This window comes from Mustela putorius, unplaced genomic scaffold (genome assembly GCF_011764305.1).
Source record: "Mustela putorius furo isolate JIRA1106 unplaced genomic scaffold, ASM1176430v1.1 tig00000407_pilon_pilon_pilon, whole genome shotgun sequence".
Lineage (NCBI taxonomy): Eukaryota > Metazoa > Chordata > Mammalia > Carnivora > Mustelidae > Mustela > Mustela putorius.
The window spans coordinates 18077254-18149342 of record NW_025421373.1 but is presented as its reverse complement, the minus strand read 5'-3'; the positions used below and the strand labels follow the sequence as shown (position 1 = coordinate 18149342).

The 72089-nt window shown below is 36.0% G+C and overlaps 1 pseudogene; it reads right to left on the bottom strand.

Moving 5' to 3' along the window:
• Window positions 1–15528: 15528 nt before the first annotated feature.
• Window positions 15529–62629, bottom strand: LOC123391906 (annotated as a pseudogene).
• Window positions 62630–72089: the final 9460 nt, after the last annotated feature.

Here is a 72089-nt window from a genome sequence, read left to right as displayed (position 1 = left end):
TTGAAAGAAAATGACAGTGTGTTTTCAGTAAACTTTATACTAGTTCACTTTTGTTTTTCAGTTTGTAATTCCTAGGTCAGGTTCCCCAGCTTAAACTCTGAGAAGAGGATTCACATACAAGAGAGTATTAAGTTACCCCAGGAAAAAAACAGTCAGGGGTTGTCATAAGACACAAGCGAAGAGAGAAGAAGCTAGGAAGGGTGCCATGTCAGGCAAAATTCCATGTAGTGTCACTCCAGGCAGAAACCCCTGGAGAACTCAAGAATATACACTGGGCCTTGAAGATATTCTCACCTTTGATAAGGATGCTGGGCTTTCCTACTTCTTTACCAATCAATCTTTGACTAAGGCAGCAGGGGCTAGTGGTATAAGGAACACAAGGGGGTCTGGAAACATTTCTACAGTGTTTACTGCAAATATAGCCTGCAAACACTAACAGAAACCTTTTCCTGTGGATGTCTATACTTTTTCTTCTTTCTTTTTTTTTTTTTTTTGGAATGCCTATAGAGCATTTTTATAAACACACACACAAGCGGGGACTACAATTACTTGGTTTCTACAATGTCTTCAACTTCTACAATTACAGCTTCTATTTCCACCTCAGAAATTAGAAAAATGAAGTATGAGGTCAGATATTGCATAATGTCAGATCTGGAAGAAGAAGTGACAGAGTTATTTCTGACAGAATAACTCTTCTGATGGCTCCCCAAAGTTTTCTTTATCTCTAGCGGGAATTATAATATCTAACACTAGTCATGGAAAAACATAACAGACAACACTGAAAAATGTGAGGCAAACAGGTGATTTATTAAATATATGTAGAGATAATACTAAACTTTTGTCATCATAACATAATTTCTCTCTAAATAGAAGTGATTTACTGAATGGACTGTTATTTCTAAGACTGTTAATAATGCAACAACTAATACATCAAGAAGAAAGATTTACATTAGCTAAATCTTATAACCAAATAATTTTATTTTTGGCAAATACTAACCTCAGGAGGGCCTTTGTTCAAATCCTTGTGAAAGCTTGCTTTTTCTGTAATTTTGTCTCTGAGTTTGTGAAGGTAACTGATTCTTTCTTGTCTTAGGTATTTTGTTTCAAACACAGAATAACTTATCTAATAATTAAGAAATTAACCACTCTTGTAGAATTGTCAAAACTGATGTTCTACAATCTTGCAACATCCTAGGCTCTCCCCCTGCAAAGGAAAATAGAATGAGAGACAGTAAAACCTGGAATCACAGAGATACTGGCATTTTTAGGCAAGGTGAACAGAACTTTGTCTCTGCAATTATGTGTGTCTTGTATTTTTCCTCTTTGCTATTTTTTCTTTAGTTCAGGATTATATATATAATTTCTCCCTCTCGATCACTGTAATGAATTATTAGGTGCTTTCAATTCCCATCATTCCCTTTTCCCAGCTACCACCAGTTTATCTTTCTTAATTGTGCCTTCAAACACATCCTTCCTTTGCACTAAAACCTTCAGTGGCTCCCCACCGCTAACCTTGTGGCTCCCTCACATTTAAGGTTTTCTATGATGAAGTCCTCTAAGCTACTCTTTCAGACTTATATTTAACTTCCTTTTGTTCCAGCTATTTAAATAGTACATGGATACAATCTGGTCGTTCCTACCTCTCTGCATTTGTTCTTCCTAAATTGTCTCCACTTTCACCACTGTTGAAATTGTATCCTATATGAGATTGTTTCTGAATTGTGTTTTGTGTGAATTGGAGTTTTTAAAAATGATTTTTTGTACTTTCTAAGATTTCTACAATGAGTATGTGCTTCTTCTTCTTCTTTTTTTTTTTTTTTTAAGATTTTATTCATTTACTTGAGAGAGATCAAGAGTGAACAAGAGCACAGAGAGAGAGGGAGAAGCCAACTCCCCTCTGAGCAGAAGGCCTGATCAATTCCAGGACCTTGAGATCATGACTCCAGCCGAAGGCAAACATTTAACCTACTGAACCACCCAGGTGCCCCAAGCATGTGCTTTTTAATATTCAGATAAACAATAAAATTTACAAATAATATTAATCTTTTAAAAACTATATCCTGTATCACTCACTTGCTGTGACCTTCATTTGTCCTCTCAATCAGTCCATTTCCCTTCTGCTCTCTTAACACTGCCCGCCTCCCACTCTCATCGTCACCCCCATGCCCTTTCCTGCCTGGCCTCTTGTGCCGCACCTCTGCACCAGGAGCCTCGCTGTCCTCCATGCTGCATTACAGAGCCTGTGCATTTCCTCTTCATCATGGGAAGGTGAGCGGCTTCAGGCTTCTCTTCTGCTATAGCATTTGATTTATTCTAAATGGGCAGCATTTAGCTCTCATGCTGGTTTTTAGCTAAATGTGAATAAAAGAGAAGATTCTTAGAAGACCCTTGATTTATACAATTTCCAGGAAATAGCTTTACAAATGTAACATTTTTATGCCTAGTGAAAGCATAAATCAAGAAAAGGATCCCAAATCTTCTCCAAGAAAAACCCTAGTGTTGGGCTCCGGTATTGGTCTTCCTACTTGATTCCACTACACTGGCTCTGCAATACTGGCCCAATTACTTTTGATACTGCAGGTGCTCATTTGTAAAAGAATGATAACATTAGCAACTATTATTCAGCATTGTAGAGAGGATTAAATGAGTTGATACAGTTAAAGCCCTGAGACCGGTACCTGTCCTGTGGTTAAGTTTCGATAAATACTAGCTATTATTACCAGGAATAACCTTGCCTTACGTCATCATAGCATGTGTTACAGGTTATCAAATCAAAGCAAAATATTAACACTGAACCAAGATTTCCTAAGCTTATGTAATCAGGGCATTTCTTTGTGCTTATATCCTGTCAAATATAGCTTGCAAAATTTAATACTGACATTTTATAGAATAAAAAGAGGAAAAAAACCTCCATATTTTATGGAACTTGACTAAATGACTCTCCACCATTGACTGTTATGTGCATAGCCCTTTTTCCTTCTGAATTAGAATACCTTTATTATCTTTGCTGATTATAAATATAATAAAAGCTCATTGTAAAATAATTTAACAATACAAATTTGTGTAACGTGGTAGATAAAAATATGCCATGCAAAACTAAGTGTATAACAGTATGTCTATAAACACGCATGTACCCAGACAGTTCTAAACATTTTTTGTGGCCTATTCCCCAGTTTTCTTTCCTCTTAATTAATTATATATCATTACCATCTCTCTATGTCAGTACAAATGCATCTACGTCATTTTTTTTAATGGCTGCATGTTCATTAAATAAATGACCAATATTGTATCGATAGACAGTGAGGACATTATCCCGCTGTTTGTAGCTATAAGCAATGCAATAAACATCCTTTCACTTAGATTTTTTGGTGCACTTTTCAGTGAATTCCTTGGGACAGATTCTAATATTGGACTTGATGGATCAAAGGGCATGCACATTTAAAATGTTAATAGACAAGCCAAATCGCCTTCTGGAAAATTGGACCAATTAGCACCTCTAGCAACAATGTATGGAAGTCTCCATTTTTCCACTTTTGATCACATCGGATATTATCATCATTACTAACTTTGCAAATCTGATTATTAGGTAGTCTTCTATTTTAATGGATCATCTGCATTTTTTCTTTTGCAAAAGGCCCAATTAATTCTCTGTTCTGTAGTCAGAATATTAACCCTAAGGGAATACAGATTGAATGTTTTAATTTCTCTGGATATATTTGTTTTAGTAATTAATTCAAATTCCTACCTCCCATAAACAGAAATGCATTTTAGGGAGTATTTGCATTTATTTTTCCACTTAGTATTCTTAAAATTTGCTCAAGCATTGTGTTGTCTCTTTGATTCCTGCAACACCATCCCCCAAATCCCTCATTCTGTCAAGATAATGATACTCTTGATGATGGCAAAGGAATCCGAAGAACACAGCATTTGCATCTGAGATATAATATGGTTAATATAAAAGAACTGTTACCTCCTTTCATTTACAGGGCATGCGAGGCTGGAATATGGCAAGGAAATTCTGACCAAGTCGAATATTTAGAGAATATTCCCGTTTCTATTTGTAATGAGGTACATAAACACAAATGATGTTAGGATACAAGCTTAAAGGATTAGCAATGTTTTAAAAACAGTTGTCAGACTTATGTGAAACACCTGGGGAAATGTAGAATATTTTTTGCCTGAAGATTTCTAACATTAGTACTGCAAAAATATTATGAGCTCTTATCTTTGTCTAAAAATCTGCACTCTATAAAAGCAACATAATTATAGATGATCTGTCACTAAGTTTAAGATATAGTTTTAGTTAATTCCCCTCTATCTGTTACTTGAATTTGGTGGCAATATATATATATATATTAAGGATGGGAAAGCAGGAACTTTGAATTGTATTAGTGTCTCCATTAGTTATTGATTTGGGGGCCTGCGGTAGTTACACAAACTTTATCCCCAAACTTTCTTCATCTCCATAGTGAGAGAATTAAACTACATATTATTGAAGGTATATTGAGTTGCATCGTGTTACCATATCATGGTGCCATTTTACCATGATGGTTTTAGAGGTAAGTGTTCAGGAATACACTTTCACGTAATTTAGGGGCACTTGGGTGGCGCAGTCAACTCAGCGTCCCAACTCTTAGTTTCAGCTCAGGTTGTGATCTCAGGGTCGTGAGATCCAGCCCTGTGCCTGGTTCCACACTCAGCATGGAGTCTGCTTGCCTTTCTCTCTCTCTTTCCCTCCCTCTGCCCCTCCAGATTCTGCTCTCCCTCTCTCTCCCAAATAAATAAACAAATCCTTAAAAAGACAAATAATGAATAATTTAATTTAGACTGAAAATAAAAAGTTGGAACCATAACAGAACAGCTATATCCTTATACCTGGAGTAAGCTTTTCTAACATTTTAAATCTTTAAAATTTTAACCAAAAATCCTCCTTTAAAAGTTCTGAAACAGAAAGAGGAAGATTTTCATGTTCTTATTTTGTGCTTCCTTGAATGGCTTTATTTTTTCTAACTATGCACATTTTTCCTTATTAAAAAATGTCAACTGAGAATATTTACATGGTAAAATTGTAGGGTTTTTAAAATTTTGTTCTTTATATATTTTATATTCAAAAATTTTAATAAAACTTAATTATTTTTCTATTCATTTTTATTCTTTTTCTATTTTTTATTTAAATTTCAGTTAATTAACATACAGTGTAATATTGGTTTTTGGTGTAGAATTCAGTGATTCATCACTTACATACAATGCCCAGTGCTCATCACAAGGGCCCTCCTTAATACCCATCACCCATTTAACCCATTCCCCCTGCCCACCTCCCCTCCAGTAACCCTCATTTTGTTCTCTATAGTTAAGAGGTGTTTTATGGTTTGCTTCTTTTTCCCCTATATATTCATCTGTTTTGTTTCTTAAATTCCATGTCTGAGTGAAACCATATGGTATTTGTCTTTCTCTAGCTGACGTATTTTGCTTAGCATAATACTCTCTAGCTCCAACCATGTTGTTGCAATTGACAAGACTTAATTCTTTTTGATGGCTGAGTAATATTGCATTGTATATACATATATATATGTATATGTATATACACATACACCACAACTTTTTTATCCATTCATCAGTTGAAGGACATTTGGGATCTTTCTATAATTTGGTTATTGTTGATAATGCTGCTATAAACATCAGGGTGCACATATCCTTTGAATCTGTATTTTTGTATTCTTTGGGTAAATACCTAGTAGTGCAATTGCTGGGTGTAGGGTAGTTCTATTTTTAAATTTCTGAGAAACCTCCATACTGTTTTCTAGAGTGGCTGTGCCAACATTCCCACCAACAGGGTAAGATCCTCACAGGATCTTACTCAACAGGAGAAAGATCCTTTCTCCAGATCCTCAACAGGAGAAAGATCCTTTCTCCAGATCCTCACCAACACCTATTGTTTCCTGTGCTATTAGTTTTAGCCATTCTAGCAGGTGGGAGTTGATACCTCATTGTATTTTTTACTTTAATTTCCCTGATTATAAGTGATGTTGAGCATCTTTTTGTTTCTGTGGGCCTGCATGTCTTCTTTTGAAAATTGTCTTTTTCATATCTTCTGCCCATCTTTTAACTGGATTATTTGTTTTTAGGGTGTTGAGTTTTATAAGTTCTTTATGTATTTTGGATACTAACCTTTTATTGGATCTGTCATTTGCAAATATTTTCTCCCATTCTGTAGGTTGTCTTTTAGTTCTGTTGATTGTTTCCTTTGCTGTGCAGAAGCTTTTTACCTTGATGAAGTCCCAGTGATTTATTTTCGCTTTTGTTTCCCTTGCTTCAGGAGACATATTTGGAAAGATGTCCCCATGGCTGATGCCAAAGAGCGTATTTACTGCCTGTGCTTTACTCTAGGATTTTGATGGATTCCTGTCTCACATCTAGGTCTTTTATCCATTTTGAACTTATTTTTCTGTATGGCATAAGAAAGTGGTCAAAAACTAATGAAACTTTACATTCTTTTATGGAGAGATTTGTATACATATAAAAGATAGGAGCATTCTTGAAGTGGCGTGATGCCAAGACTCCTAGAATGAAATCCAAGAACCTGGTATTACGGTTTCTCCTCCACTTACCCTCGGACCTCGGGAAGGTTTCTGGCCGCCTTCCTTCTTTAACTTAGCATCATCTTTATTAATCGGCTCTCCAGTGATGAAGCTTTAGAGGTTCACATTCTTGTGGGGACCTTCAGACAACAGATTATAACAACAATATGATAAACCACCAGTTTGCACTTAGCAGCTGCTTCTTACTAAATCCTTGATCACAGATGGCTTTACTGATCTTTCTTTCTTTCTTTCTTTTTTTTTTTTTTTGTAACAATAAGAAATTCTTTAATGCAAATAAATGGATTTGATTGCATGGCAATCACAAAAAGAATGAAAAAATATTTTCAATATATTTGCTAATAAAATAACTTTAATTTTGTTGAATCCATTAAAAGCTATTTCATTTTCTTCAGTCTTCAGAGCAATTTATCCTTACATATAATTTTTTTTTAAATTTTTTATTTTTTATAAACATATATTTTTATCCCCAGGGGTACAGGTCTGTGAATCACCAGGTTTACACACTTCACAGCACTCACCAAATCACATACCCTCCCCAATGTCCATAATCCCACTCCCTTCTCCCAAACCCCCTCCCCCCAGCAATCCCCAGTTTGTTTTGTGAGATTAAGAGTCACTTATGGTTTGTCTCCCTCCCAATCCCATCTTGTTTCATTGATTCTTCTTCTACCCACTTAAGCCCCCATGTTGCATCACCACTTCCTCATATCAGGGAGATCATATGATAGTTGTCTTTCTCTGCTTGACTTATTTCGCTAAGCATGATACGATCTAGTTCCATCCATGTTGTCGTAAATGGCAAGATTTCATTTCTTTTGATGGCTGCATAGTATTCCATTGTGTATATATACCACATCTTCTTGATCCATTCATCTGTTGATGGACATCTAGGTTCTTTCCATAGTTTGGCTATTGTGGACATTGCTGCTATAAACATTCGGGTGCATGTGCCTCTTTGGATCACTACATTTGTATCTTTAGGGTAAATACCCAATAGTGCAATTGCTGGGTCATAGGGCAGTTCTATTTTCAACATTTTGAGGAACCTCCATGCTGTTTTCCAGAGTGGCTGCACCAGCTTGCATTCCCACCAACAGTGTAGGAGGGTTCCCCTTTCTCCGCATCCTCGCCAGCATCTGTCATTTCCTGACTTGTTGATTTTAGCCATTCTGACTGGTGTGAGGTGATATTGCATTGTGGTTTTGATTTGTATTTCCCTGATGCTGAGTGATATGGAGCACTTTTTCATGTGTCTGTTGGCCATCTGGATGTCTTCTTTGCAGAAATGTCTGTTCATGTCCTCTGCCCATTTCTTGATTGGATTATTTGTTCTTTGGGTGTTGAGTTTGCTAAGTTCTTTATAGATTCTGGACACTAGTCCTTTATCTGATATGTCGTTTGCAAATATCTTCTCCCATTCTGTCAGTTGTCTTTTGATTTTGTTAACTGTTTCCTTTGCTGTGCAAAAGCTTTTGATCTTGATGAAATCCCAATAGTTCATTTTTTCCCTTGCTTCCCTTGCCTTTTGCGTTGTTCCTAGGAAGATGTTGCTGCGGCAGAGGTCGAAGAGGTTGCTGCCCGTGTTCTCCTCAAGGATTTTGATGGATTCCTTTTGTACATTGAGGTCCTTCATCCATTTGGAGTCTATTTTTGTGTGTGGTGTAAGGAAATGGTCCAATTTCATTTTTCTGCATGTGGCTGTCCAATTTTCCCAGCACCATTTATTGAAGAGGCTGTCTTTTTTCCATTGGACATTCTTTCCTGCTTTGTCGAAGATTAGTTGACCATAGAGTTGAGGGTCTATTTCTGGGCTCTCTATTCTGTTCCATTGATCTATGGGTCTGTTTTTGTGCCAGTACCATGCTGTCTTGATGATGACAGCTTTGTAATAGAGCTTGAAGTCCGGAATTGTGATGCCACCAACGTTGGCTTTCTTTTTCAATATCCCTTTGGCTATTCGAGGTCTTTTCTGGTTCCATATAAATTTTAGCATTATTTGTTCCATTTCTTTGAAAAAGATGGATGGTACTTTGATAGGAATTGCATTAAATGTGTAGATTGCTTTAGGTAGCATAGACATTTTCACAATATTTATTCTTCCAATCCAGGAGCATGGAACATTTTTCCATTTCTTTGTGTCTTCCTCAATTTCTTTCATGAGTACTTTATAGTTTTCTGAGTATAGATTCTGTGTCTCTTTGGTTAGGTTTATTCCTAGGTATCTTATGGTTTTGGATGCAATTGTAAATGGGATTGACTCCTTAATATCTCTTTCTTCTGTCTTGCTGTTGGTGTAGATAAATGCAACTGATTTCTGTGCATTGATTTTATATCCTGACACTTTACTGAATTCCTGTATAAGTTCTAGCAGTTTTGGAGTGGAGTCTTTTGGGTTTTCCACATATAGTATCATATCATCTGCGAAGAGTGATAATTTGACTTCTTCTTTGCCGATTAGGATGCCTTTAATTTCCTTTTGTTGTCTGATTGCTGAGGCTAGGACCTCTAGTACTATGTTGAATAGCAGTGGTGATAATGGACATCCCTGCCGTGTTCCTGACCTTAGCGGAAAAGCTTTCAGTTTTTCTCCATTGAGAATGATATTTGCGGTGGGTTTTTCATAGATGGCTTTGATGATATTGAGGTATGTGCCCTCTATCCCTACACTTTGAAGAGTTTTGATCAGGAAGGGATGGTGTACTTTGTCAAATGCTTTTTCAGCATCTATTGAGAGTATCATATGGTTCTTGTTCTTTCTTTTATTGATGTGTTGTATCACATTGACTGATTTGCGGATGTTGAACCAAACTTGCAGCCCTGGAATAAATCCCACTTGGTCGTGGTGAATAATCTTTTTAATGTACTGTTGAATCCTATTGGCTAGTATTTTGTTGAGTATTTTCGCATCTGTGTTCATCAAGGATATTGGTCTATAGCTCTCTTTTTTGGTGGGATCCTTGTCTGGTTTTGGGATCAAGGTGATGCTGGCCTCATAAAATGAGTTTGGAAGTTTTCCTTCCATTTCTATTTTTTGGAACAGTTTCAGGAGAATAGGAATTAGTTCTTCTTTAAATGTTTGGTAGAATTCCCCCGGGAAGCTGTCTGGCCCTGGGCTTTTGTTTGTTTGGAGATTTTTAATGACTGTTTCAATCTCCTTACTGGTTATGGGTCTGTTCAGGCTTTCTATTTCTTCCTGGTTCAGTTGTGGTAGTTTATATGTTTCTAGGAATGCATCCATTTCTTCCAGATTGTCGAATTTATTGCCGTAGAGTTGCTCAAGACACCTCCAGATTTAAAGTGAGGGGGTGGAAAAGAATTTACCATGCTAATGGACATCAGAAGAAAGCAGGAGTGGCAATCCTTATATCAGATCAATTAGATTTTAAGCCAAAGACTATAATAAGAGATGAGGAAGGACACTATATCATACTCAAAGGGTCTGTCCAACAAGAAGATTTAACAATTTTAAATATCTATGCCCCCAATGTGGGAGCAGCCAACTATATAAACCAATTAATAACAAAATCAAAGAAACACATCAACAATAATACAATAATAGTAGGGGACTTTAACACTCCCCTCACTGAAATGGACAGGTCATCCAAGCAAAAAATCAGCAAGGAAATAAAGGCCTTAACCGACACACTGGACCAAATGGACATCACAGATATATTCAGAATATTTCATCCCAAAGCAACAGAATACACATTCTTCTCTAGTGCACATGGAACATTCTCCAGAATAGATCACATCCTCGGTCCTAAATCAGGACTCAACCGGTATCAAAAGATTGGGATCATTCCCTGCATATTTTCAGACCACAATGCTCTAAAGCTAGAACTCAACCACAAAAGGAAGTTTGGAAAGAACCCAAATACATGGAGACTAAACAGTATCCTTCTAAAGAATGAATGGGTCAACCTGGAAATTAAAGAAGAATTGAAAAAAAAATCATGGAAACAAATGATAATGAAAATACAACGGTTCAAAATCTGTGGGACACAACAAAGGCAGTCCTGAGAGGAAAATATATAGCGGTACAAGCCTTTCTCAAGAAACAAGAAAGGTCTCAGGTACACAACCTAACCCTACACCTAAAGGAGCTGGAGAAAGAACAAGAAAGAAACCCTAAGCCCAGCAGGAGAAGAGAAATCATAAAGATCAGAGCAGAAATCAATGAAATAGAAACCAAAAAAACAATAGAACAAATCAATGAAACTAGGAGCTGGTTCTTTGAAAGAATTAATAAAACTGATAAACCCCTGGCCCGACTTATCAAAAAGAAAAGAGAAAGGACCCAAATAAATAAAATCATGAATGAAAGAGGAGAGATCACAACTAACACCAAAGAAATACAAACTATTATAAGAACATACTATGAGCAACTCTTTCTTTCTTTCTTTCTTTCTTTTTTGACTTAGGTGAAACATATTTTCTTACTTTATTAGATTCTTTTTTTTTTAATAAAGATTTTATTTATTTATTTATTTATCCGAGAGAGAGAGAGAAAGAGAGAGGGCATAAGCAGGCAGAGTGGCAGGCAGAGGCAGGGAGAGAAGCAGGCTCCCTGCTGAGCAAGATGTCTGATGTGGGACTCAATCCCAGGACCCTGGGATCATGACCTGAGTGGAAGGCAGAGGCTTAATCCGGGCCACCCAGGCATCCCTATTTATTGTATTCTTAATGAGCTTCTTGTTCACCTATTCTTGTGTGTCTAAGAGAGAGACGGAAAGAGATTCTTGTGATGACATCTTTGCCTCTAATCAAACCTTATGAGAAAGAGGAAGGAGGAACATACTGAGCCCTGCCTGGGTGGGGGGGTCAGGGAAGGCTCTCCTAGCTGAGGCTTGAAGGATGATGAGTAGACATGACAGCAGAGATAAGATTCTCTCTCAGCTTGAAATCCACCTTTCTATACTCTGCTTTGCAAGGCTGGGACTAGAACTCTGAAAACAACAGTTTTCTTTTGCCAGCTGGTTCCCTGTTAGTTTTTGCCAATGGGGAACCAGAAGGAAATTGGAAAGCAGGAGGGAAGATAGGATGTGAGCCTGTATTTACTTGCTGTTACTGTCAGGGTCTCCCCAGACAACTCCTTCAGGCTGGCAACAGGAGTTGATTGCGATCTCCAGCTGGTTTTGTTTTTTTTGTTGTTTGTTTGTTTTTTTGGCATTCCAAGAACCAGACTGATTGTGATTCCTAAGAGATACCAGGAGCAACCTGAAAGTGCACCTTCTCAGGGAGCTCAATCCTTGGCCATCCCCCACACACCTCTGGTACACCAGCATCTCTCCTCACAGACCTGAGTCCATGAGGTTCCTCCTATGAACTGCTGAGTTCTGTAAACTCAACTCAAGCCCCATACCTCTCTTGGTTCTTCCCAAGAAGCTGCTTACTTTGCCCACCATCCAACATCTATTTATGTCATTTATATTAAGTTCTTTTAGTTGAAATACCTACTGAGATTTTTATTTTCCCTACTGGACCTTGAGTAACTTCTGTGGCGGAAAGACTGGGACTCAAAACAAAAACAAAACAAAACAAAATGCTAGGACTCAAAATATCAGAATGATCTGTTTATCTCCATAAAGCTGAATTGAGTATAAACAATCACTTCAAGCTTTTTGAATTTTTTCAAATTCAGAAATATATAGATAATTTTGTTATGAAGATGACTTTTGCCATAAGAGTAGCTGAACAGCTCATTTTTGGATAGCTTAAATTAGGGAGCAGTAGGAAAGTATAAACATTCAGAGAAAATCTTCAGGCTTCATGCTATCAATTAAACCAGAAATTTTATGTGGTAATGTAGCCTCTAAAGTTTTTAGAGTGGTGGCATAAGTGCAAATGTCCTATTACTTTGAGTGGCTTGAATGAAATTGGAGTGAAGATGCTGAACACTCTAGTATCCCCAGCAGAAGAACTTAGAGTGGATGAACAGTTGTCCATTATCACTCCAGGAGAGGCTGTCTTCTTTCTTCTACCAGTTTTCACAAAAAGAAATGTAAATACTCCTGGAGAGTTTTAGACATTTGGCTAATGCCTTTTTAGATCCTGAGAATGGAAGACCACGAAGGTCAAAAAAACAAAACACTACAAAACCCATATTATAGATTTATTGAGTCTTCAAACACTTTTTAGTATACACTCAAGACCTCTATTCTCCTAATGTTGCCAACCAATTGAAGTGGCCATCATAGCTAATAAGCTGATATGAGATGGTACTTTCGAAAGAGATCCTGCCTTTGGGAAAGACCTCTATGTGCTTAGTAAGGTAGTAAGTTCAAGGGAAACCTAGCTGAGACACTCCAATGATTTCAACACAGTTTAAATTTAATAAAATAGGTGTGAAATGCTCTTAATAAGTGCTCTTAAGCCAGGCTTCCTCAGCCTGATATTTAGAAGTTTAAAGTGGAAAAACATTTTCAAATGCAACAAAACATGAGGTAGGGTCAAGAGTAATATATATGAAACCAGTCTGAGCACTGGTTTAAAGTTGATAATGTGTTACAATGACAAAGGAGCACACTCTACAATTACAGCAGGTGCTTGCATTTCCTGTTTGTTAGTTTGCACTAAGCTCCTTCCTCTAAGTGTCCCCCCATTGTTTCATAGTCATTTGTTGGACAAGGAATATTTCAAGGATTTTATTTTTTTATGAGAATAAGTAATCAGGGATTGTTTTTGAGATGCTGAACTCACTTTTCATTGACTATTTCCGAATGTGTGATTAATTTGACTACATATATGATTAAATAAATTTGGCAAAGACAGATTCTATAAATAAGATCATGTAGTGGTTTGAACTTAAGTTCTGAGATGTTATAAAAATGTTTTCATTTTACATAGTTTTGAATTTTTAGTCTGAATTTCTGATTTAATAAGTGAGTCTCTTCCATTCTTCTCGTTTTTCTTTTTAATCTTACAGATACACTAAAAGAATAGAGATTTTTTAAAAATAAAAATCCTTGTTCTAAGTATGAAGTGAGTCAGTGAGTCAGTATCTGGTGAAATTAGGGCTTCTGGACTCCTAAACTATTTCTTCGTATCTAATGTTCAGCATCTTCTCACTGTTCTGTATTTTAATTCTCAGCTTAGAAAGAATATTTTTAAAAGGATGGCCTTACTTAAAAATATTCAAATACATTGATTTCTTCCATTTCCAGTTTTTATTATTGGATTGGACAAAGTTGTGACAGACTGACTGCCTGAGCAATGACCAACTTGGCAGAGACGGATTATCTCAAAGCCACAGTAACCAGAAAACGTCCTTGTATTTCCAGGTCAGATCAATGTATCAGTGTGGGGGCTTAGACAGAAGAAAATAAAAGAATGGGCAAGACTTACCAATGACAAAGGAGGTCCTCCTACCTCGAAGGAGGACCACAGTACTACTGGCTCTGATAGATCTTGCCATGCAGATACCTTAAGTGATCTTTTCTACCTAGATCCTAAAGTGAAGAAATTTGTCCAGAGATAACTTCAAAGGGATGTTAAATGAAAATAATACTGGGCTGGAGATTTGGAGAACTGATCTAATTTGCCAACCAGCTACCAGCAGTTAACCTGAGGAAAGTTATTCTCACTCTTTGTGACTCATTTTTTTTTCCTCCATTAGATGGGAATTCACATTTTTAAAATTTGTTATATTTACAGTTAAGGCCTTTTGTTGAAAAGCATTTATAAATGTTTGAAAAGATAAAATTCAGGGAGAGATGAACCATGAAAGACTATGGACTCTGAGAAACAAGCTGAGGGTTTTGGAGGGGTGAGGGATGGGGGGTTGGGTGAGCCGGAGGTGGGTATTAAGGAAGGCACATATTGCATGGAGCACTGGGTGTGGTGCACAGACAATGAATCTTGGAACACTGAAAAAATAAAATAAAATGAGAGGCTTCATATTAAAAAAAGAAGAAGAAAAGTTAAAATTCTATGTTGACCCAAAGCATTATTAACCAAGCAATCATCACTATTATGTGAATTATTATTAGCATCATAATAGTAAAAAGAATAAGTAATAATTCATGTCTTGTAATATAAACATAGATACTTTAAAAGACAGCATGGGTTATGTAAAAATATGGGGTAAAATATACATGATAACAAAAGTGAAAACAATTTCCAAGAAACTTTAAAAAAAGAACTCTGTACAGGTGAAGTAATTACAATTATACACTTATGAAGTAGTTAAGCATCCTTTACCACCCCTCCCTTTTCAAAGGATCTAAACGGGGAGATTTTAATGAACCATATGTACCTGATTATAAGGACTCCAAACCAAGAGTATAAAATTAAGACAGCTACCTTATTTTGGAAAAAAAGTGGTGTAGAAATTCCAAATGTCCCCCCCTACTGCCCCACTAGTATGAGACCTTGCTCCCCACAGCACTCTGTACCCAGTTTTGGGTGAAAAGTGTCTTCTATCTGACCAGTCCTGTCATCTATTATGGTATCTTCTTACAATGCAGACATGTCATTGACTGACATCTGCTTACATCTGAAGAGACAAGTCCCAAAGGAGCAGCTCGGGGCTCACATATGGAGACACGACTCTCATTCAGGTGCTTTGGTGAGTGCTGTGAAGTGTGTAAACCTGGTGATTCACAGACCTGTACCCCTGGGGATAAAAATATATGTTTATAAAAAATAAAAAATTATATAAAAAAAATGGAAAACCTGTGCTAACAGAGGACTGCTGAACCGGGTTTTGAATTAATTCAAATGAATATACTTTGTCCACATTCCCACAGTTGCTTCCATGTAAAAATCACTTTTATAATAAAGCTCCTTTCATTAAAACACAGCCTGACCATATAATCTTGCAAAGGAAAGCTCTCCTAGGCCCTGGTCTAAAATATAAAAGCAAGAAGAAAGGACGGGCTCTCTGCTGTGATCACGTTCAGGACATTCGCAAGGGCGGAAGGGTGAGCTAGATCCTGAGAGCACGACTGCTCTGCGCCAAAAATTCTGGGTACTGTCCCTGAGCCTCGAACTGGTCAGCTGGCAGGTGGTACGCCGTCCACGCAGCTTCTCCCACATGTCCCCTTATTCGGTGAAAATGCGGATCCGCTCCACATCAAAGTACTCGCTGTCGGCCAAGATCTTGCTGATCGCCATCCAGGTGCAAATCCTCCTCACTGAATATCTTAATTTTTTCTTCATAATTTGGGTGTTTAATCTTGCATATAGTTGTTATATCTGTCCAGGAGTAGTTTCTCCCTTTTCGGATCTCTCCTAATCCCGGATCATTTGATTTGTCAGCATCCAGCTTCCAGTAAAGAACCCTGAGCCCGTGCAGCTGCTTCAGGAGGTCGACCAGGTGGCCGGGCTGTGCATGGTCCTCAGCGGTCTTGTTTATGGACCAGGCCTGCACCCGTGGCCGGGCCACGACTCACTCTGCAAGCACCTGCCTGCCCCTTGGTCTGCCGCAGCCCGCTGACCTCTTATCAGCCTCCACAGGAGGGGCTGAGGCAGAGCCCATCTTTTACCCTTTATGTCACAGGCTAATTGAGAATTGACCACTGCAGTTGGCAAAATGCAAGTGACCTAGGACTTCTTCCTGTGTGGAAGTCCCATTTTGAAGACTTTATGGGCTACTCCTTGAAGACTGGTTCTCAATAAACTAAAGGGAAGAGAAAAGAACATAAAATATTCTTTTTCCTTTTAATGATGTATGACTTTTGAGCCTAAAGTCTCCTTGAAATCCTGTTTTGAATATCAGATATTAAATAGTACCTTTTCTTTGCATTTTTTCAGGCATCCTAATTTTACCACCTCTGTCATACACTGATGACTTTTGTTGGTCCTGTACGTGGAAAGAGAAGAAAGAAAAATAAATTGTTTTTCAAACTGTTAGCTGGATTTCTGTTATTTATCACCACTCTATATATTAATCTCTATTATCTATTCATCTGTGTATCCTCTTATTGCTTATCTGTCAATCTGTGTAGCCATAATATATAAAAACACCCTTGTGTTCATACACATGCAAAAAGACACTTCTGAAATATTTTTTCAGCAAACACTAATAACTTTTTTTTCTTGTGTGATGAGTTTTTGGAGATATTTTGCCGCCTTCTTTGCCCTTTTATAAATTGATCAAATTTCTTTTCATATAGAAAGGATGTATAATTTTTACAAAAATATTTTTCTTAAAAATGAACTAAAATAATTTTTGTCATTGGTTACTTGGAATAGTAACAACAGAACCTACCTCGTACTGTTGTGATGAGGAGTAAATGAAATTATAAGCATGGGGTGCATCTTAGGACCTCCTATGGTATATTGGTGACACTTCTGTATGATTATTTTAGTCCCTCTTTCCTAATCATCTGTAATAATTACGGACATTGTACTTATTATACGCATCCAAAATCTCAATGTATTTTCTGGAATTGCTGGAAAATATCATCTTTCGTAAAACAAATTTCAACAGTAGTTTGAAATTCTGTACCTGAAATAAATTAAAAATAACTTTAGCCATTATAATGAGACCCCAAAAAGCAATTTAGTAGAGGATAAGGTAATATTTCAAAGAAAATGAATAAATCAATTTAAATAAGTTCAAGAGACAGTTTAAAGAAATTTAAACATCTAATTGTAAAAGGAAAAAATCTAATATAAGTACATACATGTTCTTCCTCTTCTATCTACAGTTCTAGTAAACAGTATACTATGAAAAACTTCAAACTCATTTTGGCATGCATATTTTCTGGTAAAATGGAAATATAACCATTTCAGTGCAAATTTGTTAAGAAACCATCAAAACAAAACTATAGGTGCTCAAGACTGAAGTAAGGTAGTGTGAATGGATTGTGTCCAAAAATTCTTCTAAAGACTTTTGGTTGTTGTTGTTCCAGTAGTGATCCCCAGTAGAAAGCAACAGAAAGATGTGTGTACACTGATTCTTGGCCATAAAATTTTTGACTCCTACAATTCTGGATATAATTTTTAAATTCCTTTTTTAATTTGCTTTATCTGTTTAACTTTTGTTCAGGTACTCTCATACTTGATTTCCCACGTATTTTCATAATGTTTGGGTAACTTTCTCTACTTCAAAATTTTTCCATAGGAATTAATTCCTCTATTAACTCAATCCTTAAAGACTGAACTGCTCTGACGTCAACTGTTTGTTAATACATGGTTTGCAAACTCAAGTCAAGTACAAACATTCCAGGTAAGGCAGAGTTCTGTGTCTTCTTTTGCCTTGGATATAAGAAAAGCAAGCATAAAATTCAGTGGTCTCTGAGAAAGAAATGAGTTAACTCTCAGATCCATTTTCAATGGTCTAGTCCTAAAGGGGGGATCTGGTAGACCCCCATCCTCTGTGGACTTCCTTTTCAGTATCTTGGATCTCTTATCAATTGTGAAGTTTCACAGGAGGGGCACAAAAATTATTCACTGTCACAATAAATTACATTCCTTGAATTAGAATTTTTTTCTTATGGGTTGTTTTACTCTGATTATTTGAAGGTAGCCTATAGTTTTATCTTTTTTAATTTACAGACCTACATTTTGGTTACATTTTATGAAATAACTAAATGAAAGCACCTTTGATAGTACTTGGGACACTAAAGACACTCAAGAGTTGTTAGTTTTCTTACCTTTTTTCCACACTGAGATTAATATACACTGCTTACTTTGTTAATGTAAATCTAATGAATTTTTTGGGTCACAATATTGAAAAGAGCCAAATATATACTTAGTCATTCAGAGGAAAAAGGAAGCTTTCTAATTCCTGAGCCATGAATTTCCCATTAACATTTTAATTCTTTAATCCATAGAGGAAGCTATGGCTGGCTAATAATATAATACAAAGTTTACCTATAAATCTTCTGAAAAACATTGCATATCTCATAAAGGTATAGTCATATTTTAAAAGTAAAATGAGAACTTGTTTTATGTATAACATCCTGTAATGACATGAGGATTTTAAAATGAACAACTATTTTTATTACTCTCTTATTAATTTTAAGGTGGACCTCTAAGTTAAAATATTCAGATATGGTCAGTAGGACCATCTGATGAAAAATGAAAGGATATTGCTTATGTTTTCATCGTTGCTATTTCAAAAACCCCCGCATTTCAAAGGTTTATTAATTAAATCCCCTTGCTTTTGTTTCCACAGAGTAACAAAGATACATCTGAAATCAATGAAAACCACCATTTCTCTTTTGCCATTGTACTCTGAATACAAATGATTACAAGAATGTTTTTCTCTTTTTTCTTAGGCAAGCTTATGCTTTTAGAATCGAGAAGGTACTGACATACAAAAACGAAGGAAGTGGTGTTGGAAACTTCCTCAGAGAATAAAGTTTATTAAAATAACAAAATATAATAGAGCAGAAAGATTCTGTTAAAAACTGGTGTGGTTGGCTTTAGGTAACATTGCTATTTAAAGGAAATCTTTTTTCATATTTCTCAGCCCACAGCATGTATAAAATTAACAGTAAAAAGAAGAACTCAGAATGAAAAAAAAATGTTAAAAATATATCTTGATAAAACAGTCCCTTTCCCCTGCATAACTTGTAAATTAGCCATGGGAACGTCCCACTTGTACCAAACTCTCGTTCTGAAAGTATACCATCAGTCTGACTTGAGCTTCCCACGGTTTTCATATCTCATTTAAAATTTCCTTTATCCACATTTTTTCTCCCTATCATTCATTTTTTTCTAGTATCCTCAGTTGGCAGTGAATACCATCTTACACAATTAATAAAGTAAATGAACAAATGGAACGGTGAAAAAACACTGTAAATACTTGACAGAGGAGAAATAATTTCTATTGTAATTCCAATTTAGGGTCCCTGCATTTATATTATACCCTGGACTTTATCTTTGAACCTCTTGCTCCTCATAGTGTGCTCCTTGGACCACAAGCTTACACCACGGTGGGAGCTTGTTGGAAATGCAAATTTTCAGTCCTTATGCACACCTATTAGATTGAAATCTGCATTTTAACCGAATCTCCAGTCGTTTCATTGGCTCATTAAAATTTGAAAAAATCCTACCCAGAAAACGATATCAAAACCTGTCCTTAATGTTACTTGAGCTTAACTGAAACTACAGACAAGCTTTTAAAACAATTTAATGTTTAAATTCAGTAAAATTACCTTTTAATATTTCTAAAATCATGTTGGATAACATAGCCAAGTTGGACTGACTCATTCAATTTTTAATTAAAATTTTTTTCACTTCAAGATGCTGTCCAATTTCCTATTTCCCATTAGATATCTGCCATTAGGTATCCCTATTAGATATATCTCTATTTCCATTAAATATCTCAGAAATCTGAGAGAATGTATACTACTACACTGACTCATTTGTGTTACACCACTTTTGTGGGGCTGGAAAATTCAGGTTCTTTTAGTCTTCCAATCTCCCCATTTATAATATCCAGTGACTTTTTCAGCTATCTCCAATTCTTAGTTTATTTTACATTTCTCTGGCCGCAAGTCCGGTCTTGTCCCTAACAACGCTTTTTGGCATCCATCCAGTCTCTGCTGCTTTCACCGAGCTTCCTAAAAACAGAATTTCCTAAAGCAGGTTCACAGGAAAACCTGTTCTATAATGTGTTAGTGAGAATGACTTCCCCACAGTGTTCAGTGGGCAAGCGTGTTTAGGAATGTTTGATAAAGCACGAGAGGATTCTTTACCAGCAGTGGGTCATGCTTTGAATAGCACTACACTAGAGCGTAGTTCTCAACGTGGGAAAGATTAGATACTAAAAAACCCTCAAAACTAATCCTTGACCCCAGCTTTCACAGGCTTATTTATGGTCATTTGGTAATCACCAATGAGCTAGATGTAGAAGGTGTTTTCAAACATCATTTGACCAGAGAACCTTTTTTTTTTTTTTTTTCCTACAGGGCATCTACAGAAACTGGAGCTCTGTACCATGTTTTAGAAAATGCAATTAGAAAAGCCTGCTTTCTTCATGTTCTGCTTTGGACTTAAAACGTCTTCCCACTCCCTATCACATTAAGTTAAAAAATCTGTGGGGTTTTTTGTTGTTGTTGTTTTGTTTTGTTTTGTTTTTTGTTTTCTTTTGTTTTGTTTTTTCCCCCCCTCTTTCCTCCTTTAGGACTTATTTGATCTTATTCTGCTCTATTATCCTACCTACCCAAAATTATGCTTCCTGGCTTTACTCAGAGTTATCCATCAGAAAGGCTTCTTGCCACACCTCCTCCCACCTACATAAACCATACAAAGCCCTACTCCCCAAGCATTTGCTCACAACATTCTCCCACCAGAGAAGGAACTTTCAACATACCACTCAAATCTAAAGCATATTTAAGGCCCAGATAAGTTTCAGACTTCTCTGCCTTAGAGTGAACTTTCCAAAAGTAAACAAAGAAAAAAAGGATGTCTGTGAAAGTGATTTATTAAGACAGTGCAGGAAAAAGTGGGCAGGTGAGGAGGAAAGGGGACCCAGGGTGAGAAGGAGGGAGCAAGCATGGCCACCGCATGGAGTGAAGTCCCATAGAGTGTCACTTGGGCTCAGCCTTGCAGGGGAGATCGAGAGACAGTGTTGTGACATCTCTGAACTGTCTCATCCAGGTGCATTGATTAGTCTGGGCCTGGTTGGTGGGGAGGGGCAAAACTGTGCAAGTATTCTCAGCTTCCCTCTGACTGAGACACCGGGGAGCTGGCAGCTAGGAATGTAGGCACACAGAGCCTATGAATACAAAACTGGCAATGCGTGCGATCAGATAGCCATGCAGCTGTCGAATCAGTTACAACTTCCTGGACCATCTCTATAACACTGTGGCTTTCTGTTGATTAAAGCCTCCCTAAACCTGTGTTGATTAAAGCCTCACTAAACACTAAACTAGTGTTATCTAGTTTTTTGTTCTCCGTGTACCTGTATATATTTTTCTATGTTCAGCGAGCTTGTAAACTCTTCCCAAGCAATGCCTAAGCATGATAATTCCCTTGTAATTGTGCATTCCCAAGCAAACTCATTTATTATCTAGGAAACATATTACCAAACAAAAATTGGGCTTTGCTTATCAAGAATATGAGGGTGATAGTGACATGACTCCAGCACACATTGTCTAATAGGAGAAGCAAGGTAGAAGCTGGGATTCCAGTTGGGTCAGGGTTGAAGGAAAGATGATTATTTTTTTACCACTAAGTAGGACTTGAACTAGATGATACGTTACAAATGGGTTCATTTCCCTTGATATTTGGATCATGATAAAATATAATCTCTTTTTCTGTTAGAAAAATCAGCAAGATTACATGATAGTTTGATGTGAAGCACCTGGGCGGTTCAGTTGGTTAAGGTGGGACTCTTAATTTCATCTCAATTCATGATCCGAGAGTCATTAGACCAAGACTCTCATTGGACCTTGGGCTTTGGGCTGGAGCCTGCTTAAGATTCTCTCTCTCTCTCTCTCTGTCCCTCACCCTCCCCTCAAAGTAAATAGATAGACAGATAGATAGATAGATAAATTGATGTGAGTTGAGCTGACAATGCAATTTGGAAAAATGATATATGAGTCAGCAGATTCACATCACCACTAAAAACATTCACGACTTTATTGTCTTTTTCTCTAAGGGGGTTGATGGTAGTATATATATATATATATATATATATATATATATATATATATTTTGCTACTCTATCTTTGTTTTGAGGGTTAAATGAGATAATAATTTATAATAGGACTTTATAAATCATAAAGCACTGTTTCCATTTTAGCAATCATAGTAGGTACATTATGCAAATAAATAGAATAGTTGTAGTAGTTACTCAAGTGCAAAACAATGTTAGAATCCAGTTAAATCCTTTTTAGAAGCCAAAAAGCTTTTAGCAAACTCAAAATTCTAAGCTGATTTTCATTTATTTAAGATTTTTATAACTAGAAAATATTATAGCATATAATCACTGTGTGAATGATAGGTTGCTGCTTAAAAGCTCAGAGTTGGAAATCTGCATGTTTCAAATTGTGCTGCCTTCCCATATCATTTCTTTTTCCATCATTAAGGCAGCTTTAGCATGAGAGGCTCAAAATTGCCAATTAATTAAAACTGTTGCCCAGTTTCCTTCAGCTGCGCGTGTAACCCTGATTGAGCTCTGCAGCTGGATGAACGCAACCCTGGAATACCAATCTCATCTCATAATTGGTTGCACAGCATTGAACCTCTCAAATATGCGGTCTGATGTGCCAAACAAAGACCGGAAAGCCTCAGTTTTCCTAGACTTTTTTGGCATATTGACTTATATCACATTTAATCTTTTGGAGAGCTCTTTGAAATGAACATTTGGGACAAGTATTCTAGATTTTGACTTTCTCTGTTTCATATTGGAAACATCCTTCCTCTAGGTGCCCCAGAGACGACATCAAAATAGTGCTGCTGATCAGGATTTTCTGGCTCACTGCTAATCAGGGCCAAGAGAAAAGAAACCAGCAAAGGTTTCTGAGCAGCTCCTGGGCACGGTGTGCAAGTCTTGAGCAGTGAGCTTTGCAGTGAGCTCTAATTCCATGGTAGCCATCCCTCTCAAGGAAAGACAGCATCCTTAGGCTTCATTAGCGAAAACTTGATTACCTATTAACCTGAATTTTCTGCAGCTTGAATGTCACATTCAATTCTTGGCCCAGAGAATCTGATAAGTTACATTTTAGTGAACATTTGTATCATGCCAGAAACTATATCGTGCTATATGCTTTTTCGCATTTGAGCCTTACATTAATTCCAGAAATAGGTGCAATTTTGATCCCACTTCCAATTATAGAAAATGAGTTTGGAGATTATAGTAATTTCTCATCTTCATCTAGGTTTCCTTAGAGCAGAACCAGAGATAAGAATTCTAGGCCAAGTGGTTTACTAAGAAAGTACTTCCAGGAGAAACCAAGAGATAAGTGGGAGAAGCAGAGCAGGGAAGTGGAGAGATACAGAAAGGAAGAAACTTGACAGTCTCAGAGGTGACTTTAGCCTATGAGCACAGGGGAGCTCCGGAGTGTGAGGTAAGCCTTAAGGTTACCCAACTCTGAAGCGAGGGAACTCAATCTGTCATACCTCCGCACTGAGCAGTAATTTGTGGAGGCTCACCCTAGGGGGATGTGAACTCCTAGGTACTTTTTATTTCAGGGAAAGCAGGTTTCTAAAATCCCAGGATGCTCCAGGATGGGAAAAAATGGGGTTGCTACTGGTAATTGGAAGAGGAGTGGTAACTCAACATTGAGGTTGCGGTAACTCAACGAAGTTGAGGAGTGGTAACTCAAAGAAGGAGTGGTAACTCAACCAACATTATCCTATAAAGTCACATAGCAAAAATGCAGCGAGGCTGAGATTTCAAACAAGCACCCTCTGACTCTAAAACTTGGGAATTTTCATCACTATCCTGAATGTCAGACAAAAGTGATCTGAAGAGAGAGCAATCAAGGTAATGGGGGTTCTGTATCTTGTGTCCCAGAGCAGTTGTTGACAAAAGTTAACTGTAAGTATCCTAAAATAGGGAAGATTAGAGAGAGAAAGTTGTTTTGAGTTAGTTTGAGGGCTATGAAGCCCTTGGAGGTAAGAGTTTTGAACTAGGTTGTTTCTAAGAGAAGATAGAAAGTAAAGGGTATAAACTCAGGGAAATAGTTGAAGCTTGATAAAAGGAAGATTTTTAGGGCAGTAGGACTTCTCTAGTAATGGAATCAGCTGTTTCTACATAGAAAAAGTTCGCCATACTTCACATTTTCGGATAGTCCTAATATCATCAGTCAAAGAGAGTCATTGCAATGAAAATTGGGTAAAGAGATTGGCTTCTAGAAGCCTTTGATTTTCTAAAATGAGGACATGATTTGGAGAAGTTGTTTGACTTGTTCTGTTCTCATTCCCGGTCATAAATGTTATGGTGCTATTATAAATGTACCCCTTTGTTTTAATGCAAAAAATTGAGTGTGCTACCTTCCATTTGAAATATGAAATTTAAAAAGAGTCAATTGCCCTGCCTCCCAGCCACCAGCCACCCCCCCCCATCACCTTTCCCATCACATCTGTTCCTTTGTAATAAAATGAGTCAGGAGACAGGATGACTGCTGCATTAGGGAACTGAGTATGTGCGAATGTCCTCTAAATTGCTTAGGATAAATCTGAACTTCATGAAATTGAAGCAAGATGATTGTAAAATAGAGTTTAAAGGGAACTAAATATCGCCACAGAGAATGTGGCTACAAAATTGAGTCAAAACAATTCAAAATAACTAATCTGGTACAGACAAGTTCAATAATTAATAATCCCACTTCAGAGGAAACTGTTTGTAGGCTATCCACAAGTATTTTTACTTACGCTTTTAAGTTTTTCAAAGCCTGACACTGAAGGTCTTAAATTATTCAAATTCTATGTATTTATTTTAAAAACATTGAAAATCCTGAGAACGACTTCTTTGTTCCAGAAAGAGTTTCTCTTTTTCTTTTCAAATAAAATGTCACACCTAAATAGTCAATTATCAAGAACATTAATGGTGGTTAACCAACTCATCAGAATCAGTTCTTACCTTTTAGTACCGCTTCAGGATACGCAGAGGGAAGTGCAGAATTGAATAATTAACCAGGAACATGCAGATGAAAAGCTTCTATGTTTTCCTTTAATAAAAACAATTATCAAGGTTTTCTCAGTGACAGATTTGATTCTGATTGGAAATTTTTATTTTCTTAACCTCTCTGCCTTTTACTCTGTTTTTCTCTTACTTTCTATGCCTCTCTCTCTCTGTTCTTACCTTACTTTCTATGTTACTTAAGGAAGAAAAACTCTAATGAAAGGATGCTTAGTTTTCTGTTCCCTAATGGAAAACACAGGTAAGCAGATTGGTGGAGACAGTTAGTGTGAATAGCAATATCTGGGAGGGGTTTTGTTGTTGTTTACTTGTTTTAAGTAAAAATATGGTACTTTTGGGCAAGTCCCCATCTGATAAATGGCTGCCTAGCTCTTTGAAGAATCCTCTCTTCCAAGAAGTTGGTGGGTAAGATTTCCTGTATTTTGTAAAGCAGGTTATACCTTTTTTTTTTTTAACTGAACATTATGTTTTTAGATTCATCCATGTTAATAGATATAGATGTAATTAATTTGTTTTGACTGCTGTGAAATATTCCCTCGTGTGACTGTATCACAATGTATTCATCCATTTTCAAGGTAATGAAACATTAGGTTGTTTCTAACTTGTCTTTATTGACAAGGCTACAGAGACTTTCTTTTATACGCCTCCGCATGCACAGGTTGGTTTCCCAATGCTTAGGACAAGATTTTCTCCATCTAAACTAAATGGTGCCATATTGATCCCCAGTGGGGCCCCACTGACTTAGCACTCTTATGCTTGATATAAGTAGGGAACAGAAACCAGTGTGTGAGTGAAATGTCCTTTGTGAGTTAATCCTGTAATGTGCGCTAGTCAAGGAGATAACATGGAAAGATGGACTTCAAATGGCAAGACAAATGTTCTATTATGGATAATAGTCTCAGTAGTGCAATTTAGGATATAACCTAATTATAAAGATGTTTTGAACATCCATGGTGGTAGGCAAAAAAACACAATAAAAGCCATGAAACTGAGGGGAATTTTATCAAGACTGGGAAAAAAGTGAGCTAGACTCTTCATGTTGGCCTTTGAGAAGCTGTATTATTCCCTTTCTAAAAGTATTTTTGCTTTTTTGTATGTAGGTCTATGGCTTATTTACTTTTACGTTATTTACTTTTACGTTATATCAAATAATGTGAAAGTATCAATCAGGCTCTTGCCTAATTTCTTCTTCTAGGGTCATAATTCCTATTGTACAGTCAGAATCTACAACACTTTTTCAATTTAGTATGTACTTATTGAATATGTATTAAGCACTATTTCTCTAGGCCCTCAAGATTGGGCAGTGAACAAGACAGAGATGCTCCTTGTGTACACAGAGCTTATAGTTTAATGGGGGGGAAAAGACAGTAAAAAAGAGAACACAGTAACTTCAAGTACTGTTAAGAGTATGAAGGACTTGGGGCTCCCGGGCGTTCCGTTGGTTAAGCATACGATTTCTGATTTTAACTCAGATCATGATCTTAGGGTGGTGAGATTGAGCCCTACATTGGCTTCGTGATGGGCTGGGAGCCTGCTTAAGATTCTTCCTTTCCCTCCCCCCGCCCCCCTAACCCAGTGACACATGTGGGCACTCTCTCTTTCTCTAAAAAAAAAAAAAAAAGGTGGGAAGAAACTAGAAGAGTGACTTCAGGGTCTAGGGTTCATCGACAACATATTTATTATGAATATCTTCCATATAACAATGACATGGGATCAGTTCTTACCACTTTTGTTCAGTGTGCAAGGTACTGGAGGATGGAGGTTTTAAGCTTTTGAATTTGACTTGAGATGACCTAACAATATTATTCATATGAGGACTTTTGATATCATCAGCTGCTCATATCAGGAAAATTATTACTGCAGTAATATTATATTTATGGTGTAATAGATAAACCACATAGATATTTCAAGAAAGAAATCTATAATACAGCAGAAGAGATCACAGACCAAACATAAAAAGTTACCAGAATCCAAAGTAGCAATTGGTGGCTCTCTACTGGAAGAGGTATATCTTGAGAACTAAAGGAGTTCAGAAAAACACTTTGGGGTTGTCAAGAAAGAATTCCACCAGGTGTGATTTAAGTTTGAAGATTGATTGCAGTTTGACATTGAGATCGTCAACTTGGATCTGTGTGGCATTATAATTCTTTATGAAATTAATTCATTTACTCTAGCAGCTTTTCTCTCCTTGCCTCAGATTCCATTCTGAATTCATTGGACTTCCATCTGGCATTTGCTTATGAGGCCTGATCTCTTGCCTGGCATGACCTTCAGTTGTTCTTTTCTTGTCTCTTCCTAGTCTACTGGTTTTTTTACTTCTTTCTATGGGGGGGGGGATGGGTGGGTCTGGAATTCCTCTGTGCTGGAATCACCTGTAAGCTGCCAGGTTCATCCTAAAATGGCCTCTCCCTTCTTTCTATTACTTGCCACAGAGATAAGCAATGTGTAGAAAAGGAGTCCCACAAAGGAAAACAAAATCATAGTGATTTTCTCAGACTCAGAAAGAAAAAAAAAACTGTTAGCAGCAATCTTCTTTCAGAGTTCCATTCTCAACAGCTATCTTGACAAGTTTCCTTCAATTTCATTTTATTTTGCTTTAAAATAAAGCAGAACAAAATAAAAGGACCAACAAGTTGGATTGCAGTTGACAATTCAGAAGCACACTTTTATGAGTAAGAAGGTGAGTTTGGAAGTTAGTCTAAGGAAAAATGAAAAGAAAGAAGGGATATACTAGAGATTCCACATAAAGGAAAAGAATGAATAAAGTTGTGAGAATAGAACATGCAGAATTCTAAAGAATAGCAACTAAAAAATACAGGGTCTAGTACAGGAACATCCAAGATTTTTCTAGAAGAACTGTGAATACCTTTCAGCATAAGATTGTTTCAGGAACTAACTTTTCAAAACAAAACAAAACAAAACCCAATGTAGATTCTCATGTACTTAAACTCAGTATATTTATGAAGTCTGGATAATACAGCCATCGTTGCAGAACTGAGATAAAGATCTGAATTTCTGCCACTGAACAGTTTGTGGTTCCAGAGTGGAGACAGACATTCAGACAAACGACGATGGTAGAATATGACTGTTAGCTAAGGCAGCTCGGAGCTGGGCAAGAGCGCCATGGAAGCAGGTTCTACTTAAATTTTCTTTGGGTAATTAATGTTTTATATCTAGGGTGGCTTTAGAAGCTTTTGCCATCTTTTCAATTTGACATTATAATTCAAATTTCAAAGTTAGGTTCATTGATCTTCAAACCTTTAAAGAATTCATTTTGCTACAAAATGGGATCCGGTGACTTTCCCTTTCCTTCACCCTCCTTAATTCTTCTGCTGCTTTTCACAGCTTCCTTCGACCCTATTCTGATCTCTCCTTAGACCCAGATCTCTCACTCCTTTCTCCTGGTTTTATGTTCTAGGCATGGAGACAGGGTGTCCTTTTCTATTTCATTGCTCTTCGCTACCCAGCTCTAGTGCCTAGTGCGGGGTTCTGCTCCGAGAATGCTTGTTGACAAAATGCTGGAAGTGTCTAAAGCTGCTCCAGAGAGATGGTGTTATTGCAATGCTATCTTCTTATGGATTTCAGAAAGAAATCAAGGGAACTGATTAAACAGAGAATGTATTTGTACTGCGGAATCACCTCCCTGAGAATCAGTGGGAAGTAAATTACAGGAAGGAATCCTGCAGGGAAAGTTGTTCTTGATTAGACATCACTCTCACTGACCGCTCAAAGGGAAGCCCAGGGCTCAGCAGTGGTACATTTTCACACAAAGCACAGGAACCACGTGAATTAGCGCTGACGGAAAAATAACCTGTTAAAGGAACTAGTTTGGGATTCTATTTTAGCAAGGACAGGAAGCCTAATGATTCATTCATGGGTCGATATTTTTGAAGGGAAATACAAACCTATCATGTGGGAGAATGCTTCCCAAGCAGTAGTTCTCTGTAGGTGTACTGATATATATATAAAAATATTTTAAATTACCATTTACTTTTAATTGTTCTCAGTACAATATTCTTATATAAATGCGCATGGCTATAAAAATATGTACAAAGTAAAATGTTAAATTTCCCTTCTATTCTTCCCCTCCAAGGTAACTTTCATTAACTGGTATGTATCATTCCTGTTTTCCAGTTCTCCAGATATGGCATGTATAATGGATTTTTAAAAATATGTAGAGATGAGATCATACTAAATTTGTATTTCTCTGTAATTTTTTTTTTCACTTAACATCCTTTTTTAGATCACCAAGCTGGAGATAGAAATTTAACTATACTAATATGATGTATGAGGATTTATACTGAATAAATTCAAATTCAAAGCAGAGTAGCCTGGGCTAAATTATTGGTTCTGTTGGGCCCATTTTCAAAGAAGTAATTGAGTCTCAAGTGGGGAATTCATTTGGTGTTTGGTATTTGAAATAACTTAAAACATGAACAGAGAATGGTTAATCATGGAACCCGATACAAAGGAAGCACTTAATAAATACTTGTTCAATTGTATTCAATCAATTTCTCTTAGTCTGCTGTTACAAGTGAATAGTAGAGTTCTCTTAGTTAATCTGTCTATATATTGTAAGATATCAGCATCTGAATCTGCCTTATTTTATCAATTAGTCTATAAATATTTATTGATTGCTTACTATAGTCTGTCAACAAAACTCACCCTCTATGATGAATCTTCTTTACATCAGAATTTTTGAAGGTGGGAAGGCATTCTCAAATCAATAATGTGATCAATAATAATAAGCTGTTACATTTGTAGAGTACTTTGCTGTTTACAAGACACTTTCACATAGCCTCATCCCATTTAACACTCAAAAACAGCTGTGGAAGTCTGGTATCACTCCCATTTTATACAGAAAGAAAGCGAGCCTCTGATAGTAATTGATCAGCCAAGCTGCTGAACACAGAAAAGTGAAAAAGCTGGGACTCAAACTTCCTTACTTCAAATTCAGGTTTCCTCTGGTATATTTTTTCTCATTACAAAAGTTACTACCCTATGGGGCAAGCTCATTAAAAATAAAAATATCAATGGATAAGGAAGATGTGGTCCATATATACTACAGAGTATTATGCCTCCATCAGAAAGGATGAATACCCAACTTTTGTAGCAACATGCACGGGACTGGAAGAGATTATGCTGAGTGAAATAACTCAAGCGAAGAGTCAATTATCATATGGTTTCGCTTATTTGTGGAGCCTAAGAAATAACACAGAGGACATAGGGAGATGGATAGAAGAGAGTTGGGGGAAATTGGAAGGGGAGGTGAACCATGAGAGACTGTGGACTCTGAAACAAACAATCTGAGGGTTTTGGAGGGGCGGGGGCGGGGGGTGGGAAATTGAGTGAGCCTGGTGGTGGGTAGGATGGAGGGCACGGATTGCATGGAGCACTGGGTGTGGTAAATAAACAATGAATTCTGGAACACTGCAAAGAAATTTAAAAAATAAATTAAAAAAAAATCAATTCATATCTGAAGGGCTGTATATATAAAGTGGGAAAGATGGTCTCTGTTGGTGTCAAAAACAACTATTTGGTACATTCTGAGGATACATGTACATTCAACCAGTAGTATATTCAAGCCCACTGGTTCTCAACATATGTTCTTTTGACTAGGAGGATCAGCATCCCCTGGAAACTCGCTAGAAGAGGAAGGTCCCCACCCTAGATCTGCGGAACCAGGATCTGTTTGGGAGCTAGAAATCTGATTTTAATAGACCCTCTAGGCTATCCTAATGCACATTAAAATTTGAGAACCATAGTTCTTTCCAGTGAACTAAAGGAAGATAAAGAAATTGTTAAGTCCAAACAACAACCATTTTGAATCTTCCTGCTGAAACATACTCCTATTGAGGTACAAAGTTGTACCTCCTATAGTGATCAAAGGACAGCTTTCTCACTTGAAATACAAGCAACTGCTCTGATACAGGTCAGAGCTTATTGCTTCCAGGAATAGTAGTGAGATTTCATTTCTTTTAATGTATCCTCTATATTCTGGCTATTGTAAAAACTTTTTTGGACACCTCCACAATATATTTCTCTATTAATTCCCATTTCCCACATAAGAATATGAAGTACTTTTGTGCCTTTTACCGATTTAACACTGCAACCTTAAAAAAAAAAAAAGACAACAAACAAAACAATAAAAATAAAATTTCCTAAATCTTAAAAACACTTTAGGTAACAGTGGTTATCTAATCAAAAGTAACCATCTTGCTTTTTGAAGAGTGTTATGGACTGAATGTGTGTTTCCACAAAATTCATATGTTGTAATCCTACCTCACAATGAGATGGTAGGGAGTGGGACCTTTGAAAGGTAATTATGATTAGATGAGATCGTGAGGTGTGGTCTTCATGAATGAGATCCCTGCCCTTAATAAGAGTCAAAAGAGACCTGCTTCCCCTCTGATCTCTGGACCACATTCAGATGCAAGAAGTTGGCCAGTTAATTCATCCATTCACCCATGAAGTGCATTTCAGTGTCATCTTGGATAATTCCAAGTTCTGGCAATTATGAATAAAGGTGCTATAAACATCCATGAGCAGATTTTTGTGTGGACATAAGTTTTTGATTCTTTCCTATTACTCTACAATCATGCCAGTGTTTGTAGTAAATGTTTCGGATTTGACTATTCTAAGTAGTGCATAGTGATATCTCATTTTTTTTTTATTTTCAACTCCTTGATGAAATACAATATTGATCATTTTTGCTAAAGTATACTTGCCCTCTGAATAGCTTCTTTGGATATATGTTCAGGTCTTTTCTATTTCTTAATTGGGTTGTTAATTTATCTTTTAAGGATTTGGTCCATTTAATCTAGATTATCAAATCTGAGCATAGAATTGTTCATAGTTTTCCTCTATTATCTTTTAGTGTCCTAGAAATCAGTAGGGATGACCCTTATTTTATTTCAGATATTAGTGATTTGTATTTTCTTTTTTTTTTCTTAGTTACCCTGCTAGAATCTTATCAATTTTATTGATACTTTGTTTATTTGCTTATTCATTTCCTGTTTTCAATTTCATTGGTTTCTTTTCTAATTTTTATCATTTCTTTTCTTCTGTTTACTTTGGATTTATTGCTCTTTTTTTTTTTTAAAGTTTCCTAAGATAGAAGCTTAGATTACTGATTTTAGATCTTTCACTTCTAATATGTGCATTTAATGGTATAAATTTCTTTCATACTGCTTCTCTGAATCCCACAAATTTTCCCTATGTTTTTGCAGCATTATTTACTATAGCCACAATATGGAAGCAACTCAAGTGTCCATTCATAGATGACTAAAGAAGATGTGGTATATAAAACAATGGAATATTACATAGCCTTAAAAAAGAACGAAATCTTGACATTTGCAACAATATAAATGGACCTAGAGGGTATAATGCTAAGTGAAATAAGTCAGTCAAAGAAAGACAAATACCATATCATTTCACTCATATGTATAATTTAAGAAACAAAATGAATAAACAAAGAAAAAAGAGACACATCAAAAAGCAGACTTTAAGCTGTAGAGATCAAGCTCCTGGTTGCCAGAGGGGAGATGGATGGGTAAAATAAATAAAGGGAATTAACAGTACTCTCATCTTGATGGGTACTGGGAAATGTATAGGATTGCTGAGTTGTTATACTCTATGCTTGAAACTAATGTAACCCTGTATATTAATTATACTTGAATTTAAAAAAAGAGAGAAGTGTGTTGTTTGATCACCAAGTATTTCTAGTTACTTTCATTGTGATCTAAGAGCAGACATTGTATGGTTTCTTTCTTTCTTTCTTTCTTTCTTTTCTTTCTTTTTTTTTTTTTTTTTTTTGATGCATTTAGTTATGTTTTATGGCCTAGAATGTAGTCTATTTTGATAAATGTTCCATGTGAGCTTGAGAAGAACTCTGCTGTTTTGGGATGAGGTTCATAGATGTCAATTACATCCACTTGATCTATGGCACTCTTAAGTTCAGCTATGTCCTTACTGATTTTCTGTCTGCCACATCTGTCCATTTCTGGTAGCAAGATGTTAAAGTCTCCAACAATAATAGTGAATTCATGTATTTCTCCTTGCAGTTCTATCAGTTTTTGCCTCACATATTCTGACACTCTGTTGTTAGGTGTCTATACATTATGGATTATGATACCTTCTTAGAGTATTAACCCCTTTATCGCTGTGTGTAGCTTCTCTTCATCCCTCATAACTATTCTTGCCCTAAAGTCTGTTCTGCGTGAAATTAATATATCTACTTTGCTTATTTTGATTAGTGTTAACATGGTCTTTCTCCATTCCTTTTTTTTAAATCTATATATGTTTTTACATGTAAAGCAAGTTTCTTGTAAGAAATATAACTGGGTCTTGTTTTTTGGTCCATTCTGACAATCTGCCTTTTATAATTTTTTTTATTTTTTTTATTTTTGAGAGAGAGTGTGGCGGGGTGGAGTGAGGGGCAGAAGAAGAAAGAGAGAAAGAATCTTAAGCAGCTTACATGCCCAGCACAGATCCCTACATGGGGCTTGATCTCATGACCCCGAGATCATGACCTGAGCTACAATCAAATGCTGGACACTTAAATAACTAAGCCCCCCAGGCACTCCCTGAGAATCTGTCTTTTAAGTGATGTAGTCAGATCATTAGCATTTAAAATAATTATTAATATAGCTGGATTAATATTTATCATATTTGCTACTGTTTTCTTTTTTATTATTCTTGTTCTTTGTTTCTATATTTGTCTTTCACACTTCTTCTTTTACTTATTTTGGTTTTACTTAGAGTTTGCAATATACCCAGTCTAGGTACACTTTCAAGTAACATTATACTACTTCATGGTAGTGAAAGTAACTTTTAATAGCAAAATATTCTTAATTCTTCTTTTTTGCCCCTTGTATTATTGCTGTCATCTGTTGTCATTTATTCCACCTATACATATGTATATACACATTTATACATTTTGCCATTATTTTGAACCAACCTTCACCTACAAATAGAAATTTTGCTTAACCTTCATTGATTACTTCTCTGATGCGCTACCTTTATTTTTGTTGATCTGAGTCTCTGACTTATATTACTTCCTTCTCTCTTTTGAGATTTCTTACAAGACAACTCTACTGGAAGCAGAAGCAAATTTGCTCAATTTTGTTTGTCTAAGAAAGTCTGTATTCCTCAAGTTCTGAAGGATAATTTCACAGAGTAGCAAATACTAAGTTGGTATTTTTTTTCCTTTAAACACTCTAAATATTTCACTCTACTTCTTTCTTGCTTTCATGGTTTCTGAAGTGTTGTTTCTTTGTTTTTTTTCCCATTGTCTTCTTTTACGACTTTTTGTTTATTTCTTCTGAACTTTGAATATGACATGTCTAGGTGCAGGATTGGTGTTCTGTAAACTTCCTGGATCTATGGGTTGCCATCTAACATTAATTTGGAGAAATTTTCCATCATTATTGTTTCAAATATTGCTTCTGTTCCTTTCTTTCTTCTCCTTCTGGTATTATTACATGTATGTTACACTTTTTTTTTTTAAGATTTTATTTATTCATTTGACACAGAAAGAGATCTCAAGTCGGCAGAGAGGCAGGTAGAGAGAGAGGAAGGGAAGCAGGCTCCCCACTGAACAGAGTCCGATGTGGGGCTCAATCCCAGGACCCTGAGATCATGACCTGAGCGGAGGGCAGAGGCTCTAACCCACCTGGAGCCACCAAGGCGCCCCATATTACACCTTTTGTAGTTGTTCCACAGCTCTTGAATATTCTTTACGTTTTTTTCCCCCAGTCTTTTTTTCTTTTTGTTTTTCAGTTTGAGGAGTTTCTGTTGTCATATCCCCCATCTCAGAGATTCTTCCCTTAGCCATGTCTAGTCTGCTAATGAGCCCATCAAAGGCATTCTTCATTTCTGTTACTGTGTTTTCAATACCCAACATTTCTTATTGATTCTTTCTCAGAATTTTTATCTTTTATGTTATTAATCTGTTCTTACATATTGTCTACTTTTCCATTAAAGCCCTTAGTCTATTAATCATAGTTTAAAAATTCTTGGTATATTAATTCAACCTGCATGCTGTATCTGACTTTGATTCTGATCCTTGTTCACTCTCTCCAAACTTTATTTTTGCTTTTCATTGTGCCTTGTAATTTTTTGTTGAAAGGTGGACCTGAAGAACTAGGTAAAAAGACTGCAGTAAATATGACATTAATAATATGACCATAACGTGTAGGAGGAGATGAAGTATTCTATAATCATATGATTAGATCTCAGTCTTTTGGTAAGCCTGTGCCTCTGGATGTGAACTCTAATAGTGTTCCTCAGCTGAGGATGCCCATATGTGGAAGAGGGTGGCTAGAAGGGGCTGCCGCTAGATATTTCCCTTCCTCTATTTAGGTTAAGCTCCGAAAAAAAAAAAATCCAATAGTTTACACTTTCATAAAACAATTTCTTCTGAGGTCAGTCCTTGTTAAGAACAGAATGCTCTAGTTTATTTCAAAGTGGCTTATTTCCCTCTTCTCCAGCTGGAAGTAAGAGATTTTTCTCAGGTTATTTAGCAGTTTGTAAATTACGGTTCAGGTTTTTCTATCCCAGCAATAGTTTTTATGAAAGTTTCTGCTTTGGGATTTCTGCTCTAGTATGTTGTGAATCTCTGTATCTTCCTGTCTGTTCCTCCAATTTTGAGGGTAACGGTTTGCTTGGTCACCTTACTTCTCTGATGGAACTAGGAAAAGTTGATTTCTGCTTGTTCAGTTCCTTGCTTGTTATTAGAATGGAGTAGTGACTTCTAAACTACTACATCCCAGACCAGAAAATTTGTGCTTTCTCTGCAGATAAATAAAAAAAAAAAAAGCTAACATTGAATTGTTTGCTTTTCCTTCACACTGAATGATATTTCACTAGGGGAGCAGGTGACATAAAACTATATATCTGAATAAAGTTGTAACAATAGAAATCTGTACTATATAACATAGCATGATATAATCATGTTGCTACTTGGAAAAAGATTAATCAGTAATTGCAGTATAATTTTTAATTAAAAAGGAGGTGGGAACTAGATAAGAAAAATTAAGTACGTTCAGTAAGCTAGTGATCAAAGCCAAACATTAAATTAAAATGTTTTCTATGAAAATATGAATCTGCTTATGCAGATTATCCCACTGAATTATTCCGCCATCTGCAGAACTTGTGCCTTTTTATTTGACTCATTTGTTACAAGTAGCTTATCAACAATAGCACCCACTATTAACATAAATAAGAGATTCTCAGATGATGATAGGAAGAGACAATTGGAAAGTCATACTCTTGTTAGAAAAATTAAAGAAACCAGCACCATGTTTTCACGCTATATATTGCAGTATCAATGGGATTATGCCCTTAAGAAATCCAGATGTATTCCAAAGAGAACAACAAATGTCATTCACAGCATAGAGAATGTTGAAACATATGAAGATTTTTTTATTGATCTAGTTATAATCTTAATGCAGAATATGCATAAAGGTGGAAGCTAGTCAATGAATAATCTGCATTATTGGTTGAGGTCAAATATACGGTTATTAAGAAAATTTTAAGAAACACGTTTTTATTTAACACATATTACAAAACATGCCTTTAAAGCCTTAATATTCACAATATGATGCCTGTATTGTACATTAGCACACAAACTAAACTTCAGCTTTTATTTATATGATAATGAATTATTCAGAAGATATGGACAAACTTACCTAAATAGAGTACCCACTGTTGATTCTTGTGATCTATATCTCTCTAGTTTGAGGCAAAAAAAGGCGTACACAAAAAGCATCAAGAAGATTTTTGTCTTACGTATTTTGTATCTATCCATCTATTTAGTTATTCAGGTAGTTATCTGACATCTATCTCTGTTCATATATTTGAAATATTAAAAATAAACATTCCTCTTTAAGGTCCCAAATATCCTTCTACTGGAAATGAATCCATAGATTTGCACGTCAATGTAAGTTACCCTAAAGGGGAACCTGGCTGGTTTAGCTGATAGAGAATGCGATTTTGATCTTGACATTATGAGTTAGAGTCCCACATTGGGTGTAGAGATTACAAAAAGAAAAAATAAATTAAATTATCGAATTTAAATTACCTTTAAGGAAGTCAAAACTGGGATTCATGCTGGGGATGTTGGAGAGCCAGAATTTTATGCAAAACCAAAGGAAACAAGGGGGCAAGAGAAACGACCATCACCTGCAGAGACGAGAGAGAAAAGAGTTTAGAGTGTGCTAAAAATGAAGTTATTCTGAATTTGCATTTTCTTCAGGTTCCTAAATGAAGCGAGTCCTTCCCTGGAACACTAAAATTTCTCCCATGTGCTGCCTTCAGTGTGACCCCTGTGGACAGATGACCGCTGTCTCTTCTAGATCAACAGGAAGGATGGTGTGCTGTAGTTTATGAAAGGAAACATTTCTTTTCAAAATGGTTAATGGTTGCATCATTGCTAGAGGTGAAGTAGAGTTCATTTGACTATTACAGAATCAGGTGTAGTCCGCATTCAACGTAAAGCTTGGGTTAGAGGCCATTTTGGAGAGATCAAGTAATGCAACTTAGGGTGTCCCATGTTTCTGGGGGAAATCTAAACTTACAATAGCTCTGGTAGGCCCCACCATTATCAGAAGTGGAAACAATAGGAAGTTTGTGAAGACTTACGTCTGCTGTTATTAACATATTTTGTTCACAAATAATGTTTTATTAGTAGCAACAGATGGACTTGGAGAAAAGTCATTACATGTGGACATAAAATCATGTTCCATACATTTCAGTTCAGCAGAGTTCATCACATCAGAAGAATGTCAAATAACTAAAATTAAACAGGTTGGGGAAACATAAGGCAGGACAACTTTACATTAAGAATAATGGGAGGGGTGCCTGGGTGGCTCAATGGGTTAAGCCTCTGCCTTCGGTTCAGATCATCATCTCAGGGTCCTGCGATCAAGCCCCGCATAGGGCTCTCTGCTCAGCCAGGAGCCTGCTTCCCCCTCTCGCTCTGCTTGCCTCTCTACTTGTGATCTCTCTCTTTCTGTCAAATAAATAAAATCTTTTAAAAAAATGGAAGATTGTTAGTCCTCCAGGGATCAAAACAGACTATTTTTAAAAAATTGAATTTAAAATTAGGCAATTAGCCTTAGGGTTTATTATTATTAATCTGAATATTCGATTGCTAGTGTCCTTTTGATTCCTGAACTCTCTAGGAGAAAAGTGAAAAGGAACATATGTCTGCTATCCAGAAGCTAGAAAATTTGGTTAATCAAGATGGTTTGGACTATAGTTCATATATGGTCATATCAAACAGTACCACACACAGAACAGAGTTTGTAAGCAGACTGTGTCAGCAGTCCTATTCTTGGATGCAAAAGATTATAAGCCTAGCACAGAGTAAATAGTCAGTTTTGCTTACATTTTCGGAAGGCTGGACAAAAGGTTGCAAACAATATACGCAAAAGAGCTAAATTAACTCCTCAATTCAAGACAAGAAGTTCCTATATATTTAAAGATAAAAAGGGTTTTGTAACTCTGTACATGAACTTTTCAAGTAATCAAGAACAACAGTATGTCTTTGCACACTTTGTTAATGTATAATTTGTGGACACTAACATAAACATCTCTAGGTGACCTATACAGAAAATAAAGTGCACCTGTGATTTTGAAATGGAGTCTTCAAATGGGTAAAAACATCCAATTTTCACTAATAGTACATTGAAAAACTTTTATTTTCCTCTTCGGACTTCAGTTGTAAAGCATTACTTAAGTAATTAAGTGGTGGCTATTTCAACCGCAATAATGACATAGTACTGGTTTATCTTCCTCTGGTTTTCCAGACATATCAAAAGACAAATTTATTGCTTAATTTTTTAACATCCTGAAGTTCTTACGAATCAATTGGAATAAAATTGCTTCAATCTGAGTGAGGAAGTCTCTAATTTTCAGAATTTAGTGACCCAAACATATTGTGGGAATGTTATTTTATTAGTTTAACACCTTAGAGATATGCTTCTTTGAGAAAGATTCTGAAGAGCATTAAATTTAGCAAAACTTTCCAGTGAGTTTCACCATATGAGAAAATGCACATTACCATGTATATGAAACTTAATACTTGAGAATAATTCTATCTGTAGATAGCACATTAAATCTCTCACACCAGAATTGCTATTTATGAACTATGAGGTGTATTTGTTCTTTTAGGCAACTGATGCACTGGTTTAAATTAAATAATAATTTACCATGTAAAATGAAAGAGTTAAGTCTTCCAAGGAAGGCAATAACAAACACCTCAAAGTGTTTATTCATCTATATACATTGATATGAAAGTGTGCTCATTTAAAAAAAAATCAATTAATAAAGTGTGCTTGTTTTCTAAAAAGTAGCTTTTTATAATGAGGATTTTTTTTTTATTTGTAAGAAAACAAACTTCTTGTACGATCACCAGTTGGACAAGAAAATTATGAAAAGAAAAAACCATAAAAATTACATTTACATGGAAAAACAAATGAACTATAAATGGATTTCAGAAAGTGCCTTAATCTGACTGAATACGCCATGTGAAATATTTTTTAGTTTCCCAATTGGGATTGGATTTTTATGTTTCTAATTAAAGTAAACCTTCAAAGATTATGTGAAATAAGTAATTACTGTAACTATTTACTGAAAGTGCTTAGCTTTATAGAGTGGCAACATTGGACATTAAAGTGGGCACAGAACTTTCCAACCCCTAATTGTATTCCAGAATCCCACTCTCTTCTAGTACTACTGTGCAGACTGACCATAGATTCCCTATAGATATGGAGGCTTGTTTTGGTAGAGAATTTGGGGAAGAAAGGACTGTGAACTTGAGTTCTGTGATCATTTCTTACTTAACGTTCACAGTGAAAGTGCTTATCTATGGAAGACAGACATACACATTTTATTCATTCACTCAACAAATATTTGTTGTGTGCACCCAAAGAAACTTACTGTTTTAGGTACTAGAAATAGGTCAGTGAAGAGAATGAACAAAAATCCCTACCTGCCTCATGGAACTTATCAAATTTTTTAAGGTGATTTATTTATCTATTTATTTGTTTGTTTATTTTATATATTTTAAAGATTTTATTTATTTATTTGACAGACAGATATCACAAGTAGGCAGAGAGGCAGGCAGAGAGAGAAGGGGAAGCAGGTTCCCTGCTGAGCAGAGAGCCCAATGCGGGGCTCGATCCCAGGACCCTGAGATCATGACCTGAGCTGAAGGTATAGGCTTTAACCCACGGAGCCACCCAGGCGACCCACTATTTACGAATTTGAGAGAGAGAGAGAGAGAGCACACACAGGAATGAGCAAGGTTGCAGAGAAGAGCAGAAGAAGATGGAGAGGGATAAGCGGACTCCATGCTGAGTGGGGAGCCTGACACAGGGCTTGATCTCACCACCCTAAGATCATGACCTGAGATGAAACCAAGAGTCCCATACTCAACCAACTGAGTCACCTAGGCACCCTGTGGGTCTTATAGTCTTGTATTAAGTACTGCTGTACTCACTATCTTCTGAATGAAAACTTAATGAATAAATGGTGAAGGAACAGCTATTTGAGAAAGCCAGAAAAAAAGTAATTTGAAATTTTGCAATTATGATCATTTCTCTAATTTCATTGTAACGAAATTATGGAGTTTCAATTAAATAAAATTTTGAAGAAAAGTAGACAGTTAACCCTCTGCATTTAGGTGAAAAGCTATTCTGTCTCACACACACACAAAAAATGGTTTAAGTATATTTTAATAACATACCTTATTTCCTAGGAAAATATCTAAATGAAATCAGAATCTGATAACTGTTGTTTTAGATTAGAAGCTAATATTATGTCTCTATAGCCTGTAAATAAATTCATCTTTACTTAAATAATGGGAGGACAGGTAAAGGAGTGTCCTGCTTGTCTGCTGGCGCCAAGTGGTATTCTTGAGATTAAAGGTCTTAAATCTTTCATTCACAGTGTTACAAACTGACTGTCATAGACCATTCAGTGCATCCACCCTAAAGAATAGTTAAGAAGTAAGTGAATGATTGTACTCAAAAATTTCTCAGGATGAGAATTTTTAAAGGCGGTGTTGAGAAAAATAGAGATGTTTTGTATATCAAAGTTCATGTGCTTTTTTTCAGACGGAGATGCTATAATGTTCAGCGTTTTCTTCCATCCTCCTCCTGACATAGAAGCAAACACATACCAAAGAAAGAATTAGTCCATGAACGTTAAAGAGATCCTATTGAAAACCATTCTGTAACAGGAAAATTATGCTCAGTATCATAGCACACATCAAGTATTGCCTTTCAAGTTGGCTCTTATACGGAAAGGATACTCTTTTCATTTTTCTTTATAGTATAAATATAATCTTTTTCTTTCCAAGAAATAATGTCTTAAAGAACAACCAATCACTGTGCTGAGTTTGAGTGTTTTATATAAGCAGGTTTATTATAATTACCAAATGCAAGTTTATGGAGTTAAGATATATGACACTTATATATTGTGACTTAAATGTATTTATAATATCATTGTAACCAAAAATTGAAACATCATACATTTACTTTTCTTCTTGGAATAACTAAAACAAAGAATTTTAAATACTTTCAAGTTTAGAAATGAAAGGAGTCAAATCCATTTTTCTAAAGATTTTGTTTATTTGAGAAAGTGAGAGAGGGAGCATGAGTGGGGTGAGGGGCAGAGGGAGAAGCAGACTCCCCACCGAGCAGGGTGCCAGATGCAGGGCTCAATCCCAGCACCCCAGGATCAGGGCCTGAGTTGAAAGCAGACACCCAACTGACAGAGCCACCGAGGCGCCCCTAGAGTTCATTTTAAGTTGTTTTATTGAAAAAGTCTTAATTATCCTCGTTGGTAGTGATGATTAGGTGATAATGAATTTGAACATCAAAAAAAAAAAAAAAAAAGAGAGAGAGAGAGAGACCAATAAAAAATGACTACTGTATCTCTGATTTCATAATTTAAAATATTAAACATTTAGAGAGTATCTTCATATTGCACCAAAATAGTTTCTAATTTCTACATAATGAGAAGTATAATGATAAGTCTCAGAGAAATAAACAAACATAAGCAGGTACTTTGGTTTTAGCTGTTTGGAATATTTAACTTTTATACTTGTGTAAAAGGATGGTTGGGGCTTAACGTCAAAACTTGGGGGAAATTGGAAGGGGAGGTGACCCATGAGAGACTATGGACTCTGAAAAACAATCTAAGGGTTTTGAAGGGGCGGGGGGTGGGAGGTCGGGGTTCCAGGTGGTGGGTATTAGAGAGGGCACGGATTGCATGGAGCACTGGGTGTGGTGCAAAAATAATGAATACTGTTATGCTGAAAATAAAAAATAAATTTAAAAAAATACTGATTTTGAGTACCCCCAGTATTGCCAACTATGTCTGGAATTCAGCTTGTTTGTTTAGGAAATAGGATATACTTTATCTCTTAGTAGTATTGTGAAGATTAAAAGAAAAAAATATGGGAAGACAATATGTAAGTTGTACGTGCTATAAAGTATGAAATATTATGGTGGTTTTCAAGTAAGCATTAAGTTTAAGTGGCCTTTGTAGGTTTTAGGAAAGACAGCATACCAGTTTTACAAGCACTGAATTTCTGACTCAATAGGTCTGAAAAATGAAGATATCTGCCTTTTAAAAAACTCCACAGAGAATTCTGACACCCAGTCAGAACTTCCATATTATTATTATCCTGAACTGAGATATTCTGTTATTTTGCAGTCCCAAAGGTTTTTGTTTTTTGTTTGTTTGTTTTCCCTCCACTGCTGGCAGAGGATGAGACTGTGATTCCCTCAAACATTTCTTCTGCAGACCATCCTTAATGTTCCTAAGAGAAGATTTGTAAAGTCAACAGAGATTATAATCCAAGGAACAAGAAATAAATCTACTCTATTCCTGGCATCTGGAAATAATAACTCCCCAAAAGTATAAAACTTCTCAAGATCTTTCTTGTAATATTGAAGAGTGAAATTCCATTTTTAGAGCTAGAGTGGTTTAATAATCAAGAACGTAGATATCCAATATGGAAATGGGATAGAATACAAAAATACTTGTTTAGATCAATTCAACATCTGCCAGGTCAAGTGGTTTATCTCATATAAATTATCACTTTTCACTTGGAGACAAATAATAATAAAGTATGAAAAACTCCATCGATATGAGAAACTCCATCAAAATAGTTATCAACTCCATCTAGTCATTTGGTGTCCTAGAACTCTCCCAAACCAAAAACTTAATGAACATATCACTTATTTTTACATAACTAGTTAGCATGAGCAAAACGAAGACAGAGGTACTATGACTTTTTTCCAACTTTTGTGATGTGGTTTTTTTATAAGTGAAAATTTGCTTCATTAGAATGACAAGTAAAACTCAGGTGTTCAAAATTTCAAGAGAATCATACCATCAACATTGCTTCAGATGCTGGCAATTAAGGGTTTTCTTGGGGAGTGTGGAATAGGAAATTATAGTAGATAAATATTTTCAGTACAAAATAAGAAAAATAAATGAGACGCAATCCCCATTTTCAAGAAACAGTCTACTGGGGGCGCTGGACAAATGAAAGGATCATTATAATTTGCTGTTATAAGTGCTATAAATGGGGTGCCCGCGTGGCTCAGTCGTTAAGCATCCGCCTTTGGCTCGGGTCATGATCCCAGGGTGCTGGGATGGAGCCTCACATCAGGATCCCTGCAGGGAGCCTGCTTCTCCCTCTCCCCCTTGTGGTCTCTCACTGTGTCTCTCTCTGTCAAATAAATAAAATCTTTGGGAAAAAAAAAATTGCTGCAAATTAAAAAGTATTCCATGTTGTTGCAGAACATAGGAATGCCTCCTAATATTCATTTGAAATTGAAATGGTCAGAATAAACTCTTAAGAGGAGGTAATGTTGAAATTTTCTTCTTATATGACAAAGAGATGTCCAGATGAAAAGACTAGAGAGGGAACAAAAGCAGTCCAAAAAGAGAGACCCATGATTGTAAAGGCATGGAGGAGGAGGCAAGAGAGAAAACTTGGTGATTTAGGGGATGGATAGAATTTCAGTATAACTTGAGTATGAAGTGAAAAGGAAGGGATATAGGGCAAGTTTGAGAAGGGTCTTATGTAACATGCTAAGGAACTTGGGCTTGTTCCTGGAAGCTGTAATAATCCCCTGAATGATTTAAAGATGCATGTCTTATTTATGCTGCAAAGAAACTCATCCATTAATTGAGGTTTTTTTAATCATTCATCATGCTGACGGAAGTTGCTGAATTTAATAAAGGCCATTTAATGTCAGGGAAAGAGTGTTACTTTGGGGGGAAAAAAAAGACCATTGATCATTTGAATTCCTATATAACACTGTCATTTTGCAGTTGGCAAATGTTAGAATACTGTCACTTCCAGATGCATACGTAACTGTAATCGATGTAGATAAGCCATCAATGTAAAATAAAAAGAAATATCTTATTCTTTCTCCCTAACTGTCCATTCCAAATGCAAGCAAATCAGCCGGTTGCTAAATTTAGCGTTTCAATAATTTGATACTTCTGTATTTGAAACAGTTGCAATGCCATATAAGGTTTATTACTCCCTAGCTAAAACAAATCCTTGGGATTAACAAAATAAACTAGATAGAAATCAGCTGAAATGTTTAGTTCCTTCACAAGAAAACTCAAAAATTAATAGTTGTCTTTATCAATGTATTCCAAAAAATAACTGGACTAAACCAGAAGTTGGTAATATTTATATTTAGTTTCTTAGGTTTAAATGTTCCTAATAATTTCATTCATATTAAGATTTTGTTTAGCATCCTTTATAATATAAGAACATACTTTCTTAGAGTTCACATAAAGGTTTATTATAATGTCTTCACCTCCATTTTAATGTGACTAAAATACATAAGTGATATGTTTATAGGCAAAGACTGGACAATTAAGAATAGATTGTGTATTATAATTTTTTTGTATTATAATTTTTAAAATCTGACACCAAAAGCAAAAACAAACAAGGAAAAAATGAATAAAACTACATCATACTAAAAAGCTTCTGCATGCCAAAGGAAACCATGAACAAAATGAAATGGCAATTAACTGAAAGTGAGAAATTATTTGCAAATCATATATCTGATAAGGGGTCAATATCCAAAGCATACAAAGAACTCATGCAATTCAATGGCAAAAAACAAAAACAAAAAACAAAAAAGCAAAAACAAAAACAAAACAAAAAACAAGCTGGTTTAAAAATAGGCAAATGTGGGGCACCTGGGTGGCTCAGTGGGTTAAGCCTCTGCCTTCGGCTCAGGTCATGATCTCAGGGTCCTGGGATCGAGCCCCACATCAGGCTCTCTGCTGAGCAGAGAGCCTGCTTCCTCCTCTCTCTCTGCCTGTCTCTTTGCCTACTTGTGATCTCTCTCTGTCAAATAAATACATAAAATCTTTTTTAAAAATAATAAAATAAAAATAAATAAATAAATAAAAATGGGCAAATGATCTGAATAGACAATTTTTCCAAAGAAGACATACAAATGATCAACAGGAACATGATAAGATACTCAACATCATTAATCAACAGCAAATCAAAATCCCAGTGAGATATCACCTCACACCCATTAAAGAGACTATTATCAAAATGACAAGAAATAACAAGTGCTGGCAAGGATGTGAAGGAAAAGGAAACCCTTGTGCACTGTTGGTGGAAATGTAAATTGGTTCAGCCACTGTGAAAACCAGTACGGAGTTTCCTTAAGAAATGAAAAATAGGGGAGTCTGAGTGGCTCAGCTGGTTAAGCATCTGCCTTGGGCTCAGGTCACAATCCCAGGGTCCTGGGATGGAGTCCTATGTCAGGGTTCCTGCTCAGTGAGGAGTCTGCTTCTCCCTCTCCCGCTGAACCTCCCACCTGTGTGCTCTTTCTTTTTCTCTCAAATGAATAAAAAATCTTTTTAAAAAATTAGAAATAGAACTATCGTATGATCCATAAATTCCACTTCTAGATGTTTATCCAAAAAAGACCTCACTAACTCAAAAAGATATATGTACTCCATGTTTTTTATAGCATTACTTACAATAACCAAGATATGGAGAAAATCTAATAGTCCATCAGTGGATGAATGGACAAAGAAATTATATATGTATGTATAATTTTTTATTTTTTATAAACATATATTTTTATCCCCAGGGGTACAGGTCTGTGAATCACCAGGTTTACACACTTCACAGCACTCACCATAGCACATACCCTCCCCAATGTCCATAACCCCACCCCCTTCTCCCAACCCCCCTCCCCCCAGCAACCCTCAGTTTGTTTTGTGAGATTAAGAGTCACTTATGGTTTGTCTCCCTCCCAATCCCATTTTCTTTCATTTATTCTTCTCGTACCCACTTAAGCCCCCATGTTGCATCACCACTTCCTCATATCAGGGAGATCATATGATAGTTGTCTTTCTCCGACTGACTTATTTCGCTAAGCATGTATATGTAAAATCTAAAAACAAAAAACTAAAAGCAAGCCCATAGTTACAAAGAATAGATTGGTTGTTGATAGATGTGGGGGTAAAGGAAATAGGTAAAGGGGGTATACATTTATTTAAAAATATAAAAATCTTAAGAAAAAATTTTAAAGGAATCTGAGTTATAGATGTATGATATAACTTCATTGAAGGAAATGGGCAGATATATTATGTAGCGTTTATTTATTAATATTTTAAACAATGCAAACTCATAAAACGTTCTGCTCATACATTTTCTTTTTTTTTTTTTTAAAGATTTTATTTTTTTATTTGTCAGGGATAGAGGGAGAGAGAGCGAGCAAGCACAGGCAGAGAGGCAGGCAGAGGCAGAGGGAGAAGCAGGCTCCCTGCCGAGCAAGGAGCCCAATGTGGGACTTGATCCCAGGATGCTGGGATCGTGACCTGAGCCGAAGGCAGCTGCTTAACCAACTGAGCCACCCAGACGTCCCTGCTCATACGTTTTCTAAATAAATTTCTTTGCATGTTCTAACTAATAAAAAAACAACTTTTATTAGAACTGGAGAATGCAGTGTAGGAAAAACACGTGGGTCAGTGTGTTGAAGACAGGGATGAACACAGGTAGTGTTAGAAGTCAATACTGGGAAGCACTAGTAGGATCTTGTCCAAGAGCAAGAGCTTAAATATATAAAAACTTCATGCTGTTTAAGGATGTGTCAAAACCTCATTCCTTTTTATTCCAACACTATCATTCATCCAGCAGTTAGCAGAATGCTTAGCATGTTACGGACCACGAGTAAATATGTAATGAATGAGTATATGCATATGTAAGTATTCAAAGCATCATGGAAAGCCTGGAACCCGTAGAGTGCTCATTTCATTGAGTTCAAGGACAGATACCCATCCTCAAAAATCATAGAATCAAAGTCCAATAAATCAATCAATGCTACCAAAATATTAAAATACTTCTATCCATTTTCTTAATTGTATTCAATAGAATAACTGTATATAATAGAATACAATAGGAACATAGCTGTAAAATTGTGAAATCTAATAATCATACAGACAAGTAAATTAAAGAGTGGTTCACTGAACAGTACCTCAGGTAGATTTTTCTGATGCTATCCAGCAAAATTCTGCATTCTAACTTTGAAGAACCTTCATTTTGAATGTAAGACTTCACACAAAGAACTAATATAAAGAGGTATGTAGGCTATGGGCGTCCATATCACAGAGGAGATTTTAAATGGGTTCAGTAGATTGGGCCTTATGGCCTTTTCTCAACTTAAAGTGGTTAATCAGATGTGATATAATGACTGGGATAATTGGTGTCTATTTGGCATGACTTCTCGGGATATGTTGGGTATTTTCTGTCTGTCCCTTCAGATCTATTCTTTACTTTATCCTGTGCCCCAGAGGTTGAACTCTATAATCTTCATCAGTTTGGGTTCTCCTGACCCAAAATGGTGGGTGGAAAGAGAGAAAGGTCAAGGAAATTATTTCCTTCTTGTTTGTCCTCAATTTGTCAGTGACTATATTCTTCTACAGGCCACACTTTCTGCGAGGCAGTCCCTCCTTCCTTACGGTTACAGCTGTGGTGCTTGCCAGGTCAAGCTCCCTCCACTTACCTCTTCAGGCCTAGAGATGGGTAAGGGTCTCTGATATGACTGCATCTGAGGTGCTGCCCCATTCCTTGTTGGTGCTATAAACCTCAGATCTCTGCAAATAGTCTCTTTATTAAACTTCCTCTAATAATCTTCTTCAAGTTTGCTATTAAGTTAATGGCTATTAAATTGAGATAAATACTTCAAACCATTTTGAGGTAATTTGTACCTCCCTAGTTGTCTCCCTACGTTGAAAACATTTTCTGAGCAACCATAATGCATAAACCATTTTTGGTTCTAAGGACTAAGCTTAACATTTTCCACTGAGATTTGCTGGAGCAAAATTTGTTGTCCGTGTAAGTTGCTTATGAAAGGATTTAACTTTAAGCTCTTTTGAATGTCTTTATAGATTCCTAAGAGTTCTAAAAAAAATCCTTGGAGGATTTTCTTGGCTTTCTATTTGTCTGTATCAAATTAAGAATCCAGGAGACAATCCATAATCGCTCAGCTGTGGGGCAATTAGGGCACATTTCAACATGTCTGTGATCAGCTGTTGAATGAGAGAGAACATCTCTGACATGCCCTCTCTGCCTCAACTACCTTGATAACTGTTTTTGTCATTCCATTTATCCTAAGATGCAGGGCAGCAATACCGAGGCAGTTGAAGAAGCAATAATACCTTTAAACTATTTTTCAGGACAGAGATTCTGATTATCATTAGCACATAAGAATGTTATATGCATTAGGTGCTTAAAAGGAGTTCAGGAAAGACTAGTACCAGTTGAGCATATCATAGAACTCTTCATAAAAAAAGCAATGTTTGAGTTAAATCATTAATGATATATATTTTATTATTCCTATGAATTTAATTGTAATTTTATTGGTTATATATAGGGTAAAAAGCATCATTGAAAGGGCCACTATAAACAAGCACATCAAGATGAGTAATATAAATATAAAGAGCATTCAGGGGATAGAAGTTGAATGGATCAATTAAAGTAGAGGCTTATTTTAAAAGAGTTTTCAAAAATATTTGATAGACTGAAATCAAATTAATAGGTAAAACAATTGAATATTTTTGAGTCAGAGTGTGACAAGAACATTGGTGATGTTGCAGGAGTTTACTCTAACAATACTGTACAAGATGGATTGAGGTGACAAAGGCTAGGCCTGGTGCAGTAGTCTGTGTATGAAATAATATGGTCTGAATTGGTCAAGTTGCAATGAGAGGTTGAATGGGAAGAAAGTATCAAGTAAGAAATACGTTATAAAAGAATTACTAAAATTCAAGCAAATGCAGATGGTTTTCATTTCAACCCTCTTAATACTCTAGCTAAGCCGTGTAGACTTTTCATAACTATGTTAATTTATTTTCTGCATAGATGACGTTCCTCTTTTGTAACTACGTTTCATAAATTTAGTATTTCTGGAACCATTTCCATCATATAGCAGAAAAAAACCAACAAAAAATGATTACCTAATTTATATTACCTGCGGTCTTTGGCTTCTCTCAAAAAAAGCCTAAGCCAATCACTTTGGCTGCACAAATATTGATGCTCAGTTGTATGGACAAAAGCTACATTTACTATAGGGGTTGCAAAAGACAAAAATTACATCATTAAACTCAATGGAATGCTAATAACCTCATCTTCCCTTTAACCTTATTTTGTATATATACTTACTTCTTTAGGCCTTACTGTTAAGAACATACTACCACTACTACTACTGCTGCTACTACTAATACTGTTAAATAATAATAATAATATATGATGATTTTGCATAAAGAAATCAAAATTCTTTCTCAAAAGTAGAAGGGCTGTCTATATTTTGAGGACAAGGAGCCCACAGTTTTAAATTTTTTAGTTTCCCAGTAACACTGAACAGAGGATATAATGAATGCAATAGTTAATTACAAATTTTGTTAAATAGTAAGATAATCATAAACTAGATAAATTAACATCTAGTAAAGCCACATTAGATTTATATATTTAAAATTTTATCAAGGATATTTCTCCAAAGTCTGTGAAGAGCTAGAAATTAAACAAAAACACAAAAACTCAATTTTAAACTTATCATAAACCTTATAGTCCAGCCATTCTGTTGAAACTAAACAGGAAATTTAACACAGATCATCATAGACTTCTCAGGATCTGACCTTATACCCATGAATGTCCTCATTTTCCTAAGAATTTTTCATTATATATTTGACAGAAGAGCTATCAACCTCCAGGGAAAAGTAGCTCTTTGTAATTGGACTAAGATAGTATTTCAAATTTCAAATTTCCCATTATTTGTCATTACTAAACTTTCTTGGAGAGTTCTGGCAATGCTTGCTAAAACAACACAACAAACTACTAGTAATGTGTTGAGTACTTCCTGTGTCCTGGCAAGTGCTTCCTCTTTATAAAAATGGATTTGGAAGACTTCCTGGGTTGTGCTTTTGCACTTTGAAGTATGAGGCTGTATCCAGGTGCTGAATGGGATGACACAGTGTATTCACAGAAGGCTGAAAATGCATTCTCTCTGCCTTTTCCTTCTCCCTTCTCAGTGCTTATAAATCATGTTGTAAGCTGATTGCCATAGAGCATATGATTTTTAAGACAAATCTGAAATTTTACACAGTTGTTGATTATCTAATGTAAGGCTCAGGAGAGGACCGGTGAGAAGCCATATTTATTTAAAAAATGAATGGCTTTCTTTGTCTTTTTTTCTGGGAAACATTTGTTGATAATGTCCCTAGAAATGTAGTTTCCCTGTAACAATGTATCTACTAAATGGAAGGCCCTTTGATGACATTTTGTGTCTGGATGACTAACATTTTTCCAGTATGTTACTGGGTTGTTTAAAGCAATAACTTTTTTTTTTTTAAATCTTTTAAAATATCTATTACTAAGTTGTTTAATCCTAAATTGTTTTGCACCTCGTTTTTGTCCCAATAGGAACAATAATTCACACTTTTCTTGTGTCATCAAAAGAATATAATTTTGGAAGAAATTTAAAGGTCTGTACATACATTGTTAGGTATATCTGTTTATTGCACAGTGAATGAACAATGACTCTACATCAGTTACTATATATTCTAGGAGGGTTAAAGTTTTGAGTGAGTTATGATAGTGAAGGATATAATCAAATACTGTAATTTGGAAGAAAATGGATTAATGTTTATTCAATAGAGAAACTGCCCATATTACCCCAAGGTTGCCCTTGATGAAAGATAGGTAATGGAATCCATGATGGAGGTGTCTAGCAGGAGTTAATGGTGTTCAAGAATCCCCAGGGACAGTAAAGGCAAAACTTTGGTCTCAAAGAGGGTGGGGAAATTCTGGGACATAAATCAATGAAGATTATTAACTGGGTCATCTGGGCTCCAATACCACCCTAAATCATGACTTAGAGGCCATTTAGGCATGCTTAACCCCAGATATGTTTGACAGTACAGTGGATTTTGGGAAGTTGGATGAACCTAGATCCTGGGATTGCTGTTACATGACCCAAAGTTAAGCTGTAACCCATAGTTGTTGCGAGTTTGCTAATATACCTTGTAAACTTCAAATTCATTTTCTCCACTGAGGATATAAGATATAGCTATAAGCAGCTGGGGAAAGCAAAGACAGCACAGATGGAACAACAAAAATAATGCCTATCATGTAATTTAATGACTACTGTATTAGGATGGAATCAAATAATAATTAGAAGGCAACTTTTCCTTCCTTTGGAAATATTGTTGGGGGAGTCCAACATCTAACAAAGCAATTCATCTAAAAGATGTAAAATATTTTAAATGGTGATAATCAATTTTACACATTAACAATATATATTCAAAGAACAAATTTTTAAAATTGTGTTTAGAATTTTTATGGGATTGTCATTCTTGCCATTGCCACATTCAACCTCAAAACCACGTAGCCTTTGTAAAAGTTGTATGCTTTTGTATGCATATATGTAAAAAAATATATGGTGTCTACTGTCATGCCCCACTCCTGAGAACACATCTTAGCTTCCACTTTCTATAAGTATTCAATTTGGTAAGAGTTTTGAAAAGGTTCCAGGGAAGGATTTTAGATGAAACTGAAAGAATATGGAAGATAGTACCTACACAGAATGGATGATCTAGTCAAAAGGAATATTACTTGTAGTTCTTTTGTGAAAAAGAAGAAAATTATATTGGACATACAACAACAAAGGAAACTTTAACTTTATTAGAACTTAATTGCCATTGAGCTTTAAAGTCAACAATTATTTTTTAGATTGATTAGTAACACAGTCAGAAGTACAAATTGAGCTTATGGTATATAGTTTGGTTATATTCTGTAGTCTCCAAGCTTAAATACTACACCCTGTTCTTAGAGGAATATGTTGATAGAAAATTTCATAAGAGCATCTTTTATTAAATTGTGAAAGGTATACACACACACACACACACACACACACACACACAAATTAGCTTATTAAATCCAAATGACAATGTCAAATATGTAGACAGTACTGACAATGATAAAATAATAACAATAATTATAAAAATTGTCAAAATTTGAATGTAAAGAATTGGCTTCAACAATTGATCTAGCATTGAATTACAATGCCTGAACTTAGACACTTACATCATTTTACAACTAGAAGGAAACCTAAAAATATTCATCTAGCCCTTCTATTTTTCAAAAGAAAAAAGACACAGATAAGTAAGCTTCCAGAATCACCATATATAGAAAGCAATGGAATCAAAACTAGATTGTAGATCTTCTGATTCTCATCCTGGAGCCTTTTCTCCGTCAATCTCATTTCTCCTCTTTCTACCAAAGATCTCAATATCCCAGAAAATGGTTAAACTGTGGTGCTTTCGTCCACCGCTAATATGGATCAAAGGTCTTTTGCTTGCTGTCTTCTGTTTCATTTTTCATCAATACTCATATTTTGGTCAACATTTCATCTTTTATTTCCCAAACATAGGCTGCTAATCTAAAAAAATGAGTCCCAATGTCACTATCTGCAGAGTAGGTGGCTTTTATAAATGTTTTATAACCTTCTAGATTTTCAGGTTGAGATCATTAAACTCTTTAAAGCCCTGATAAGAAAAGTAAAGCAAGAAAATGTTCTCAATTATTTTTAAACATTTTTTTGGTAAAATATACATAATATAAAATTTGTCGTTTTAATCTTTTTAAGTGTAGAAGTCAGTGGTGTTAATTATATTTAGAGCTATACAAGCACTACTATTATTTCTAGAACCCTTTCATCACCCCAAAATGAAAATCTGTATCAATTGAGCAGTAACTTTCTATTTCTTCCTTTTTCCAGTCCCTAGTAACCTCTAAAGTATTTGTTGTTTCTATGAATTTATCTATTCTATAAAAATGAGATCATACAATATGTGCCCTTTTGTGTCTGGCTTATTTCACATGGCATAATGTTTTCAAGTTTCATCCATGTTGTGCATCACAACTTCATTAATTTTAATGGTTGAATAATGTTCCCTTTTATCTATATGTTACATTTTGTTTATCTATTCATCTGCTGATTGACTTGATTATTTTTGAAATCTGGAAATGTCATTCTCTGGTATTATATCATTCCAAAGTCAATATCAAAGTCAATGTCTATTTGGTGTAGCTTATTACCTGAACTTTGGGAAGATACAGGCTAAAAATAAAGTTAATGCATGGTGTACCACTATCAGATTATTCTGTAATATGTCATTGGAAATCAGTTCACATTTTCTATCAAGTAAGTCACAAAATGGGGCTACTATCAATTTATTGATATTGTCTATATACATTTTATTTTGAATGTTATTATTTATGTTACTTAAATTAATTTTCATGCTAGTTTAGAATTATAATCAAGAAAGACAATAGCTACTCTCTTTAAACATGTTAGGTTCACAAAACCTATGAATATGTCATAAAATTTGGTAACACAAAGGCACACACACAATTTTGCATATGATACTGTGTTTCATGGAAACCCAAGTCCTTCCAAAATTAGCATTCTAAGGTAAAGAATTCTTTAATCTTGATGAATATTTGACCAAAAGTTCTGAGAGGTAGAGTTAGGAGTTGCAAATGACCTTCCAACTCATTTTTTGTGCATACTGCCACCCTCAGAGCTCCACCAGAACCCTCATATGCTTAAAGTTCATGACTCATTATGTTGTGACTAATTATTCTATTATGGTAGGTTTTGTTTTCCCTTTTAAATTGCAAACATTTATAGTAAGCAATCAATACTCATATTTCTCCTAGATTTTTCATGCTCTCTAGCACACATGATTTTCAATAAAAAATATTACATATTTTATTACATTTACTAGAAAGTTTAAAACAGGGATATAATACCTCTTTTCAGTTTTCATAAATGCCTTTGCTCTTTTAACAATGACGTTTTAACACTTTATGCATAAAAATATTCCATAATTTTTTGTTAGTTTCATTTAATTTTTGTTTAGAAAATAAAATTATTTTCTTGGTGTTATGAGTGGACAGCTTCCTATAATTGGAAAAGAAGTGAAGAGGTCATGTGCCATTTTTGTGTCTTTCAGAAGAATTATACTTGAAGCATCAAGTATAACTTAGGTGATATTTTTCAATATGGGTCTAGTAAATATTTCTAATATTGTTAAACATTTTAAAGTACTTCCAAAGAAAGCAAGAAAGTGGTTTCAATACTTTCAGAGAAAAGTTAATTCACAAAGGAAGCTTGTGTTTTATGAGGCTTTCCTGAATTACAGAAATTAAAGATGGAAGGCCCTATTAGGTCATTCAGTTCGTTCCCTTAAGAGTGCAGAATTGCTCCCTGAAGAATATGCACTAGGGCTTTTCTGGAAAGGAAACATTAAAACTCAACTGCAATTGAGATAGTAAATTTGTAATTTATGCACAATAAAGGTTTTTCTCCTCAGATATTAATACTACTGCATATTTTAAAATCTGGCTAAAGCATTAATAAAGTGATTAGCAAAAGTCAAGGAGGCCATTTGTTAGTGTACTTCCTGATGAAATAAAAAGCTCTTTAGGCAATTAGTTTGGAAGGAAATGAAAATGAACCCCTAATTCCTCCTCCTTATGCCACCCATCTAAGGGGTTTTTTTATTCCTCTTTGTTCCCCAAAATACAATTTCAGTGTTCTGTAATTAAGGGGTAATGGTTCCTGCTTGGGAAGTATCATGAGTAGAAAATTTCTGTTAATTTCTCTTGTTTGAGCATAGTTTCTATGCAAACCTCCTAGAAAGAAAGCATTCAGCACATTACTTTGGAAAATTCAGAAGGTCACCTTTGGAAGGATGGAAGTTGTTAACCCTGTTATATCTGAAAAAATAGTTCTTAGCCTCAAAAACACTTACCCACCAATGTTTATAGCAATAATGGCCACTGCCACCAAACTGTGGAAAGAACCAAGATGCCCTTCAATGGATGAATGGATAAGGAAGATGTGGTCCATATACACTATGAAGTATTATGTCTCCATCAGAAAGGATGAATACCGGATGAATACCCAACGTTTGTAGCAACATGGATGGGACTGGAAGAGATTATGCTGAGTGAAATAAGTCAAGCAGAGAGAGTCAATTATCATATGGTTTCACTTATTTGTGGAGCATAACAAATAGCATGGAGGACAAGAGGAGAAGGGAGTTGAGGGAAATTGGAAGGGAAGGTGAACCATGAGAGACTATGGACTCTGAAAAACAATGTGAGGATTTTGAAGGGGTGGGGGGTCGGAGGCTGGGGGAACCAGGTGGTGGGTATTATGGAGGGCACGGATTGCATGGAGTACTGGGTGTGGTGCATAAACAATGAATTCTGTTACACTGATAAGAAATAAAAAATAAATAAATAAAATTGGCAAAATTTCCTGGCAACACTAAAAAACAAACAAACAAAACAAAACAAAAAAAACACACCAAACTACTATAACACCTAAAAATGTAACCATAGGATTTATTTCTTAGGTTAATTTTTTCTGGCATATTTTTATAGAATACTAGTCTTGAAACAATGGTTCCATGAAAAAATTTGGGAAATTTGCTCTCTAGAGATGTGTATTTGGCCATCAGTGACTTAAAGACTGAAATCACAATAAAGTTGCCTAACTTTGAGAAGTTAAATACTTAACTCAGAAAGTTTTTATTCTATGACCATTTATTAGTGATCATGGCATATACTTTCAAAAACACTGTCTCAGAGTCACCAAGATTATTCCTTTAAATTATAAATACCTTAGGCAGGATAACATCCATTGTTTATCTATCAGAGATTTTGTCTGTAGTATGAATCAGTACCTCCTTGAGGTCGGTTGTTTGTTTTATATTTGTGGTATTCTAGAAGAAAGAACTGAAGGAATAGCAAGCTATGAAAAGGACTAGTTTTCGAGTATGAGCATTGTCCAAAAATTTGTTATTCACTTGTTCAGCTGCCATCTATCCTTAACCTTTCTATGTGGTTAATGTGGGCCTTTCCTTGGAGAGCTATTGACTGCCTTGGGCAATGCCATTCTTAATTGGTCACATAGATTCTAACTTTCTAACTTCCTTAAGGCTAAAAAGTCTCATGAGCATTCTCTTTACAAAGCAGGTTTCTTGTTTTTCTTTGTTTTAATTTTGAACTGTGATTAAAGGAGAATCAGCACAGTGAGCCACTTTCCATGGCCAGCCTTCAGTGTTCTGCTTTCAGTTTGAGCAGATCAGGAACCAGAAGAAACAATTAGTTAAACTAGTTCTCTTTCTTTGCCCAGATCCACAGTAGCCTCTGGATTCTGCACAATATGATAACCTCTTTGGTTCTCAGTTTCACTATGTGAAAATTAAGAAGCAAGAATGGAAAAAAAAAATGACTTTTGTGATTCTTTTCAGATGTGTCTATGACTAAAACACATACAGATTAATTCTAGAATATAGGCATAAGAAAACACAAATTCTTAATACTGTCACTATAACTAGTTGTATGATGTTATAAACTTTACTTATTTTTTGGTGCATTAATGCCCTCAACTATTCAGTGAGAAACTAAAAATGGGTAAGAACATCTTCAGTTCCTAGAATTACTAAATTCCTCTCTCTGGTTTAGAAATTGAGTTTTACTTGTTTCTGACCAAAATGAAGAAACAGTGACTAGCCTTCCCTTCCAGAATGAAAAAAAACAATAATAAAAAGACAAAACACATGAAATAAAACAGTAGTTTTCAAGATACCTGACACTACACAACAACTTATAGAAATCCTTAAGAGACAGAGAGTGAGGTGCACCTTATGATCATCCAAGCTTTTTATCTTCAGAGAGACTCAAGGCTGCACTACAGGGAAGGGAAAACCAAGGGGAGTCTGGGGATCTCCCTGAATTGAAGAAACAGAGCAGCAGATCCGGGAAGACCAAGGGAACAAGAGTTCATAGGGCAAGTACTGGAGAGAACACTAGACAGAAAAAGAAACTGAGAAATTTATAGAGGTTACCTAAATATTTAGCATCATGCTGATCAACACATGTATATAAAGAAACTACTTGTGGCTAAGTAAAGAACGACCTAAAAAGTTTCAAGAGTAATAGCACTCTACAGTTCATTCAGGGCCTGGAGAATGCCTGTTTCTACCATAAAACCTAGAAAACTTTATAATTCAAGGGGCTTTGGGGCAAGTACTCACTAAGATCTTGCTGAGAAGTGGAGGATAATTATCCCTAAAACAAGCACTGAGCCACACCTACCTCAAAAATTATAAAATGAGACATCAAGATGGTAGCAGACAAGACCATCAGAACCATGATTTTAATTGCATTTTATATGTTCAAAAGTTAACTAGAGATTATGGAAGATATAAAAAGAACCAAATCAAATTTTTGAGATGAAAACTACAAGGGGTGAGATTTAAAAAATAATAATAAACTGGATGTGATTAACAGCAGATTAAGTATTACAGAAGAGAAGGTTAATGAACATGCCAATAGAAACCATTCAAAATGAAACACAGAAGAAGAGAGAATAAATTTCAAAAATTAGCACAGCCTCAGTGCCCTAAAGGATAACTTCAAGCCACCTAATATGCATGTGCTTGGAGTCCCTGAAGAAAACGGAGCGGGGGGGGGGGGTAGGAAGGAAAATTAAAAATATATATAATGGCCAAAATCATTCTAAATCTGATGAAAACAATAAATCCATGTATCTAAGACAATGAACTCCAAGCACACCAAACACCAAAAAAAAAAACTACACTAAGGCAACTGATAATCCAAGTACTCATAAATGGTAAGAGAGAGAACATCTTAAAAGCAGCCAGAGGAGGAGAAAAAAGATATTATATACAAAGGAACGAAAAGGAAGAGAGCAGTTTACTCACTGGAAACAATAAAAATGAGCAGATTGTAGAGCATCTTTGAAGTACTGAAAAACAAACTTGTCAACCTAGAATTCTATTCAGTGAAAATACCTTTCAAATACTAAGGTAACACAGGCAAGTGAAAGCTGAAAGAATGGAACCCCGGCAAAGCTGCACTGCAAGGAATGTTCAAGGAAGTCCTTCGAGCAGAAGAAAATGATATAAGATGAAATACAGATGAGTAATTCTCGATGAAATCCTCTGCGGAGCTATACAAAGAAATGAAGAATACTGGAAATGACTTCCAGATCAATATAATAGATTACTGTTTTCTTATTACTTAAATCACTTTAAAATATGATTGTCTAATCAAAAAATATATTTTAGAATTTATAATATAAATAAAAAGAAAGAGCATAGAAGCTAGGAAAGGATGGATACATGAGGTAGGAAAATATTACTCGAAGGCAGCTTGTGGTAAGTTAGATAGGCACTACACAACCTAACAGAATTAACAAAGAGCCATAATTAATAAACCAAGAGGATAAAATGACATCATCAAAATACCCAACGTAAGAGAAGCCAGATAAAGAGAAAAGAAGAAATAAAGAAGAAATGAGATGTATTAAATAAATAGGAACATGATGTATATAAACATAACTATATTAGTAATCACCTTAACTGTAAGTGGTTTAAACAATGGATCAACAGGTATTGTCAGATTAAATACAAAAATCAAGGCTGTATGCTGCCTATAGAAGAACACTTAAAGAGCACTTAAAATTTAAGGAAGCAAGTAGATCAAAAGATGTAAAAGAAATTATACTTGTGTCCACCCTATTAAAATGAAAGCTTAGAAAAGCTATATCAGTATATGACAAAGTAGATTTTAGACCAAAGAATATTTCCAGGATTAAACTGGTCAGTTTGTAATGAAAAGGTATCAGTTCATAACAGTCTGAAACAATCATGTGCCCAAGAAAAGAGTTTGAAAATATACGTTAAAAAACCTGATAAAACTGCAAGAATGAATAGATAATTCCACAAGTACAGTGATAGATTTCAAAATTGCCCTTAATAATTGATAGAAGGGGTAGACAAAATGTCAACAAGCATGTGATAAATTTGAACACTTCCCACTATCTTAATATTTGTAAAACGCCCACCCAGTAATGGTAAAATACACATTTTTAAGGTGCACGCAGAAAATATTCTAAGAAATTGAATTTTGAACAATTCAGATTTATTTCTTATTAAGGTGTTTTAATGTTTGCTTTTAAATTTTTAGAGCATTTCTTTGAAAAATTAATTTGCAAGCATTGATGCTGCTTTGTTAATTGTAAAAAGAAAGTCTTCTAAGCCATGTTTATATTGGTAATTTTATTTTTTTTTCAAAGATTTTACTCATTTATTTGACAGACAGAGATCACAAGTTGGCAGAGCAGCAGGCAGAGAGGGAGAGAGGAGGAAGCAGGCTCTCAGCTGAGCAGAGTCTGATGCCGGGATCAATCCCAGGTCCCTGAGATCATGACCTGAGCCGAAGGCAGAGGCTTTAACCCACTGAGCCACCCAGTGCCCCCTATATTGGTAATTTTAAATGTAACCTATAAAAATATGGATATATACCTAAATATAGAGATATTTTGGTTTTTCAAACATGTATCTGGCCTAAAAAAAAAAAAAAAGAAAAATGTTCCGTGCCGTGTTAAAACCAAAGTCAGAGCTACAATTAATATAGGATATTATCACCCTGTAAAATCATTCATTCTCACTAGAGAATTCTTATTTTTACCAAATATTAAAGATATTAATAACTTGGGGATTAGGAGCAACATCAAAATGATGCTATTTCTGCAAATGTTTTATTCAGTGTTTTAATCAGTCTTTCGTGTTTTAATCAGTGTTTTATGCTTCTTAAAAAGCTGCTTGGAATATTGCTCTATCTGCTTTTTTCAAAACCTGACTGCTGTTTTCAAGAGGCCTGCTCAGTAGTCCAACATTTAATAGCATCTACTTATCTACCACAAAGGTTAAACAGGGATAAAGTTGGCAATAGCTTGAAAGAAATAAGCAGCACAGGGGAGTGAACAAATTTAGGATTGGGTTGGCTTTAATGTCACAGATCAACTTAAAAGCAAAGTTTCCAATATTGTTCAGAGGCAGGCTCCCTCAGTACATTCTGTCTGAGCTGTACAATTCAGGAGGCCAGGGGGGCCAGGGAGGGGAGAGTGGAACAGTCTCGTTTTTTATCCTTTTTCTCCCACCACATTCAAATTAATCACTTTTGCGGTGCACTGAGCATATATAGAAAAGCACATGGTTTAAGGCACAGAGAGACTTGTGTGGTATGTTAGAGCTAAGCTAACCTTAGTATCGACCACCACACTTCTATATGCTTGTGGTCACTTGTCTTTTCAGTCCTCGCGAAAGCATGATGCTGTCCGATGCCTCCTCAAAGGTGAGCCCATTTAGGCACATAGAAACTCAGCAGCTTGTGTCAGTTCAGAAACAAGGAAGGAGCAGAGCCATCTTTCATCCCATCTAAATATGCTTTGAATCCACCAGTCCTGGGTTCAATTCTGCATCTGCCTCTCGTTGGCTACTTGATCTGAGCCTCCTTCTCTTTGTCTGAGAAGTAGGAATCATAAGAATGTACAGATAAATTAACGTCCGTCAAGTATCATTATGTGTGGACGACAGAAGATGCTCAGCAAATAAGAATTCTCATATCAGTGCACAGACCTTGAAAGCCTTGATTTTGGCATCTTTGTGTGAATAAGTAAAACTTTAGAAAGGCGATGTCGCAGGTGTATTCCTGGCATCTGAATATGGTAACGGAGATAAAGAACCTGTGGAGAGGGAGGGTATCAATATGTAAAAAACACATAAAGGTCACTTGGAGCCATAGCTTCATAGAATATTTCTGTGATTAAACATTATTTATTAGCGAATCAGTCTTTTTGGTTAAAGACTTATTTTATTTATTTGAGAGAGAGAGAACAAGTGCCTGCAAGAGGGGCGGGGCAGAGAACCAAGGAGAAAGAATCTTCAGCAGACTCCCCTCTGAGCGCAGAGACCGACACAGGAATCCATCTCAGGACCCACGAGATCAGGATTTGTGTCGAAATCAAGAACTGAACACTTTGCTGAGGGAGCCACCCAGGTGCCCCTTCATGAACCAGTCTTAAGAATAGTTTGTAATGTGAATTTTGGGGGTTAGGTTGGATTTTACCCCAATTACATTGATAAGGTAAGAACTATTATCTTAATTTTCTTTTCTTTGTGTTATTATGGGATTGCTGGAAGACTGACCATTTTTAATCTTTCAAGCCTGATTTAGACAATCTTTATGATCATATATTAGGTATAGAAACCACACTTTCACTTCTTTTGCCCACTTTCCAAGGAGGTTCGTTAGCTGCTGATCAAGAAAAGTCTATGACATACATCATGAATATTTGAGACTCTAGTACCTGAGTCTCCTAGTTGCATTAGCAATTCTGATTTCCTTCCCTTAATCAAATTATCATCAATTTATTATGATAATTAATGAAGATGACCTAGAAAGAAAATGTTTCCCTTAAGCAGATGCTTTTTAGATACTAATAAATAATTTTGCTATTTAAAATTTTCATAACAAATTTATCACATGAAAAAAAATGTACCATAAATTATAGATACCCATCATTAGTAATGTATGGACTATCCAGTGTCAGACATATTAAATAGAGAGCACCTTAAAATAGCCCTAGTTACTGTGGCTGTAGTTGCACGTTTACTGTTTGCAGGCATATTAAATATCTCTGTTGCACTTCAAAATATCTTACTCTTGAGTATTTCTCATATCATTAGTAAGCAACCTGTAACCGCTATCTCCCTTAAACAGCATCACTAGGTAGGAGGCTCTTCTGTTTGGACAAGGGAAGCTGGGTTTCAATGGGTTAACTGGGATCATTGCTTCAGAGACTGTGCATATCCTTAGACTTCGCAGCCCTAGCAGAGGTTGGCTCTGTAATAAGTCTCACATTACATGCGGATTAGATTTGTAGAAATCCTGTAACTCAATAGGTACCTGCCTATTCTCTCCTGGCGTCAGCCTGCCTGCGCTGCTTTGCTCTGTAGACATACCTGGCATTCCACCCGTGCCTCTCACTTACTAAGTGAGCTGGAGCCTGCCTACCAAAACATTGGGGTATTGTTGTGAAGGAGAAAACTCCCTGACAGACAAGCAACGTGTGAAGTTGGGCTTGCAATGCCGGGTTACCTTCCTCTGAAGGCACACGCTACTCCTTCTGCCTTCCTTGTATCCCACAGTGAGGTTGGAGTACAGCTGTTTCCAGGTATCCGGAAAAAGAAGGCAGTCACACAACAAACCTGGCTGCCTTTCCCCCTTCTTGGCTCTTCCTTTCCCGCCCTCGCCTTCTTGACCACCAGGCTTGCGCACCCTGGTCCTGGCCGCACCCCTCCCAAACGTGTTACTTTGACAAACATGTTTACACCCAGAGGTAGGAAAACAAAACCAAGCACCAACCACAACAAAAAACAGACTTGGCACCAAAACCTAGAACAGTCAGGGCACTGATTTCTGGGAGCTGTGCCAAACGCGATAAGCGCTGCGATTTTAACACATATCTCTAGTTCTCAGCGCAAATCAGTCATTAAATAATTAACATGTTACCTTGTTAAGAATCTTTAAAACTAAGGCAAGGTTTTCGTACAGGAAGCACATCAGATTGTTTAGCATCTTTTTCTAATTAAGCATTAATCCCTCCCAGGAAGAATGAGTCACTCAAGCAAGTGAACTTTTAAAGATAAGGGATTTCTCTTTTGTAAACTGCAATTAACAGCTTTTAACAGTCAGCGTTGCTCCGGTTTTCCCAGCAGTGGAAATGATTCTGATGACTTTTTTTCTTCTTGCTCATTATGCAGCTAACCAAACTGATGAAGCGGAGATGTGGATGACAACCGGGGAGGGGAATCGAGTAGTCACCAACCCAAACCAAACCAAACCAAAACTTTGAATTACGTTGCAACCCAATATAGTAGCATCCTTCTCACAGGAGAAGTTTCCAGGGTGTCAAATAGCAGCATCCTCTTTGGGGACACAGCATGGCATTTGGCATGACAGCTTGGATGCAGTCCATTTGCTTTACCCAAGTGTAAAACTTAATCAAAACTGTGACAGTCAGACTGGGACTTGTGCCCTAATTATAAGCACACTTTTTAAGAAATTAATTTTTTTTTAATTTTTAAAATTCATATATACTGTATTATTTGTTTCAGGGGTGCTGGTCTGTGATTCATCATCAGTCTTGCACAACTCACAGTACTCACCATAACACGTACTTTCTCCAGTGTCCATGGCCCAGCCACCCCATCCTTCCCACAACCCCCACCTAGCAACCTTCAGTTTGTTTCCTGGGATTAAGAGTCCCTTATGGGTTTTCTCCTTTTCTGGTTTCATCTTGTTTCTTTTTTCCCTCCCTTCCCCTATGATCCTCTGTCTTGTTTCTCAAATTCCTCATATCAGTGAGATCATATGATAATTGTCTTTCTCTGATTGATTTATTTGGTTTAGCATAATACCCTCTAGCTCCATCCAAGTCATTGCAAATGGCAAGATTTGGGGGTTTTATGGCTGCATAGTATTCCATCGTATATATGTATATCACCTCTTCTTTATCCATTCATCTGTTGATGGACATCTAGGTTCTTTCCATAGCTTGACTATTATGGACATTGCTGCTAAACATTTGGATGCATGGGCCCATTTGGATCACTACATTTGTATCTTTAGGGTAACTAACCAGTAGTACAATTACTGGGTCACAGGGTAGCTCTATTTTCAACTTTTTGAGGAACCTCCATATTGTTTTCCAGAATGGCTGTACCAGCTTGCATTCCCACCAATAGTGTAGGAGGGTTCCCCTTTCTCTGCATCTTCGCCAGCATCTGTCATTTCCTGACTGGTTAATTTTAGCCATTCTGACTGGTGTGAGGTGGTATCTCACTGTGGTTTTGATTTGTATTTCCCTGATGCTGAGTGATGTGGAGCACTTTTTCATGTGTCTCTAGGCCATTTGGATGTCTTCTTTACAGAAATGTCTGTTCATGTCTTCTGCCCATTTCTTAATTGGGTTTTGTGTTCTTTGGGTATTGAGTTTGATAAGTTCTTTATAGATTTTGGATACTAGTCCTTTATCTGATGTGTCATTTGCAAATATCTTCTCCCATTCTGTCAGTTGTCTTTTGGTTTTGTTGACTGTTTCCTTCCCTGTGCAAAAGCTTTTGATCTTGATGAAGTGCGAATAGTTCACTTTTACCCTTGCTTCCCTTGCCTTTGATGATGTTTCTAGGAAGAAGTTGCTGTAGCTGAGGTCAAAGAGGTTGCTGCCTGTATTCTACTCAAGGATTTTGTCTCACATTGGGGTCTTTCATCCGTTTTGAGTCTATTTTTGTGTGTGGTATAAGGAAACAGTCCAATTTCATTCTTCTGCGTGTTGCTGTTCAATTTTCCCAACATCATTTGCTGAAGAGACTATCTTTTTTCCACTGAACATTCTTTCCTGCCTTGTTGAAGATTAGTTAACCAAAGTTGAGGGTCCATTTATGGGCTCTCTATTCTATTCCATTGATCTATGTGTCTGTTTTTGTGCCAGTATCATACTGTCTTGATCATTACAGCTTTGTAACAGAGCTGAAGTCTGAGCACACTTTTTTTAAATATAAAAATTCATTTTATAGCTGTATTTAGGGGAAGTTTTAAAGATATCCCCAGTCCTATAATTTTGTAGCATTTCAATAGTTATTTCTAATTTCTAGTAACAAAAGCAAAGGCTAAATCTTCATCCATATATGTAAATGCATGAATTGAGGATTTACCTTCTCTCCAATATACCTGGTAATTCTAGAGTGGTGGACTGCCATGTTCTTAGTGGATTCAAGCACTTTGTTTGTTTGTTTTCTTGTTTATTGTTATAGGGGAAAACTGTAAGCTCTTTCTTTCCTAAAAGCTCTCAGCCTTCATCATTTTCAAAAAAGAGAAATATGAAAAACAAAGAAGGTGGTACAGGTCTTATGCCATTTAAAAAGAAAAGGCAATACTTATTTTTCATGCATATTGAATATTTTATTATAAGTCTGTCTGGGTTCCCTCAAGGAGCAATTTCACCTGTGAACCAGCTTCATAAGGTTTTAGACCACTAAAGGATGTCAAAAGTAATCCAATCTAACCTCCTCACCTAATGAAAAATTAGGTTAAAACTGGCAAAGTGACTTATTCAAGGTCGTATGCTAATTCATGGTGAACCCAGAAATAGAACCCAATTCAGGAAGTTCTTCATATTGACATCATGATGTCTGCCTTCCAACTGTGGGAAAGCATCACTTCTTGAGTTAATTCTGAAGAATAATTCTCAGCAACATTCCTCCTGCTTCTAACCTCTACTAAACAACTGTACGGTGTAATTCAAGGAGAAAGAGGGAATGCTGGTACACTGAAAATGACTACTGCTTAGATAGACTGAAAAGAAACAGACTGATAAATCAGCAAACTCCATCTTAAAAAGCAAAGCATGGGTGGATTCCAGGTTGACTTTGTCACTGGTGAATGGAGCAGGAATCTCTTTTCTATTTAATCCTCATAATCACAGCATCTAAGTGAATGCTTTTAGGATACTTTGAAAGTAGAAAATGTTGTTGCATGTTCTGAAAATTAACTTATATATTGGAGACCAACTTTTGTTCCTGATAACTTTATAACTTATTACAGGGATAGGATAAACATAATAAAGCACAAAAAAATCTAACTTACACCTAAAGTGTAAATGAAAATGATGATGTTAGAATTAATCTAATGACATTTAGTATTGCATACATAAAGCTGATGGTTTGCATATTTACATAATTGGTTACACACATTGTGTTAATCAAACTTTTATTTTTTTCTGCATTTAAATTGTTGCTAAAAAGTCACACTGGGAAACCATAAATTTTAACAGACATGCACAATACACATACACACCTACACACATACACATCTACACACCTACATTTATGTACACAAAACCTTTAGTATAGTCAAAAAACAACTATATTGGCTGTTCTCATCTATTCAGAGTATATATTCAGAACCTAGTCTTCCAATAGCTGATCTGTGGGGAATCCAAAAAAGTATGTAATACATCCACCTTTCTCTGCACACTTACCGTCTATCTTGAGGTGGTGGAAAACATAATTAAAAATCCAGTGACATTCTAAAGATGATGTTTGAGGGGCACCTGGTTAGCTTACTCAGTTAAGCATCTTCCTTTGTCTTAGGTTATGATCTCAGGGCCTGGGATCAAGTCCCGCGGCCCGCTCCTTCCCTGGAGTCTCATACCCACTCCCTGCTCCTCAGGGAGCCAGCTTCTCCTTCTCCCTCTGCCACTCCCCCCGATTGAGCACTCGCTCCTTTGCACATGTGCTCTCTCTCTCAAATAAACAAGTAAAAACTTTTTAAAAAATGATATTTGATAGAATGCCAAAACAAGAGTTTCAAAGGATGCCCCATTAGGCATTTAGAAAAGGAAAGACAATCAGAGTTGTTTTAATTGGAGAAATCCTTGCTAAGAAATTGAGAATTAGGTTGGGCCTTGAAGACTGTGTCAAACAGATCTTAGCTTTACCTTTTTGTTCAGGAGTTTGAGGACAGCATAAATATTGAAGAAATTAAAGATAAGTCTCTGTAAATTCACACCCAGTTTTAAATTCACAGTACTGTGTTAACTCTTTAATTGGTAATTCATAAATTTCCTAGTTCTTCAAATCCTCCCAAGTGCAATTTAAGCCTCAAGTTCTTCAAAACTTCCTTCAGAACAATTTCAGTTAATAGTGTTTGTTTCCTTCCATAAGCACTTCTAGTACTTAATGCATACACAAGTTTTTACGCAGGGGTGTACCAGAAAGATTCTGAAAAGCAAGTTCATCAGGATCTCAACTCGGTTTTTCCCCAAGTATCTCATAAAATCTCTGGACCCAAGACAGAGAAATGCAGAGAGGGCAATAGTACAGATAATGGATCCATGGCGGAATGATCCGTGGGACGAACGTTAACCACAATGTTACTTGAAGTGCATGTTTAGTTTAAATACCAATCATGTATTTAGCTTATTCCATACCAGATTTCAAATAAGAACTAATTTCAGTGTATCCTTCATCACAGAGAATCTTAACATCTATATATTCAAAGGGGTCCAGCACCAAAACTTCAAGTTTCTGAAGCTTGCACAAGCATTTATGGCAACCATCTCTCCCCTCCACAAATCAAACAGAAACTCTCAAGTGTATTTATTGCCATCACTGCCCACCTTTAGGGACTGTACATCTACTTTAACACTATTAACAGTATTCAAAATATTTCACATTATCTTTCAGGTTGGACTTTAGAGTAATTTATCTACCGAGATAGAATCTTTGTTCTCCATGGGTAGACCCGATTTTTGGAAAATAGCCTAAGGTTTGAAGAAAGCTGTCTAACGTAGAGACGTGGGTCTTCCTATATAGTAACAGAATTTAATTTTTGGTGTTCCTCCTGAGGTTCTATGAAAACAACTCAAATAAGAGCACTGTTTAGAGTAACGGTAGCACAATCTCACTAGGTTCCACAATGACTGCTTTAGAGGCAACACTGAGCTGCAGTTAAGAGCCTTTACATAAAAGCTAGATGTACCTGTGTTGCTTGAGCATCAGTTTCCTCATCCCTAAATGAGGATAATCATTCCTTCCTCAGACAGTTAGTTATTTTTAATTATATTATCAAAAATGACATAGATGGGTTAAGTTTTGAAATGTCTGTTGTGCTATAAACTCACTTTATATTTCTTGTCCAGCTCATCTACTTCTAATGTGTGATAATCAAACTGTTAATCTAGTTTAAGGGATCACTTAAGCCTCAAAATGTTTCTCCAGGGTCTTAATTTTGTGGCCAACTTGTTATTAGAGAATCATATTAGCCTGAAAAGTCATAGTTAACGAGGTGCCAGGTGATATTTCCTTTGAAATATTAATCATGGTAAATTACAGATGTTAACAAAGAGTCTTCTATGATTCCCAGGTTAGGAGAGGGAGAAAAGATGAAACAGTAAACACACACAATTGATTAATTTTTTTTCTGGGAGAAAATAATAATCTCACACAGATACAATAACTGCTCTGGGCTCTGACCTGTTCTAAGAAGACAGGTGGTGGATGCATGTTTTAGAAAAAAAGGTAAATGTGTTACATGGTCAGTCACTCAATCATTAATCTTCACAGAGGACCTACTTTTTCATGTGTGAATGGATCACAACCCAAATTAAATATTCATCACTGGGGAGACTGAAAGGGACTAATGATAATGGTTTTTTTTTTTTTTTAATTTCTGGACTAAAACATGTAATTCTGTGGTTCACCTGGTACTTGAAACAGATATCATTTCAGAAATTGAATACTCTATTATAGGTTTAATTTCACTTGTAATAATCATTACATTTTATGTTTCTAATGTGTTCCTACACTTTTTAATTTTGAAAATTTATTAAATTTTTCATCATTAAAACAATATCACATTATAGAAAATCTAGAAAAGGCATTCATAATTCTACCACTCTAAAGTGATAGTGTTATAATACTGGTATTTTACATGTCTGGTTTCCATTCATATAAATATGTTATTTCACTAAATTCTAATCAAGTATAAATATACTTTTATAACCTCCTTTCTTCACTAATCTTGATTAAAAACTATATTTTTTCCAAACAAATCATTGTAATGCCTTTTCTATTAAATGTGTTCATCATTTAAAATGATCTCTAGCAAATTTGTAGGGTTAGCAAATATCATGTTCACACAGCACAAGATGTGCAGGCTAACAAACATGTAGCCCCACAAGAGGCAGTCAGGGATTCATTTCCAGAGAAAGAATTCTGGACTGTGTGGCCTGAAAATGAATCCTGGCTTGGCTTGTGTTTAAACTCTTTAACCTTCCATATTCTCTTTTGTAAATGGGGAAATACCACCTAATAGAGTTATTCTGGGAATTAGATAAAATAATAATTATTAAAGCATTTAGTACAACATCTCAAATGGAGCAAACTCTCATTAAAATGAACAGATAGCAGTCAGGTTCCCCATTGTCCATTTCAATGTTCTTCCCTAATATTATGCTGAGGACCTAGAAGTCAACACACAATGAATATATGCCTTAATCTCCATAGCTTCTATACATCATTTACTGGACTGTGGATTATCAGTCAATATTTCATGATGACTTTATAATTCATATTCTTTCTGAAATATTTCAGCACATTTTAATGTGCAGGATTGCATTTTTCCCCCCAACAACAAACAAGATTGACAAAGAAATGTAAGAGAACTACTCAATGAAATCTCAATACAAAACGTTCACATTTGAAATGCTAAGATCTCCAAAATGCTGAGCCCCATCATTTGCACATATCCAAGTAGATTCGAAATACATAATTTGCTTCTCACCCCTTAAGAAGTCCAAGTTGACATCCATGTGTCTTCCATTTCTTCCACCCTGCATCACACACATAGTCATAAATGCTGGCATAAAATAATACCATCAGCTTAGCATTTTAATTTCTAAGGTGAGATGGGCTTTTTGATGCTCTTCGTTATTTCAGTTTGTCTGTACATGAAATAGAGAGTCGAATTTGTAAAATAGAGTGAGATTATGATGCATTAATCTTATTCCAAATGTTAATTTATGGGTTTCATAAGATCTACTTTGCTTTAGAGCTCAGAAAATGTTTTTTTCTCAGTAGCTCGATGGCTCAATTTCCATGGAAGTGCCACTCCAAGAAAATTGACTAGTTATCAGAATGAAAATTTTTGTTCTATGGTGTCTGAGTATCTAGTAATAAATTTCATCCTGCCCCATTCGGAGCATTATAATTTAAACACACACACACACACACACACAGAGAATACTATTGTGAAATAAAAACAAAAATCTCAATATTAGCATCCCAAACCTTTCTTTCATAAAAGAATATATCTTTGTTTTCAACCTAGGACTTTGTATGTACATTACAAATGCAAATGTGAAAATAAATTCCAGCACATTGATTAAATTAATATCTTCTAAGGACAAATTGTAATGAAAGGTGCTCTGGATTGGAAATCTAGTGTTGGGAACATGAGTTAGCCCCTATCACCACTCTGTTGCAAAATTAGGGCTGAGTGCAAAATTACCTGGCCCACAGCTGGGATTATCAACTCATCCTGGTTTAATGAGACAGTCCTAATTTTGAAACCCAGTCCTGCATCTGAGGAACCCCTGCAGTCCTGGGGAATTGGGAGCAGGCAGTCACCCAGTAAAGGAAGGGAACATGGAGAGAGTCCTGTGCCTTAGCTTGGGAAGGGGAGAGGAAGTGGTCTGACTTAAACAGTAATGGACTGAAATCCTGGAAATATTAACATCATTTTAGACTTCTAGAAGATTCTTGAGCTACCCCAAAGAGGAAGGATTACTTACAAATGTTGCCGAACTAAAGGCCGTGTGACATCTATAATTCTGGGGTTGAACTTTCTTAAATCCAGTCCAGTTAGAACCACTCCAGAGATGTTAACTAGCTAAAAGATACATACCTTACAGCACAGACCTTTCTACCTTTAGGATTACATGGTTCTACATCCCCTTCTATGCCTCACCTGCTTGCTTTGCCCCTTCTGTTTTTACTAAACCTGACCTTGGTCCATTTCTGTCTTTGATCTTCTCCCTTTCGCCCATCAGACAGCCTATGGTGAATTTCCCCTACTTGCATTCCAACTGACCTGACCACCTTTTAACTACTTTTCCACACTTGAACATTCTGTGTCAATATCTGGTTTCTGGATAAAGCCTGTATCGTGGCTCCTAATTGCAATATCTGACATTTGCTTTTAGGATTCCCAAATGGAGGATGGAGGCTCTGGCTTCATTCATATTTTTCAAGAGCAAACACATTATTGAAAAGGGGGTCACACAATCATTTTCCTTCTTGCATCATCTTTTCTTCAGAGGCTAAATTACTTTAAATGGCTTTGATAATATGTCTTCATTAGCTTTTGCTTTCCCAGTGTGGAAAAATTCTTCCTCATATTATGCATAATGTCATGTATTAATCCAATTCAAAAATGCTTTGGCTGTTTTAGTTATTCTTTGTGGCCTTGATGAACCTATGAATTTATAAGATAGGAGGACAGGAAGAGTCATCTTTTTAAAATCTTAATTCATTTCTTAGACCACTTTTATTTTATAAACATTTCTTTGTGCCTATTCTGTGCTAGACTTTCAAGGATACAAAGAGCCTCTGAAAAGATTGGAGAAAACAAGGTGAGCTTTAGTCATTCCAAGTTCATGGTATAGAGCCTGTCACATAGTAGGTACTGAAGTACATGACCAAGGATATGTGAGACAGCTACTTGAAAAAATAGTATGCTGTTTTTGTGATGTTTGTGTTGTTTTCAGCTTTTTTGGCTTTGTAACTTGTGATTTCTTTCACACTCTAATTACATATTCATTCTTGTAACTGATTTTGAACCACTAAATTATTTTACT